At 37.6% G+C, this 72,089-nt stretch overlaps 1 long non-coding RNA gene across 3 annotated transcripts; it reads left to right on the top strand.

Annotated features, from left to right (window-relative positions):
• Positions 1-25,569: 25,569 nt before the first annotated feature.
• On the top strand, positions 25,570-48,964 carry LOC141939563 (uncharacterized). Of its 3 annotated transcripts, XR_012627628.1 has the most exons (7): positions 25,570-25,681; positions 38,223-38,288; positions 40,105-40,190; positions 41,387-41,596; positions 43,542-43,789; positions 44,723-45,026; positions 46,944-48,964. It is a non-coding gene; the product is annotated as an uncharacterized LOC141939563 (long non-coding RNA). The 3 variants fall into 3 exon arrangements; XR_012627630.1 differs by lacking the exon at positions 41,387-41,596; XR_012627629.1 differs by lacking the exon at positions 44,723-45,026.
• The last annotated feature ends 23,125 nt before the right edge of the window (positions 48,965-72,089 follow it).

Below are 72,089 nucleotides of genomic sequence, written 5' to 3'. Positions count from 1 at the left end.
ATTTTAAGAATTGTAGGCTGTTTTTTAAAGCAAGAAAGTTGACCTTTGTGCCTGGCAAGATCATGGAGCAGATCCTCCTGGAAAATATGCTCGGGCACATGGCAAATAAAGAGGTGACTGGTGACAGCCAACACATCTTCACTAAGGGCAAATCATGACTGACAAATTTGGTGGCCTTCTAGGATGGGGTTACAGCACTGGTGGATAAGGGAAGAGCAACTAACGTCATCTACCTGGACTTATGTAAAACATTTACACTGTCCTGCATGACATCCTTGTCTCTAAATTGGAGAGACATGGATTTGGTGGATGGACCACTTGGTGGATAAGCAATTGGCTGGATGGTCACACTCAAAGAGTTGCAGTCAATGGTTTGATGTCCAAATAGAGAGCAGTAATGAGTGGCATTCTGAAGGGGCTGATGTTGGGACCAGGGCTGTTGATCATCTTTGTTGGAGACATAGGCAGTGGGATTGAGTGCAGCCTCAACAAGTTTGCCAATGACATCAAGATGTGTGGTGCAGTTGACAGGCTGGTGGGAAGGGATACCGTCCAGGGTGACCTTGTCAGATTGGAGACATGGGCCTCTGCAGACCTCATGAAATTCAACAAAGCCAAGTGCAAGGTCTTGCACATGTGTTGGGGCAATTCCATGCACAAATACAGGCTGGGTGAAAAGTGGATTAAGAGCAGCCCTGCAAAGAAAGACTTGTGTGTACTGATGGATGGAAAACTGAATATGAGCCAGGAATGTGTGCTGACATCCCAGACACCCAAGTCGCTCCTGGGCTGCATCAAGAGAATTGTGGCCAGCAGGTCAAGGCGATTCTGCTCCTCTACTCTTCTTTCATGAGTCTCCACCTGGAATACTGTGTTCAGCTCTAGGGCCCCCAACATAAGAAGGACAGGGACCTGCTCAAGCAGGTCCAGAGGAGGGCCACGAAAATGATCAGGGGGCTGGAGCACCTCCCCTTGGAGGACAGGCTGAGAGAGTTGGAGTTTGGCTTGGAAAAGGGAAGGCTCCAGGGAGACGTTATAGCGGCCTTCCAGTACTTAAAGGGGACCTACAGGAAAAATGGGGAGGGACTCTTTATCAGGGAGTGTAGTGATAGGATGAGGCGTAACTGTTGTAAACTGAAAGAAGGTAGATTTAGATTAGAAATAAGGAAGTTCTTCACTGTGAATGTTGTGAGACACTGGAACAGGTTGCCCAGAGAAGCTGTGGCTGCCCCCTCCCTGGAAGTGTTCAAGGCCAGGTTGGACAGGGCTTTGAGCAACCTGGTCTAGTGGAAGCTGTCCCTGTCCAGGGCAGGGAGGTTGGAACTAGATGATCTTGAAGGTCTCTTCCAACCCAAACCATTCACTGATTCTGTGATTCTATGATTCTATGGTCTCAGTAAAAAACAAATGTAACATGTTATTTGATCAGGGGAGAAAGCTTTCAGTAACTTTCTTTGATGGACTTTCTGAGTCAAATGGACTTTTTTGACCATCACAATATTGTAACATGGTTCATTATTCTGTTTGTCAGCTTTTTTCTGATCTTGTTTTAAATCAAATGTAAAAACTTGCAGAATTGACACAACTGACACGATTTCCAACAGAAGTCATCTCACGTAAACAGCATGTTGTCAAGAATTGTTTCTAAGATTGTACTTACAAAAAGGTTATTAATATCCATATGTGTATATATCGCATATGTGAGTAATAACCAGAAAAAAACATGTAATAAGCAGTAGTTCTTTTTAAATTGTTACTCATAATTACATCGGCCTGTGTCCAAATGGCCTAGATGCAGCTCTCTGCATAATTTTTCCTATACCTAAGATTTCCAAAATTAAAATGGAGAAATGCTGGCCAGGTTATGTTATGATCAGTAGTTAGTAGAAGGAAATTTAATAAAACACAGAATCTCAGTGTATAAAATTATCATATTTACCCAAAATTTTCCAAAAAGTTTCTTCTATTGCCTACCTAAGCTATAACTAATTATGGATTATAAAACTGAGAATCAGTTGGAAAGCCAGTATTTTTGATAAGGGACTTCAGAAGAGAAACTCCAAGCCTCATCCTTCTCTCCATACAGGAGAAAACAATAGCTAAGTTGTGAAATATGGAAGTAAACTGTTCCCCACAAATTGCAGTGCACAAAAGCTGTAGCTGGAAATTCTGGGTAGACATTTTTGAGTCTGGAGACTCAAAAACCTGCAACTTATAATGTAGCAATTTCTACCTTCATTGTTTATCATGCAATTTCTTGGACGTCAGCAGGTTAAAGTAAAAAACTTGTACAACAGTTTAATGTTTTGGTTTGGTTTTTTTTTTTTTTTCTGTTTGCCAGTAATCCCTTCTAGATTCCTGACTAATATGAGGAGTAATTAAAGATCCAGCAAGGAAATGAACAACGAGGAAATCTGGTTTAAGACTGAACCAGAACACTGTCCTGCCTAGGCAAAAATATGAGTAATAGAGGTGAGAATCTCAGCTGTCTTGTGTCAGGAGCCTTACAGAAGCTCCTTAAACAAGTCCTGACAGCCGTATTTGTCCTTGTGCTTAGGGTTGAGATACACATAGGTTAACATGAGCTACCACTGTGTCACCCTAGCAATATAACAGTAAAGAGGAACAAGCTGGAAGGCTCTGGGTATGTACTGCTGCTGGATACAGTTCTTAGGTATGTGTAGCTACTGGTGGGCATTAAGAATGAGATGGCATTCCTGTCTGTCAGAACAAGTTGTATAGGTTTCTTTGCTACATTAATATAAGGAGCCATGCTACTGGGGGGAAGGTGAACCTCTCCGCAGATGGGATATGTGCTGCCTGTTGTGGCCGCTCACCAGCAAACTGTCCAAGTGGGGTTCCAGCATCTGAAGGACTGCAAGATTTATTCATTATCTGTATTTCTCTTCCTATATCTATTATGTTATTATTATAATTAAAGCAGTTTTGTTACACCATGTGCTGCTGTGCCTTTCTTACCAAGATTCAGAAAGGACCCTGTATCCCACCCCTACTCCCCAGTGCAGAACATGAGTGTCCTGTGTTCATCTAGGGTAGGGTTAATTTTCACAAGAAAGCTGAGAGGGGACACAGCCAAGACAGGTGACCAGAACTGGCCAAGGGATATTCAATACCATGTTGACATCATGCTCAGTGTATAACTAGAGGAGCTGGTCGGGAGGTGAGGGGATGATCACAGTTCAGAGTGGGGCTGAGCCTGTGGTATCAGGTAGTGAACAATTGCATTGTGTATCAGTCACTTTATATATTAATTTTATTAGTAATTTTGTTATTGTTTTTTCATTCACTTCTTCGATTGTTCTATTAAACTGACCTTAGCTCAATCCACAAGGTTTTACTTTTTTATTTCTTCGGATCTCTTCCCCATCCCACTGGGGGGAGGAGTGAGTGAGCAGCTGCATGGTACCTTGTTGCCGTCTGGGCCTAAACCATGACAATAAGCCTATATGAGATCTAGATAAGACTTCTTGCATGTCTGCATACCATGGTCTCTAGCCCCAAAATCTGCTGTTGATGCCAGAACATTGATTTCTGAGGGCAGGATTGTCCTGGTTTTGGTCAGTTGGGCTGAGAGGGAGCACAGCTGGAGGGCTGGGTCCGGATCGATCATTGGAGTATTCCATATCATGTGACGTCATGCTCAGTGTATAGGTGGACATGGGCTCTCTCACACACCGTTTCGGTTTCCAGGTTGCTGTGGCGGGAATTTCTGGTGCGGTCGGATCGCTGCTGCAGGGGGGCGAGCTGCATACCTTTCACCACACTCGGTAAGCCACTGCTGCATTTTTACCTGTTTTGGATTTACTATTGTTACTGTTAGTTTTTGTTACTATTACTACATTTTTTTTATTGAACCTATGAATTTCTTCTTTTGTCCCTCCCCTATTTCACTGGGGAGAGGGGTGGGGGGTAAGTAAACAACTGGCCGCGTGACGACTGGCTACTGGCTGAGTTCAAACCACAACAAGGATTTTTTCCCAAAACTTTTTAAATCTTCTATGAGTTTGAAAAAGGAGTTTAATCCCATCAAAGGTCAGGTGCCTTGTATTCTGATGTGTTTATTAATTTTTAGTGTTATAGAAGTTGAAGATAATAAACTTTTCATATGTAATGATTTAATGCTTATAAAAGCTATTCCCAAACATTTTTAACAGGAATTACATGTCCTACTAAACATACAGTAGGAATGTACAGAGCAATGTACAGTAGAAATGACATATAGAGGACAACTGTTCTTACAAAGCAAGGAAAATTCAAAAGGTTCCCAGCTATTATTTTTTAATATCAAAATAATTTAACAATAAGCTTTCTGTGACCTAGGTAGATTTCAGGATAATGTAGTGCATATTTTTTGTCAGTCACTCAATAAAAACTCCTAATTTATTTATGATTTCATCGTTCCTGAGAAATACACACATTTCAAATACACACCGATATAACCTTCATACTTCACCATATTTTCTTATATTTATTTTGACAACCCTCCAGATATCACATACAGAAACAATTCTTACTGCTAAATCATATAATTACTTTACTACAGCTCTTCCTTCACAAAGTAAACCACTTACTGAAATTATGCATGTGCCTAAATATTTACTGTGTGGAAATGTCATTGTTATCCTCCATGATACAGATGTATAATTATTGTCAAAAATAATAATAGCCAACTGTTCCCTGAAGACCTAAAGAGTAGACATAAAAAGGGAGAGTGAATTGAGTTTACATGGCAAGGTTTTGGTAGTGGGGGGCTACAGGAGTGCCTTCTGTGAAAAGATACCAGAAGCTTCCCCCACATACAACAGAGCCAATGCCAGCTGCCTCCAAGGCAGACCCACTGCTGGCCAAGGTCGAGCACATCAGCGATGGTGGTAGCACCTCTGCGATAACATATTTAAGAAGGGGAAAAAACTGCTCTGCAGAGAGAGGAGTGAGAATATGTGAGAGAAACAACAGCGCACTGGAGGAGTCTGTTCCTGAAAGACTGCATCCTGGGGAAGGGACCCGTGGTGTTCATGACAAACTGCAGCTCGTGGGAAAGACCCACATTGGAGAAGTTTGTGGAGGACTGTCTCCTGTGGGAGGGACCTCACATTGAAGCAGGGGAAGAGCATGAGGAGGAAGGAATGTGTTGTAAACTGTTCATAAACAAGAAACTGTTTGTAAAGAGGATGTCTCAAACAACTCAAGTGGGATGCCTGGTGGGGGAAAAGTGAAGCAAGCTCTGCAGAGGTGGGGCCGTGGGCCGTTTCTCTCCCCCTCCCTCCTGTTGTTGCCCAGAGACAGAACTTGACTAACTGCACAGGTACAAGCCAGAGAAAATGAGAACCTTCTGGAACGGCCTACTGCACGTGCGTAAGAAAGATTATATAAAGGCAACACTCCACATGTGTCTTTGTCAACACACCACCTACAGACCAAGCTGGCTACTCTGTGACTACGCAGGATCCAAGGGTGGTGATTCCCCTTTTCCTATCCCCTCATCCTCTCTTTTCCCTTTCCTCTTTCTGCTCTCTCTCTCTCTTACATATATTCATGTGTATAAGTTTTGTAGGAGCTGAATTGTGACTGGTTGATCATTGACAGGTTATTAGGAAAATAGTCTCATCGCCAAAGTGTCTTTATTTGTTCTCAGGACAGTTATCAGTTGATTGTTGCCAAATCATCTCCATTCATTCACTAAAGTGGTCAGTTAATAAAGTCACCAGCACAATTGTTCCTCTGAGTCATTGTGGTGACTTGGCCCACCCTAAGGCTCTGCCGAGCAGAGACCGGCTCTTCCGCTGACATGCAACCTCTTGGGGAATTCAAAAGATTCACCCCCCTCGTAACCCACCGCAGACAAGACAGAATGGCAGAGACAACACATAATAAACTGACTGAAACCCTCATTCCCCATCCCCCTGTGCTGCTCAGGGGGCAGGAGGTAGAGAAATTGGGGAGTGAAGTTGAGCCTAGAAAGAATGGAGGGGTGGGGGGAAGGTGTTTTAAGATTGTTATTATTTCTCATTATCCTACTCTAACTTTTGATTGGCAACAAATTAAATTAATTTCCCTGAGTGGAGTCTCATTTGTCCATAATGGTAATTAGTGAGTATCTCCCTGTCCTTATCTCAGCCCATGAGCTTTTCATTATATTTTCCCTCTCCTGTTCAGTTGAGGAAGGGTAGTGATAGAGCGGCTTGGTGGGCACCTGGCATCCAGCCATGGTCAACCCACCATAAAGAACCCTTAAACTAGTTCAACCAATCTTCCGTATTCCACAGGCAACAATATTGTAGAAGGCATATGATGCAGACTACAGCAGTAATTTGTGCTGGCTATCAGCTTTATAGTTAACTTCTTGTTTCTTACACTACGCTATGAGGAATCTTACACATGTTACACTGCTCTTATTTCACTTAACATATGTTTCCTTTATTTTTTTTTTCCTTTTTTTCTTTGGTTAAAATCTACAGACCTTTTCAAAGCCACCCGTGCCCCAGGCACAAGTAGATACTAGTCCTCAACACTGCCTGGCCTGGCGAGGAAGTTTTCTCCTTTGTATCAGGGAGTCCATGTGTCACTGTCTCTATTAAACAAAATTTCCATCTCAGGTGTCATGGAGAAAGCAGGCTGGGACTCTGACTTCAATTTCCTTCAATGTGTTAGATGGCATAGCATAACTGAGATAAGGAATAACTTGGAGTATCTGGGGTCATTGATACATGACTATATCAAACCTCTGGTTATTGTAGACTGATCACCCTCATTAACCAGTAATTCTGTATATCTTTTGAGCTGTTGCATTAAATCGTACAGTAGTAACTCTGTCATTACCTCACTGTTTATCTGAAGAAACACATTTTTCACCCCACCACAAGCATATCAGATAAAAAATCCAAAATCTAGAAATTACAGATGCATTAGATAGTAAAAGTTTTATTTATTCGCCAACAGTTTACTGTGAAGAAAACAGCGTATTATGCCAAGACTGGTATGGTAAACTAAAAAGGAAACTCTTTCCAAACGATCTCTATTTTTACACTCTTGCTCTTTTATCTTCCTCTTATCTTTATTTATTTGAAAAATTTAGTTTTCCTTTCCTGTGTTCAAACAAAACTTAACATTACACATTCAAAATTCTTTCAGGATATTTTATGGTGCTCTCTGGAAAAAAGTATTGTGACCACATCTGCCTCACAACTCTGACCAACACAAGATTTCCTCATAACAAACAACAAATAAAACCTAAAATCTCTGTGCAGATAATGTGAAAAAAGACAAACATGGAATATAATTTTCATTAACTTCAGTGAAAAATTAAAGACTCTCTACTAGTAAGAATCACAGTATGCTCAACAGAAGTGAAGAAAATTTACAAATATAAGGCAGACTAATTAAGGTGTGTGGGAATATCAACAGTACTTTTAAAAATTTTGTAGCCTGACATTCCAACCATGGCAGCTACAATTTTTCATAATTTAAATAGTTTATTGATCAAAGGGGTGATAAATACAGCTAAAAGGAACTGTGCAAATGTATATACAATAATATGTTTGTATATAAAAATAACGTTTGCATTAGTGAAGAGCAGAAAAACAAAGCTACAAATTATTTTGTGTGTGTCTGTGATTTAAAAATTAACAGAAGACAAACTTATTTTCTTTGCCCCAAAAAAGAAACTGGACACATTAATAGTATCTTTCCCCATTGAACAGCAAACATTTCACATTTCACATAGTTTTTTGCTACATTTGGTACAGCAATCTCTATCAAGGGGTAAATTGACTTTCCTTTTACAGATCGTTAGCAGCTGCAATCCAATCAATAGAGTTTGCATGAATAGGTTCAAGATTGTCTCTAAGTTCAGACATGAGTTCATTCAGCATTAAGGCACACTAAATAAAAAGAAATATTTCCTTGAACTGTTATGCACAACTTTTCACTTGTAACTATAATAAATAATTTTCTGTATTATTTTTGCATAATTTAAACCTTTCATTTGCAAAGAATTTGTGTTTTCAAATACATAAAATATATATGTCAAACAAATATGACAGTGAACAGATTTTCATGCAATTAAACAGGAATCTAATCCACATTATCCCTGTATCCACATTCTGGTAAGGATCATCCTAAATATTTGGCTGACTTTGAACAAGTACAAGCCTGACTTCTGAATTAACAAGCCAGGAGACAGAGAATGGTACACTTTTTTGCTCTTTAAGGTAAAATAGTTTATTCTAAAATGACGTTGGTAAGCCCTTTGGAATGATATAATGCACTACTTAATGTGGATTTAGGCACGAATGGATGTGAATTTCTTAACATGTACCCTCTGCTAGAATTCAGACTCTAATATAGTTACATTTGTCTTGTATATAACAACCTTGTTTGTGCTTTCCAAAAAACTCCCACTGAATTATCCATACAAAAATGAGACCACTAGAGCTGCATTTTGCATCTGATAACAAGTTCTTGAATGGCAGTTCTGTCAGCATATAACCACTAAAACACAGTTAACTGTCTCTTAACACAGGGAAAGGAAAGGACACCTGCCTCATAAATTTGCTGTCCCTTTCTAAGTATTTACATTTCTAGAAATGTAAACACAAAAGAGAAGCTCAAACTCCAAGTGGCTGACCTTAACAGAAGCTGAGAGACAGGAATGGCTTGGTTCACTTTCACCTCCACAAATCATAGAAATATTGAAGATGGAGGGAAGTCATCTGGTCCAACCAAAGCAGATCATATTGCTGAGGTCCTTATCAAATTAAGATTTGAATGTTACCAAGAATGGTACATCCACTACCTCTCTGTTAGACCACCTCCATGGTACACAGTGTTTCCTAATATCTAACTGGAACTTGTTGTAACATGTAGTCACTGTTGTTTCCCCTTCTACTATGCACACTCAGTAATACTGTCTGTCTTAGTGACTTTTCAGTTGTATCAGCTTTCACAAGCAAAGTCTCCCAGGCCTCTGTATTTAGTGAAAAAGTTCACAAAAGACAATCAACAGCAGTGGATGATGATCACCTCAAGGATTACCTGAGACAACTCATCTCACCCTTGTCCATGGGACCTGACAGTCTGCACCCAAGCACGCTGGGAAAACTGTCTAATGTCCCTGTGAGGACATTTCTGAAAAGTTGTGGAGACTGGGGAAGGACCCTAACAACTTTACAAAAGCAAATGTTGCACCCATCATCATAAAAGACCGAAAGGTCAACCTACGGAACTACAGGTTAAGCAGTCTCACCATGTTCCCTGGGTAAATCATTGACTGTGATCTCTTAGAATGCATTTCTGGGCACAAGAAAAAGATGATTGAAAACAGCATGGATTTACTAAAAGTGAATCATGCCTGACGAACCTGACTGCCTTCTGTGATGAAAAGACTGGATCTGTGGAGAGGGGAAAAAGAGTGGGTGACCTTGATGTCAGTTTGTGTGGCAGTTCGCATAGGCAGGGTGAGCGGACAGGGCATAGTCCCTCTCCTGGCTCTAGAGTTTATCTGAGCTAGTTGTCATCTCATCGTCCTCCACGAGTAGACTGAACTATGGTCTCCACTCGGGTCAAAACCACCACCAGAAAGACCGTGGCGACCCACACAGATCTGCCACACAAACACGCAGCGGTCAGGGTCCCAGGCTGCAGGGAGTGCCTGAGCCTGTCAATCCTGCCAGAGGGCAGCAGTGACAACACCTGTGTGCGCTGTGATCAGCTGGATGACCTGTTCAGCTTGGTGGTGGAACTCAAATAAGAGGTTGAAAGATTAAAAAGTATTAGGGAGTGCAAAAGGAAAATTGGTTGCTGGAGTAGCACCTTAGCACCCCTGAAGCAAAAGGAGCAAATGGAGGCTCCAAAAGAGGCAGGCGATCCCTCACCCTCTTGCTACCAGGCAGAGGGAGGGGACCTAAGAGATGGGGGAGGCTGGAAACAGGCCCCTGCTCTGGGAGGCAGGAAAATCCCCTCCCAACCTCCCTCACCCTCCATGGTGTCCCTTCACAATCAACACGGGGCCCTGGAACTTGTGAATGAAGCAGAGAAGGATGAGCAGAATGAGTCAAACAAGGAGGAAGATGAAAGTCCACCAAGGCCAGGTCACCCTAGACCAAATATTAAAAGTAATTTTAAAAAGAACCCCAGAAGGGTCATTGTGGTGGATGACTCCATTCTGAGGGGTGTCAAAGGCCCAGTATGCAGACTGGACCCTCTTCATAGGGAAGTCTGCTGCCTCCCTGGGGCCCGCGTCAAGGACCTAATGGCAAAACTCCCCACTCTAGTGAGACTTAAGGACTACTACCCTCTCTTGTTTTTTCAGGTAAGTAGTGATGATATTACCAGGAGAAGTCCAAAATCAGTGAAGAGAGATTTCTGGGCCTTGGGGAAACTGATTAAGGGGTCAGGGGCACAAATCGTGTTCTCCATCCCTTCAGTTGCAGAGATGGATGAGGAAGATTACAGGAGAACTCAACAGATGAACTTGTGGCTCCAAGACTGGTGTTACCAGCAGGTCTTTGGATTTTTCAATCACAGGTTAGTATACAGGACGCCAGACCTTTTCGCACCAGATGGGATGCACCTGTCTCAGAGGGGGAAAAGGATCTTGGGGCAGGAGTTAGCTGGGCTCATTGAGAGAGCTTTAAACCAGATTTGAAGGGGGAAGGGGACAAAACTGGGACTTCCAGACATAAACCCCAGGGAATATTACCAGAGTTTGTGGGCTGTTGTACACTGATGACCCTCACCCTTCTATCCCAGTGGAGGCAAGGGATGGAGACATGCAGCACAACAAAGATGCAAGGGATATTGATGGATCAGTAACCGTGGTAACACCTGTGAAAGGTCAGGCTGGACTTAGGACCTCTAAATGCAAAAAGGTGCTGGGGATATCAGCCCATCTGAAGTACAGGTATACCAGTGCACACAGCATGGGTAACAAACAGGAGGAGCTTGAAGCCATGATGCAACAGGAAAATTATGATGTAGTGACTATCACAGAAACATGGTGGGATGTCTCCAATGACTGGAGTGCACCAATTGATGGCTACAAGCTCTTATGAGGGATAGACAAGGAAGGAGAGGTGGTGGAGTGGCGCTGTATGTTAGGGACTGTTATGATTGCCTTAAGCACAAGTATAGTGAAGACAGGGTGGAGTGTCTTTGTGTTAGAATCAGGGGGAAGGCCAGTAGGGCAGATGTTGTAGTAGGAGTCTACTATAGGCCACTCAACCAGAACAGAGAGGTGGATAAAATATTTTACAGGCACTTAGGAGAAATCTCACAATCGTTGCCCTTGTTCTTGTGGGAGACTTCAACTTCCCAGACATCTGCTGGAAATACAACACAGCACAGCCGGACCAGTCCCGGAGATTTCTGGAATGTGTGGCAGGTAACTTCCTGACACAGCTGGTGAGTGAACCGACCAGAGAAGGTGCCCTGCTGGACCTCCTCTTTGTGAACAGAGGACTGGCGGATGATGTGGTGGTTTGAGACCTAGTTGGGCACAGTGATCCTGAAATAATAGAGTTTTCTATTCGTAGAGAGGCCAGGAGAGGCAGCAGCAGAACTGCCATCCTGGACTTCCAAAGGGCTGACTTTGTCTTATTTAGGTACCTGCCTGACAGAATCCCTTGGGAGACGATCCTGAAGGGTATAGGGACCAGGAAGGCTGGACACTTTTTAAGAAGGAAGTCTTAATGGCTCAGGAGCAGGCTGTCCCCAGGTGCTGTAAGAGAAGCCAGCAGCAGAGAAGACCACCCTGGCTAAACAGGGAGCTTTGGCTGCAACTCAGGGAGAAAAGGAGAGTTTACGGACTTTGAAAGAAGGGGCTAGCCACTCACAATGATTACAAAGATGCTGTGAGGCTATGCAGGGTGTAAATTAGGAGGTCTAAAGCCCAGCTAGAAATTACTCTGGCTTCAGCAATCAAGGATAACAAGAAATGTTTCTCTAAATATGTCAACAGCAAAAGAAAGACCAGGGAGAGCCTCCATCCCCTGCTAGATGCAGGAAGAAACATGGTAACAAGTGATGAGAAAAAGGCTGAGGTGCTTAATGCCTTCTTTGCCTCAGTCTTTAATGTCAAGACCCGTTGTATTGAGCAAATCCAGCCTCCTCAGCCAGAAGACAGAGACTGGGAGAACAACGCCCCTGCATTCCAGGAGGAGATAGTCAGTGACCTACTGCATCACACAGACATACACAAGTCTATGGGACCAGATGGGATACACCCAGGGTGCTGAAGGAGGTGGCTGGGGTGCTCGCCAAGACGCTTTCCATCATTTACCAGCAGTCCTGGCTGACCGGGGAGGTCCCGACAGGTTGGAAATTGGCCAATGTGACCCCCATATATAAGAAGGGTCAGAAGGATGATCTGGGAAATTACAGGCCTGTCAGCTTGACTTTGGTGCCCGGGAAGGTGATGGAGCAGCTCATCTTGAGTACCATTATACAACAGGTGCAGGACAAACAGATGATCAGGCCCAGTCAGCATGGGTTTATGAAAGGCAGGTCCTGCTTTACAAACCTGATCTCCTTCTACAACAGGGCGACCTGCTTATTGGATGAGGGAAAGGCTGTGGATATTGTCTACCTTGACTTCAGTAAGGCCTTTGACACCGTTTCCCACAGCATTCTCCTGGCAAAATTGGCTGCTCGTGGCTTGGATGGGCACAAGCTTTGCTGGGTAAAAATCTGTCTGGGTGGCCGGGCCCAAAGAGTTGTGGTGAATGGAGTTAAATCCAGTTGGCAGCCGGTCACGAGTGGTGTCCCCCAGGGCTCGGTTTTGGGGCCACTCCTGTTTAACATCTTTCTTGATGATCTAGACGAGGGGATCGAGTGCACCCTCAGTAAGCTTGCAGATGACACCAAGCTGGGTGGGAGTGTTGATCTGCTCGAGGGTAGGGAGGCTCTGCAGAGAGATCTGGACAGGCTGGAGCGATGGACTAAGGCCAAGTGTAGGAGTTTCAATAAGGCCAAATGCCGGGTGCTGCACGTTGGCCACAACAACCCCCAGCAGCGCTACAGGCTTGGAGAGGAGTGGCTGGAGACCTGCCAGTCAGAGAGGGACCTGGGGGTGTTAGTTGATAGCCAGCTGAACAAGAGCCAGCAGTGTGCCCAGGTGGCCAAGAAGGCCAATGGTATCCTGGCTTGTATCAGCAATAGCGTGTCCAGGAGGGACAGGAAGGGATCTTACCCGTGTACTGGGCACTGGTGAGGCCACACCTCAATTACCGTGTTCAGTTTTGGGCACCTCACTACAAAAATGAGATTGAATTACTCAAGCGTGTCCAGAGAAGGGCAACGAAGCTGATGAAGGGGCTGGAGCAGAGGTCTTATGAGGAGCGGTTGTGAGAGACTGAAATGTCATATGACTGTCTCAAAGCTTGCTTATGTCTGTGCAAACCTCCAAGAGAAGCTGCTGCGGCCTGTGAATTGGTCTGGGGGATGTCGCCCAGAGAAGCGGGAGTGTATTGAAGGATGCACCCCCCCACTTCTTTGCGGTTGCATTGTCCAGACCCTTTAGACAAGCCTCAAAGGGGCAGACTTGTACTGAGTTGGCCCCATCCTGTAGCCATTTTTGGCTCTATTGTGTAGGCCAGACACCATGCATGCATTGCTAATGAACTGACAAGAGGCAAACCTTCCTGCCCTGAAGCCAGATGCAACAAAACCTGTGGGACCAGAGAAAAAAAAACTAAAGGTGGGAAGATATGCTAATCAGCAGATAGGATGAGCTTAAAAAGGCAGCAGGAAATTTTGCTCAGTGTGCATCCACCACCGAAGAACTGAAGACTGAGGACCAACGAGACGCTGCTGGATCTGTGGTGGTGACTGTTCTTGCAGCCCTATCCCACATACTTGCTTTATTTCTGTCTTTTCCTTCCATTCTGTCCTATCGCTACCCCTCTTCACCTTTTTAATAATAAAAACCTGTTTTGGGTATATGGCATTTGACCTCGTTTTTGTCTTAATCTTGCTCTTGGGATCATAGAGAAACCTCTCCTGACATTGGATCTGGACAAGCGGCTGAGGGAACTGGGGTTGTTTAGTCTGGAGAAGAGGAGGCTGAGGGGAGACCTCATCGCCCTCTACAACTACCTGAAAGGAGGTTGCAGAGAGCTGGGGATGCCTCTTTAATCAAGTAACAAGTGATAGGACAAGACAGAATGGCCTCAAGTTGCGCCAAGGAAGGTTTAGACTGGATATTTCTTTACAGAACAGCTTGTTAGGCGTTGGAATGGGCTGCCCAGGGCAGTGGTGGAGTCCCCATCCCTGGAGGTGTTTAAGAGTCAGGTTGACATAGCACTGAAGGAAATGATGTATTTGAGAACAGTCAGTGTTAGATTGGACGAGATGATCTTCAAGGTCTTTTCCAACCTAGATGATTCTGTGATTCTGTGACTTTGGCAAGTCTTTTGTAACTTCCTCCTGCATTATTCTTGTATCCGAGATAGGACATCATAGTCTGGATGGATTGACAAGTACCTGGGCTCAGATGGTAGTAATGTTTTAACAACTTGCATTCCATACTTGGAGGACAGTAACAAATAGTGTCTGGGTATATCCTGGGACATATTCTATTTTCTATTTCCATCAATGAAAAGATCCCTCTATCATAACGTTTGCAGGTGACACTAAACTGGGGAAGTGTGTGTTGAAGTTTGTCCATCTGCCATTCAGAAAGGCCTAGACTTTCTGGAAGAATGGGCCAGCAGGAACGTTCTGAAATTCAGCAAGGACAAATGTGAAGTCCTGCATCTGGGAAGGAATTAGCCATTGCAAAGATATAGGCTGGGACTGACTAGCTAGGGAGCGGCTGTGCAATAAGGACCTGGGGGCCCTGGTAGACAGCAAGGTGGATACGAATCAACAGAAAGACAAGTTTTATGTGACATCAACATAAACAGAGCCAGCAGATTGAAAGAACAGATTATCAGCTCACACTTAATACATCTGGAATGCTTTACCCAGCCCCAATATAAAAAAGATCTCAACAAACTGGAATGAGATCAGTGGTGGGTCACTGAGATGGTTGGTGTTTGGAGCACTTGTCCTGTGAGAATGAAGGAATAGGGCTTGGTGAATCTGGAAAAGAGATGGCTTTGGGAATACCTAACAGCAGCCCCCTAGTACTTAGGTGGGGGCTACTAAGAAGCGGGATCGAGGCTCTTCACAGGAGTGCATGAAGGGAGGGAAAGAGACAGGGGGAGTAAGCTAAAAAAAGACAAGTTCAGAATGGATATAAGCAAAAACTTTCTCACTGTGAGGACAGTCAAGGAGTAGAGCAAGTTGCACGGGGAGGTTCTGTAGTCTCTATTCCTTTCAGGTTCTGTTCCTGACTGGATTAGACTCTGAGTAAGCTGCTCTAACCTTATCACTGACCCTGCTTGATTAGTAAGTGTTCAGCCTATTGTGTTGGGTGTTTCTCTCTCAGCTGCATTTTACTTTGCTGAACTTTATGAGGTTCCTGATAGGCCATTTCTCTGTTCTGTCAAGGACTATCTGAATAGCAGTTCTTCCTTCTAGTGCATCAGTTGCTCTCCCCATTTTGATACCATCCACAAATCCCCTAAGGGAATTTTCCTTCATATTATCCAGATGAAAACTTTAAAAATTATCATTCCCAGTGGACTTTGTACTTTGATTACCACACTTTGAGCCAAATAAACAATTCTCTTACATTAAAGCCCACCTGTCCAAACCATACCTCACCAGTTTAGCTATAAAAATACCATGGAAGACAGTGTCAAAAGCCTCGTTAAAATCAAGGCAAACAATATCACTGGTCTCACCTCATCCATCCAGCAAATAATTTCACCACAGAAAGAGATACGCAGTAGTGAGGCACAATTTTATACTTGGTAAATCTATTCTGCTAACCACCTTTATGTTCTTTATGTACTTGAAAATTATTTTTAAGATTTTTTTTCTCCAAAACCTTCCTAGAAGCTGGGGTTATGGGAATCAGCATGTTACTCTCCAAGCTATTTTTCCTTCCTTGAAAATGGATGCTATTTTTGAGTTTCAGGTTACTAGAACTCTCCCCTGATCACCATGATCACCATGTAAAAATGGTGATAGAGGCTGACCTCAAAATTATATTATATTGACCAGCTCCCTCAGCATCTTTAGACATTTCTGTGATGGCTTCACTTGTGCTGGCTGCCAGACTCCACCCAGCCACTCCCTCACTGTCCCTTCTCAACAGGACGGAGGGAGAAAATAATACAAAAAAAAAAAAAAAAACCAAACCAAAACAAAAACTTGTGGTAGAGATAAAGACAGGGAGATCAGTTACCAACTACCATCACCACTGCTATCATCATTCTTCTTCAATGTTAACCAGCAGGTCCAGCAGACTGCTTCTCCTAGTTATTGGTCACCTATGTCAAGAAATTCTCTTGACCACAGTCCAAAAATCTCCTGGATTTCTTGTAGCTAGCAGTACCACCCTTTCAACAGAAAGTTCCCCTTGGTAACCAGGGACTGTGATCATGAGATTTCTTCCAGTTGTCTGAAGATGGCTTATTCTACCTTCCTTCCTTGACTACATAACATGAGAAGATGCCTACCATGATGTTATACATCTTGGTCACTCCACTCATCTTCATCCATAAGTTCTCAGCCTGAAAAAAAAAAAAAAAAAAAAAAAAAAAACAACAAAACAGCTGGCAACAAGAGCTTGGTAAGTTGTACCATATACATTTGGGTTTATGATAGTTTCAGAGAGTAGTCTGGAGAAACAGTTTGGCAACTCATTGAAACAGGAATGTGATTAAGTCAAAGGTATGCATGTCAAATTTTGATCCAAAGATCCCTGGTACCACTGGAGTTAGAGAGGTGATATACTGTGAGACTCATATATGATCAGCAGTTGTTAGAACCTGTAGCTGAAAAGAAGTGAAAGGAACTCTAATAGTAGTAATGGGTTCCTCAGTTTGGAAAGAGTCTCAGCTAAACACAGTATCTACAATTTAATTGAAATATTTTGTTCTTAGTTCTGTCATATCTAAAATGAACACAGCAGAAATAATGTTTTTAAAGATATGTATTATGTTTTAGTAGTAAAAACAGTCATTTTGTTCAGTGGTTTAAAAGAGAAAAACTGAAAAGAAATAACTTTGATTAAGCAGAAATGGTAATTAATAGTAGATGACATTAGGCATAATTTTGACCATTTTTAGCAATTCATTTTTTTTACAAGTCTGTAAATCAAAATCTTTCACTCAGAATTCATAGGAGATTGAACAAATGACAAAATCATCCTTACAGAAATTTTTTTAAAATATTTTTATATTGTAATTTAGAACTGATTTAAAAGATAACTGTTTTTCTCTGAAATTTTACATTAAACAGGCCTTTAGAGAAATTATGATAGCATCAAAGAATGTATAAAAATTTCTTATTAGTGTAGTTTTGCAACTCTGCCACAGTAGATTTTTATAAGCAAAATTTATTTGTGGTTACAGAAAGGAACCTGATTTTTGAGACCTAACTTGAGGGAAAAAGCAATATTCAATATCTTCTGGACCTTTTAAATGTTCTGATAGAGGCAGAATGATTAAGCATAAGTGATGTACAGCTGGGAAATAGTAGAACTCAATGTAGCATAAGTAGCTATCCTGGGAGAAAAAGCACAGAGGAACAATGGAATAAATTGCAGTTGATGGTAAAATTGGCTGAATTTTTTCACATTTTCACTTAGCTAAAAACTTGTTCTGCTTTCACTAGTACCTTCTGGGGAGAAAATATATTTTAAAGTGCTTTTTATGTATGGCAGGTATTTTTGGAAAAAAAAGTCTTTTCAACCTGTTTGGTTCCCATGTGGAAATAACCAGGATAAATTTACAGCAGTGGTCTGACCTGGCCATAAATCTGCTGTATGTTATCCTGGACATTATCATGATGTCTCCTCACCTCAACATCGGTTTTTTGCTCAGAAAGTCATGACAGTTCTATGCTACTACAGACTACTCATATCACCCACTTATGCCAGTCTATCAGTCAACACACAGTTTTCTGCTTTTCTCTTGAAAAAAAAAAAAAAAAAAAAAAAGGGAAAAAGAATGACGAACACATCTAATACTACATAAGTTTTCCTTTGTGGGATGGGAAGCCCTGAAACTTTGTTACATCTTTAGAGCTCTGCTTGATTTTTAGGATATTCTCGAAATGCAGAAATGTATGCATGAGGTACTTAAAACACTGCTGTTTTATTGCACATTTTGAAAAGATGCGTTATTAGTCCTGTAGCCCCTGAAGTACAGTATAAAACCCATCTACTATAAAATCCATAGAAATGAAATACTTTAACTTGGTTAATGAGAACATGCTAATAGTGGGAGCAAACCACAAAAAGAAGGCAGTTTAATATTGTGCCTGTAATAATTTGATTGTGTAGGCCCTGTTTTATAGCCAAGATAACTTACATGTTTCAAGACACTATAATTATTATGAGACCTTTCTGCAATTAATGTCTTTTCTGAAAGTCAGTTCAAGGAGGCTTCACTCATTAAAACAGTCTCAAGCAGCTTCAGGCTTCTCTTTCACCCCCACTTGCTGTTTGTGGAAGAAAAGCATGTTACATAGTCTAGTAATAACCATAATCTCCTGAGAGATGCAAATTGGCAAGATACACCAAGGACTTGTATAAGTTCACAAAGTTCTATGAAGCTTCTTCTGAGGTGTTATTAGATTGTAAATGTTCAATGACCTATCACTTTCAAGATCCATGCCCTATGCCTAACTATTACTTCAAAATAACTGTTTTATAACAGAATGTTATTGATTTAAAGAAAAAGTAAAATTAACCCAAATGTGTGTCCAAGAGCAAACATGTTTGATAAGTTTTAGATCAAAATATCCTACTGAGCTAATTTCAATACTACTTTACAGCTGGAGCCTGGAAAAATTATGTTAAATAATGCTATTTTTGTTTAGTTTCATTTATTGTAGTCATATGATTTTACGAATCAATTACCTTTCTCTTTGTATTGATTTATTTATTTAAATTATTTTTCCATCATTTAAAGGAGAAAACATAGTATTAGTAATACCTAAAATTAATTTTTTCTTTCCTGGTCAATTTTTAAATTAAGTTTCACATTTTTATACAGAGAATTTATTGCAATTTTTCATAGGAATGATATCTTAGAAAAATGTCAGTATTGTTGTTGCTTAAAAATCTTTGTTTCTTAAAAACCTTAACAACAAAAGCAAATTGAAAAATTTATTTAAGGGTATTTTAGTTCAGATTACAGTATTGTCTTTTGTTGCACTCATTTAATAATCTTCACATAGAATTTTCTTTTTAAATATTGTTGACTGACTAGGCTCTTATGAACTGTGGACACAAATCCCTAGGGATTTTCATTTCCTTCATTGCTCATCAATTTCAATTTAATCAGCTCTGAACATGAGGTTTCTAAATTACAGTTTCCAAGAGACAAGGTACTAAATAGGAAAATTGTAGCCAAATGCTTAAAAAAAAATCACAAACTGTCTCCCCCTAATATCATTTTGGATCATTTAGACAAATTGAAATTTCAGTTTCTGTAATGCCAAAAAGATCAAACATGTTAAAATCAATATTTTCTGTTTCTTACAGTTTTCAAAAGCTCAAATTTTTTTGTCTCAGTTCAGTTTAAAAGAAATGAAGAAATATATAGGGACTAGACTACAGACTCCTAGAAACACCCCTTCAGAAAACTTTCTTAAAGCCATATTTTTTCTTTGAAAATCAGTACTATAATTATGATTATATATTTATTTACAAACATCCTAATCAGTTTCTTTCTCCTCTGGTTCCCTTTTTCTCATGAAACATTTGGGAACTATTAAGCAAGCTGGAGCATTACATTCTTCATTCCAAATGAAACCCTTTAAAAAGATCCCTACTTTTTGCTGCCTTTCAGCAATCTTCTTGAGTTGGAATATTCCCTCTTCCTAAAGAAGCTGTTGATACAAGATCTCTATTACTGCAAAATTCATTTTATAGCATAAAGTAGGGTGAAATTTTAAATTTTCTTCCCATAAAATAATTCTTATATTTTGGAAAGAATTAAAAATATATTTAAAACAAATCAATCCATCAGATAGATAGACAGACAGACAAGATACATAAAGGAATTACTCTTTCTATCTATTTTTCAACCATTTTTAAAGTTAGCTGTCCTTCAAAGCTGTCTGCTTTATTTGGCTTACACCATCAAAGAAATCTGTGTAACAGTTTGTGAAGGGGTTACAGGAGAATGAAAACAGCTGTAGGCAGTTCTCCAAGTACAGGAGGAGACAACCACAGGGGAGAGAAGTCAAGGGAGCTGAAGGATCATGGGTCTGAAAGAAAAATTGGGAATGAATCAACACATCCTTTTACATTTAGAATTTTGTAGGAGTCTGGGCCGTGCTGGGAGAAAGTTAGTGCAGACAGAAGAATGCAAGGATGAAGACAAGGCCAGCAAAATAAGGCTGGCAAAAACACACAAGACAGCAGATAAGTGAGAAACACCTGTGGTCAGCAAAAGCACACAAGTCTGAGCAAAACTGGTATGAGATAAGGGAGTTTTGGCAAGTTTTGGGCTTTACGTGCTAATTGCAATTAACCAATGCAAATGCTTGTAGAGGCGCGTGAACAGCGCGTGTAGATGACCTGTAGCCTATTAGAAGATAGATGAGTGCGTGTACGGAACTTAGTAGAGTATAAATGTAACCAGAAAAGGAATAATAAAAAAAGATGGACGACCTGATCATCACATTGGTGTTGTGTCGTTTCTGTTCCCGCACGGAGAAATAAGGACCCCGGCTAATGGTGACCCCGACAGCATTTCAGGATGAGAAAGTATTGTCAGAAAATTTTAATCAATCATCTCTAAATATAGCTCACCCGTACTTTTGTCCATCCAAAATACTGCACACCAGATTTTTTTATAACTAGATAGTAACAGATATGAACTAATATACATATTTTAGTAATTTGCTTAAGCTATATGATACATCAAATTGGAAAAAATGAACAGTTCAACATTACCAGCAAGCAACTTCATTTAAATGTGCTTATGTAATGCTGAAGTAGTCATGGTGGTCATGGAGAAATGTACCACATTACAGGACACAGGCAGTATTATCTGGGCGATTACATCTCCTTTCTCTGTGCTGATACCTCCATGTCATACATCAAGACACAGCTAAATTCATGTGTTCTGAAACACAAGAGATCACTGAAGTTATAACAAGGATTAATATAGTCCAATTATTTTAAACTCAGGAAATAAATTAACAAAATTAATTTTGCTTTGAAATGTATTACTTTTGGTTTGAAATTTTGCTGTATTATTTAATGACCAAGCATAGTATAGCTCTCTGACTTTATATTCCTTCCACTGCGACATGTATAGATTTAAGTTCCTGAATAAGAAAGATATAAAATACAATTAAAAAGAAATCATGTTTTAGTAATAGCTTTAAAAACTAAGAATTTCGTTAAATTATTGCAATAAAATTGTAATCGAATTAAACCAAAATTTTCTCTCCCAAAATATTTTGAGAATTCAGACATGGATTAGAGTTCTCTTTCATTTTTCAATGATTCATCTGCATTGATTTCAGTGGACCTATTTTTGACATGCATTAGACAAATATAGAAGATAACGTCAATGCTAGAATATTCCTACCTCTGTGCTGCAGTGGCTAAAATAATATTTAAAATGTATTTACTTGGAAAAGTCTAAAAAAATACTATTCCTAGAAAAACAGTGGCTTGAAAGTATCTGCAAAACGAATATGAAGTTCTATTATTACCAGTGCTGAGCATTCCTTTACATGCAAGAAATTAAAATAAACATGCTATTAAATTTGTTTATTTATTTATTTTACTTTCTGATGGACACAGCATAGCCAACACAGATGAGAGATGTGGTGATTTTGTTCCTTTTTTGTGCAGCATCACCAAGATAAGTTTGCTTCCAGACCCAGATCTACCATATGATATGGCTTTCTCTACACAGGGACGTTTGGAAAACTTTCTGAATGACCTTATACAGTGGATTAGTTAAACAGCATTACACACTGGATGTGAGCATTTTACCCGTATTGAAAATGTTTAGTTTACACTGCTTCCTAAGCGAGGCAAATAAGGCTCAGATCATTCCAACACATTTTATCTTCTAACCAAGTCTTTCTAGTCAGCAGAGGCTCTATAGAAATTGTAAGACGCATGAGCACGTCCCACACTTCTAATAAATAAATGCTCTGACCATGACCTGAACTAATGTCAGGAAGAAGCCCAGTTTCATACATACTCTGCTCTGGCCTTCTTTTTCATAGGAAGACAACATGACTGCACTGAGCAAAAGGAAGCTGTCCTCATTTTCAGTCTGAATTTGGACAACAATTTGCTACGTAATTTAGTCATAGCTAGGAAGAAATAAATTTGGATTCAATTAATCTGAAATAGAGATAGAAATTTAAACTCTTACATCTGAGTTAGTCACCCACACATCTCTTTATAGTCAATGGAGATCTAGGTTGCTATAAGAGAATTATTTTTCTCAGAATGCCTGAGAAAGGTCAGATAGCTATGCCATGCATGTACTTGGTTCTCTTTGTTGGGTATAACTGGAGTATGATATGCTTAGTTCTTCAGCATGTCTGACTGATGCATAGGTTAGGGCAGATGGTTCTGTTCATAGGATTATTTAGGTTGGGAAATACACCCATCAATGACAGCTATTTATTGCTTTATAGAGACTTTATAGGGATCATAGGACGGGTAAGCCTGAATGTGAATGTGGTGTTTATGTTCTAGAACAATCACATTAGGTCTTCATCTTAAAATGTATAATTTTTGTTAGTTCTTTTACCCTTGGGATTGTCTCTCTATATGCATAAATGTGAAGAGTTGTATATCAATATTTCATTTAATAAAAAAAAAAATCCTCAGAACTTTCTCAGAATATATTCACCATTGCTCCAACAGAGCATTTTCTTTAGTTATTTTCTCTGTAACCTCTTCTCTCCAGCCCATCAGCCATCTCAAGGGTGTAACTGCCTTACAAGGACAGCTGTGATATGATGCAGCTGCACAGCTCTGGTTTGGACTACTGAGAAAAACTGCCAGTAAATTGGTGAAAAGCATTAGGAAGGTAAAAATTGCAGACAGAAGTGAGGTTCCTAGTGCATCAATGATTCAAGAGAGGGATTGCCAACATGGAAAGATATAAAATCCTAAAGGAAAACAAGCTACTCAGCATGAACAGTAATTATAGGATCTTATAGTCAAGCCATCAGTGTTACCGCTGATGATAGAGCTGGTGGGACGGTTCAAATCAGCAGCACCCAGGACCCATGCAGTCTCTGCCCCTCCTGACTGATACTTTCCTGGACAGCAGAGGCTGTTCAGGTGCATTAGAAGCAGTGCTGACCACACTAATGCTTAGCTTAATATCTTATTAAATCCCAGCTATATTTTTTGTGTACTAACTAATAAATAATCACTTAGTACTTTTAAATTATATACATCCTACTTGTAGAGTATCTTTGCAATCAGCTAAAGATGTGCTAACAAACTGCCCCGTAACATGAGCCATAACATCTCTGTAAAGGCAATGTTATCTTCTAGATGTAATAGCTGAACTTAGTTGTATCATGTAAATAGCAGGCCCTTTGAGACAGTCTTTCTCATCATTAAACACTCTTGAAACTTACACTTCCTACATAATTTGTTATGATGTTTTCCTTGCAGTTAAACCCAAACTGGTATATTAATAGTCCCATATGTTCTCTGATAGTACTAATTTCCATAATTTTTTAAAAGATGGCTGGTGATCACATACCTTCTCCCTTCTCACATATAGCATATTGGCTTAGATAACCCCAGCTGAAATTCTGAATCATTTCTGATGGGTGTCGGGAATAAGGGAAAAAAGGATTTATTCTTTATATTCAATTTCATATCTGAAACATTATTATGAAACCTGAGTATTCTGCTGATTTAAATCTTCTGAGTAAGAAAATAGCTACATCAAATTTATATTTAAACTAAACAATATAATTTCTCTGCAACATTAGGTTGATCATGGTACTATCCTGAAAGTATCCTGAGTGATAACTATTTTAGTAAACGTGGCAATGCCAGTTCCCCACTCAGAACTTTGCAGATATATTGCATATTTAGTAAAAGTAAGTTTAAAATCTGATATATTGTTAAGCCTTCTCATGTCTTCTAGATTGCACATGTATATTTACCAGTGGTGAAGTGAGCAGTGCATTATACATGAATTCATTTTATATATGAATCCTTTTAATTAATACATATTCTCTAAAGAAAAACTGATTCTCTTCTTTTCATAAGCATCATTAAAATGCATTCAGATCTAAATTAAGAGGTGCGATTAGCCTATACAAACAAAATAATAAGCCATTCCTTTGTATTCAGTACTACAGTATTGCAACTATTTTCAGTGTATGCAGGATTTCCTTACTCTCAAATATACAGAAAGAGAAAAAATAGAAGTGGTAGTATTATGCATAGTTATATCACCTTATAGATTCACTGAGAACTATCAGATCAAACATGTCAAAGAGTATCAGCTTTGCAGCAGAAGTCTAAGGAGGAGTACTCAAACAGAAGATGCAGCATCAGAATTTCCCAGAATATACTTCCAGTCTCCAATCTGTAGCTTGGACCTCCTATGGAAGAAATAGTATATTTCTCTTTCATAAGTTTGTCTGATCTTGAAACTGTGAACTTTGAGTATCCATAGTGTCATGTGGCAATACATCTCACTACCTAAGTACATGACTCTTTAAACTGACACAAACATTTTTTATCTGATGATTTTTTTTCCCAGTATTAAGAAAGGGAAGACATAATGGGTTTTTACTTCCACTACCACTCCTTGGTTTGTGCATTTCCACTATATTCTTCCTCACTCATGTTTCTTCAATGAGAAGAGCCTACTCTGTTCAACAGTTCTTTATTAGGAAGTTATTGATTGCCTTGTCTCTTTCTTGTCCTTGTTGTTACAATCTCCTTAGTGGCAAAAGGGAACACAGCTTATATATGGAGCCCAGAACTTAATATTAGTTCAGTTAATGTTTTAACAGTCTAATAATCCAAATTACCCAATTAATTCAGAAAAAAATATTCACTAAAAAATATCATTATATAAAAATGCCTGCCTACAACCAACCCTTTCCTCTAGTCTTAACTGTCACCTTTCACATGTTCCTGTAGATCCTAAAGATGAGATTTTCAGTCTCCTTCAAGAGGAAGGGTACCAGTTGTCATCACTCTGAGTTCTTTTGCCAGGAGGAGTAAAATATTGGCAAGTGAGAGTTCTTCCCCATCTTGTTTTTCACAGTCACGTATGTATTGGTATGGGTTTTTTATCATAGTTTTGTTCCTTTTTATGTATGCTAAGTTAGAGCTGACAGTTGCACAGCACATTCGTATGCTTCAGCTGATACAAAGGGCTACTGTCACTGCCTTGGTGTGACAGGCCTTTACTATATGCAGTACTCCCAGCTGCAGCACGTCAGGCAATAGTCATCTGGTCAGTAGGCAACTGTTAGAGCAAGATCAAGAGCTCAGATCAAGCCAAACCCAAACAAAACCTGAGAACCTGAAGGGTTGGGTCAGTACAAAGCCTTTGTCCTTCTATTACTAAAGGTAAAGCTGTATTTACTGGAATGTACTGTCTCTGCATTTTCCTCATTTATACTTTTACAGATGGTTAGATAAAAACTTCATATAATATTAAAGTTGTGAGTGTACTGTGAGCTTATTCAGCAGTATATTCGTTTTCTGGTTGTTGTGGGTTGGGTTTTTTTTTTGGGGGGGGGGGTGGTGATTGGTTTTCTTTTTCTCTTTATTTTTCCTAATAATCTCTAATACTCTATTTGATTTGGACTTACTTCACCATTCAAAAGCACTGCAGAGATGATTTAACATAAGGAAGAAACCATTATAACAGAATGGTGTTTCTTTGCAGTATTAGCCCAGAACCTAATCTGGTGTTTGAAAATAAGATTTTTCTATTTTTGTCCCATATACATTGCTATACTTATTTTTATTTTTTATCTCCAATTTTATTCCCCCAAACATTCAGTAAAATATTGTGCTTTTGCAGCTTTTTGTCTTTACTTCTTTTAATACCTTAGTTAGGTCAACAAATTTTATTATGTCATTCTTAATAATTTTTTCAGATCATTTGTAAGTGTTGAATAGCATAGAGCATGTATTCCTGTGGAAAATCTGGTGATCTTTTCCTGACAGAAATTAAATTTTGTTCCTATTCTGTTTTCCTTCTTTTTAAATAACTACTTCTTTGTTAGAAGCTTGCCTGTTATTGAACTTTCTTCATTTCTTTGCATTTTTGTTATGAGGCACTTTGAGAGCCTCTGTTGATGGAATTACTGAATGTCTTTTGAAAAGCAAAGGAAATTATTTATATGATTCTATGAATGGTTTGTGTTGGAAGGGACCTTAAAGATCATCTAGTTCCAACCTCCCTGCCATGGGCAGGGACACCTTCCACTAGACCAGGTTACTCAAAGCCCAGTCTAACCTGGCCTTGAACACTTTCAGGGAGGGGGCAGCCACAACTTCTCTGGGCAATCTGTTCCAGTGCCTCATCACCCTCACAGGAAAGAACTTCTTCCTGCCATCTAATCTAAATCTACCTTCTTCCAGTTTAAAACTGTTACCCCTCATCCTATCACTACACTCCCTGATAAAGAGCCCTTCCCCATCCCTCTTGTAGGCCCCCTTTAGGTACTGGAAGGTCTCCCCAGAGCCTTCTCTAGGCTGAACAACCCCAACTCTCTCAGCCTGTCCTCATAGGGGAGATGCTCCAGACCCTTGACCATCTTCATGGCCCTCCTCTGGAACTACTCAAACAGGTCCCTGTACTTCTTATGCTGGAGGCCCCAGAGCTGAACACAGTACTCCAGGTGGGGTCTCATGAGAGCAGAGTAGAGGGGGAGAACAGCCCTCAACCTGCTGGCCACAATTCTTTTGATGCAGCCCAGGATGTGGCTGGCTTTCTGAGCTATGAGCACATATTGGTGGCTCATATTCAGTTTTTCATCCAGCATCACTCAATGCTTTTTGCTTACTGACTCCTTTAGTAAACCTTAATAGTATCCACTAATTGTTTTTTTCTCTGAATAATTTGCACATTCTTTTTTGTAAATATTTAATTTAGTGTTCTGTTGTTTCCTGAATGTCCTCTTGAATTTTTAAAAATTGAATCTTTTCTTTCACTTCCAAATCATCTGCTACCACAGCTGATTTAAAACAGGTTATATTGTACAGCTGGTAGCTCAGTTATATCTTCCTTGATTTTCTCAGCTTTCTAGAATGATTCCTTAGTCTTCATTCTGTTGTTCTGTAAGCTCTACAGAAATATCAGCTTGCAACAGAACCTGAAACATAACCCTCAAAAGACTAACAGCATGGGAAACTAATTTTCTGTAGGGTGAGCACAGGTGCAAAAAATGCATTTAGACTGTCTAGCTGTGGCCTAGTATACTCTGAGAACTCTTCTTTTTACTTTGGTTACCTATTGGCTCATCACATTCTATGTCCTTCAAAAAAGATTTAGTAGTAATTTTATAACTTTGGTAAGCTGTTCCTCAAACTCTTTCTGACTTACTCTGTTGTCATCTGCCAAACCTTCTAGTTTATTTATTTAGACACTACTGCAACTTCTTGAAAGACTCTTCTAATGACCACTCAACTTTTTTCTTTAGCTGCATAGTTTTTTCTTAAACTTGTTCTTTATAAGTGACAAATTCTGGTCATTGGTGCTTAACGTGATCAAATGCTTGTATGATTTTTTTCCTATTGCCTCTCTAGATGAAGATCAGTTCCTTAAAAATAGACATTTAGTGTAATCTGAGAAAAATTGGACATTCCATTTTTCTTACAGCTGCCACGTCAGAAAGTTGAAGGGCTCCTGTAGATCCTGTGTCATAGCAGCCTGCCTCATGGGGATGGCTTGGATACCCTAAAAGAGCCAATAGACACACTAGATGCCTATGTCTAAGTAACTGAATCTCACCTGCTAATAAGCGTTTCTTGTACTAACATGGGTATATGGGACTCATTACATAATTGTGCCTGAATGTTTTTAATAACAGAGACTATTTCTTTAAATTAAATTTTATTTCCTTCATAGAATGTTATTTTGTTATTTCCTGTGTTGTTTTTTAGGAGGCTTTTGTGTTTTTTCACCTTCTCAATGTATAAGTTAGGAGATTATTGGTTTTACTCTATTTTCTTTCTTCCTTATACCTTGTTCAAATATTTAGAAGTCTCAGTTCTATCCCTTCTAAAGCAGAGAAAGGTACAGCATCCCTTCCAACCAAGACAATGAAATCATGCACGTAGGAATGAAAACACTATGAGAATTGAGTTTACTATGAACCAAAGGGAGAACTAAAGCAACAGTGAGATAGTAATAAAGCATTTATATTGAACAAAGGCTAGTACCTTCATCTCAGAAGAGAGATACCTGGGTTTGAGTCCCTGATCTCTGTTTCCTATTCAATGACTGTTCAATTCAAAACAGTTCTAGAATCTGAAACCAGAGTAATTAATGCTTCTAATTGAGAGCTCTAAATGACTAGTGGGAACAGGTTTCTTCTTTCTTATGCTTTTTCTGGCCTTTTGTTCCTGAATTCATAATAGCTCAGATAAAACAGAAGAAATCAGATAGATCCTAAGATAATTTTATAGATTAATGTTAAGAAAGTCTTGAGTGAAGTTTAAGTTTGAAACCATTTAAATGATCAAAACCTTCTTTGTCTGTCTCTATGGAGGATCAGTTTTAGCAGTAGCCTGTCATATGCAAAAATTACTTCTAGGCTTATCTGAAAGACCCTCAAGCCTACTTAACCAGTGCCTTAACCTCAGAAGGGATTCTGCCCTGGATCCTGAGAGGATGAACACACTTAAGTCTGCGTTCTAGTGCTGAAGATCCTTAGGCTAGTGAAAAATGAGGCATTCTGCTGTACTAGCTTCAGAAGTTCTGAAGCTAAGAAAATCAAGATGTAACAGAACTTGACACATACATTTCTATTGCTAGAAAAGAAAGATAATATCTTTGACAAGATCACAATGACTTCAGGTATTCTTAAGACTAATTGGGTTTTGCCTTGGACTTTAAGCCTATGAAATCATAGTATCCTTTTCAACCTAATTCTAAATATATATATTTCTAAGTGCATCCGCTGTAGGGAATGTTATTTGTTGTTGATATCTTTTATGTACTTTTCCCTATTGCAAAATTTGTAATGTTAAATTAAAAATAATCTAAAAAAATCCTTACCTGAAATGAGGGGACTAGACTGACCCAGTTAATTTTTCCTTATTACTATAAAGGTTTTCTCTGTATCTGATTTGATCTCTTCTTTTAATAAGTGTCAGTTTCTTTGATATTAAATTATTCCTCCTCTTTCTTTTTCTTTAATCACTGAAAAATAATACCTGCACAAACTAATTGCTTGCCAGTTTATACTCTGATATACTAGTTTTCTTCAAGAAATGTGAAATCTGTCATTTCCTTTGATAATTGTGTTATAATCCACTTACTCTTAGCTTTCATTTTTTAATAGTTTAGGTCGGTCATATTAATGGTGCATGGTTTAATATTTGATTGCACCCTTTAGTTTTCACAATGTTTGTCCTTCTTAAGGCTTTTTATCCCCTTTTCTAATCTTGATATAGCAGCTGAAGCTAAAACAGATTAGCATTCTATTTCAGAAATCTAATTCCCTTTGTATATCTTTTAAACCCTCAACGCTCTTCTTCACTTATGTGGCCTTCAGAAGTTTTCTACAGTTTGTATATGGCTCCTACTTAATGAGCTCTAGCACTATTTTTCACTTGCCCACAATATTTTAAGAGACTTTATACTTGTATTGAATTCCAATATTGTCCTGGGTTCAATTCAGTGGAGCTTCAGTGACTTGCAAAGCAGCCTCTCTTTTTATTGTTGCTATTGAATGTCTTTACTAAAACCTTTCATCTATCTCTTTGTAGACCTTAGGATCTGATAAAATTCCTGTGGCTTTTTTTTTTTTTTTTTTTTTTTTGAGTGGCTTACAAGGTTTCTACTTGGTAGGCAACTGTTGTTTAGCACCTAGCTCTGTGAAACAGAGCTCTCTCAGAGTTAAAGAATTTCATTGCTACCAGAAAGTCTAAGTACAATTTGAGCTACTAACAATTGCTACAGTGCTATACATTCTGAAGTTCTGAAAAACTTAACATACCCAAATTTTGATTCAGATGAGTTTTATTATTCTGTAAATATAGTACTGACCATACTCTGTGCAAGAAGCAACACTAACCAATGAATAGATTTTTATCTCCTGCAGATATTTGCTATTCTAATGATTTTGACCTAACATTTCAATACAATATCAACTTTTATGTCTCTTTATATGGTATTTATGGGAAAGAATGAATTAATCATTTTAAGAACTATTTTACAGTATTTTTTTGAAATAAACTCTCTTCACAATTGTAGAACATGGCTTTTAAAATGCAAATGCAGTGCCACAGTTTACTAAGAAGTCTTCTGAAGCAATAGAAATGATTATATGTTGGCATTCTCAGTGGCAGGCTCTTGACAAGCTGATTATCCCCTCTGTGCCTGCAGCAGTCACAGCCTGTAATAAGTAAGAGGCTGTAAATTCTAGGGGCCACTCATTTTCCCATTTCACTGTCTGCAGGAGTCAGTGAAAGCTGAAACCCGTCTATTCTGCCCTTTCATGTCAGTTAAAAAAATGGCCAAATTTTTTTTTTTCTCTTAGCAGAATAGAATTGAGATACAGGTGATGGTGGCAGGAAAGTGAGATCATTTAAACAAAGGTCAAATTAGTTTCTCACTCCATACACCCATCTAATCAAAAACACTTTTTTTTTTTTTTTTTTTTTCTGGTTATCTACTTAGCAGATTCTAAGATAGCCTTGCCATCTACTTGTGTTGATCAAACATTTCCCAATAGTGATCTGTCACAAGGCACCCCTTACAGAAGTGTTCCTATGACATTTCTGCTTTATTGTTCTTTGTTCAAGGCTGTAGGCTGTGGGGGGGGAGGGGGGGAAATCCAAAATGCAAACATATCTTTCTTGGTGATATTTGGTCATTCCATATAACTATAGTATTATAGGATAGAGGATTTTCAAATGATAAAATAATTAAAGAAAAAAATGAAAATATTTTCATTTAGTTTTGACTTATCTAACAATATATTTAATTTTCTACATATGATAAATAGATCAAAAAAATAATTCCTCTGCAATATGAAGGATACGTGAGTGAGAGATAAATTGGAATAGCTATCTGTTAAGGGTTTGTGATTTGTAAGTCAGACAAACTGCTGGTTGTCATTCTGCTCAATGCTTTTTCTCTTGGAAGAAAATAGGAATTATTCTGGCAAATTTATCATTCTAACCAAACTCTTCTATGAACAAATATTTTAAGTATCAATGAATAGCCATTAGTATTACACTGTAGAGCTACCTTCTTTTTAATTGTTGTTGCTCCATATTTGGAGTAAATTCTTGTTTACTATTGTTTCATATCTCTGCTTGTCATGACAGGATTTGGTACTTTCATCCACTGTCCATTCTTGGGGAACATATTTTCATAATTAGTTCTTCTCTTTCTAACACATGAATACAGGCCCAACATTTTATAAAGATGCCATTAATCAAGCTGTTCTGTGAGATCCTCTTGGGCCAAATGAAAGGATGCACTGCCAAACAAAACAAATTCACATTGAAAAGCAATTGAGGCTCTACATTAAAGATTTGTATTCACAGAGAGAAATCCTTTGAATGTAAAGGAGTTGCAAAATACAAAATCTATATTAAAAAGAGAAACTTTGTGAACAGGATGAGGTCAGTATAGTATAATTGGCTGCATATCAAAGTGCCACACTGGTAAAACAAATATTGTAACATTTTCATCAGATGGTTTGATTTTGTTTATCATCCCCAAGCAAGATGAAAGATAAATAGAACTACCTTTCTGGAGAGCCTAAAAGATATTTGAACAAAGAACATGGAATTTCACAGAGGAAAACAAACACAGATCCTTACTATGAATTTCAGTTGCAATATTTCCACCCCAGTCACATACATAGATCTGAAAAGAATAATCACACAGAAATAATCATTATCACCCAAGCAGAATTTGTAATTTCACTTTTCAGAGTTGTAGGATTTTTAACAGCAGGACTTTGACATCTGAAGTGTTTACTCTTTAATTGTAGAGTTTTCTTTAGAAAGAGCAAGGCAGTCCTAGGCATAAGCTGCTATAATACACGTCTAGGGCCTGCAGCTTGAAAGGGAGTACACAACTGGTATTCATATGCAATGTACACTTTCCTAAGTAAAAATCTTCAGACTTGCTGCTCACACAGAGTGTATGCACAAGACTATATTCACCCCAGTTATATTTCATTTAAAGTCACTGTAATGTAGCCTTGCTCTGTACCTTGCTCTACAGTAGCTCTCAAAACAGGTCTGAGACTAAGAAAAGCCTTGAAAGACATCATAGATAGCATTCACCTGTCTAAAGAAATAAAAGATCTATTCTCATTTGAGATGTTATAGGGTATCTGAGACACTTACAAGGGACCAGACAACATGGCACAAATCCTACAAAACAGAGAGATCTCCTTGAAAGCCACCTGGAGGCTGGGCCAGATGTGCTAGGGAATTTAATGTCATTAGACATTGTTCAGACATGTAAAAACAGTGGCATCACTCCCAGTTAAAATATTATATACAAAGCTATAAAAGCACTCCAAATTAACCATATTTTCTTACAAAACTTCTTTCATGACTTCACCCCAAAGTGACAATGAAAAGCTAGGCTAAAATCGAAGTTTTAATTTAATTCTCTTTCTTTTTAGAATGCCAGTTTAAAAACAAGCTTTATGTGCGAGAACAGGAGTTATTGTAGTAATTCCTTACATATTTATCTAACAGGCCTCCTTTGGATAATGTGGCAGATGTACTACCATCAAGTGTTTTCAAGTATGTTAGTTGGTTGATTAAAAAAAATTAAAGACTACTATACAAAGATGGTAGATTGTCATTTCTCTCAAAGAAAGTAACTTTGTTTTTTCTAAGAGTTTTAAGGATAAAGATGTAAAAAAAAAAAAAAAATAACAGGAGGGGAAAAAAAGGTTCCATTACAAAAAGATTTAATGACTATACTATATAAGTACATTCTGGAGTCAAAGCTTAAGTCAAACTATCTGTTTAAATATAATTTATAATACCTCTAGATAAAGTAAGCACAATATTTTTTCCCACCAATTATAAACAAAATTAATAATTGGATGGTTACCTTTGAGTTCTATAAAATTATTTAGTCACAGTATGATTAATTAATTGTAGAGATTTTTTTTTACTGAAAATAATCTAATTAGCCAATAAAATTCTTCCTGTTACATTCTCTATTTTCTGCTATACAATAGCTCTTCAAATAATGTATCATAAATAGGTTGATTCTCACATGAGATACTGATTACAAACTCGCTGTTTGTCATCTGATTTAATTTCATACAAATTAAGGATGTTAAAATAATTTGATTTATTCATTTGAAAACAGGAGAGCTTACATGGGCTCATTTATATTTGTTTTATAGCTCATTCACTAAAAGAAAAATAGATGAAACAAATGAGATGGCTTTCACATTTCTTAATTTATTTCACACACTGTTATGTTTCATACCTTCAGACATATCCCTTTAAGTCTCATCTCTTTCACATATATTTTTAGTCTTTTCTCAGCTTTTTAAAGCATTTCATAGGTATCTCATCCGAGTAGTTCACTTGGCTGTAATAATATTTTATTAGCCCTTAACTGATACAGCAGAGAAGGCCTGACAGTCGGACTCTTAATTATGGACATTTCATCTGCACTTCCTACCAACGCCAGACTCTTAATTACAGCCATTTCACCCTCATCTCCTACCAATGCTTCTTCACCTTTTCAATTATTTTTTTTTTTAATAACTCACCTTTCATACTCCTCCTGATTATTGAATTTCAAAAAGATTCACAATGCAGACTGAAATTAAGATGTGAGCATTTGAATGTTTATCTGAATTTTGAAGGCCTACAATGTTAGGACTTAGATCATCTCAAAAGGTTTTGAAGGACTCACTTAGAAATCACCTTGATCTATCTAAACTAATTTAAAATTTGTTTCTCAAATGAAAGGCACACATGAAATATCATAAATAATCCTCTTCATCCCTGCCTAATTCAAATATTGAAAACATTCTCTGGGCAATTAATTTCAATTTTATAAAAATTATTTTAAGCTTATTTTTTATTTCAAACCAACTGGAAGTTATGTGCTCATTATGACAGTGACAGGCTGTGGGATGAGGTGCCTAGCCTTTCACTGTCATCTTTGAGATTTCTACAGTTAAATGTTTTACACTTGACATGCAAACATCCTGTCTGAATGTGATCTCTTTCTGAAGCTGTAACTATCCATGCATATAATTATTTTTATGAGACCATTGCTACTAATTTAAGACTGTAATTTCACTGTATTGTCTTATAGTGCATCCAAATAATAGTGTAATTTTGTAAATTCATAATAAATACACTTCTTCTATATACACATGTATTCTTGTATATATAAGAAATATACTATACTGAAAAATTTTATTCAGAATTTGTTCTTATAACCCTACAGCTCAGTTTCTCATTTTCCACTCAAAAGCTGGTTTGACCAAAACCCCACAGGCATAATGAGATTATGTGGTATTAAGGACTTCACATTCTAGAAACTACTAAGCTTCTTCAGATCATGAAGCCACTAATATCAAATGAGGAGTTGAATTTATCAAAACCTAAGCAGGCTGTTTTGAATTAACACCTTTTGCTAAATGCACTGTTCCAGTAAATATGTAAGTGTTCAAACCACTGTTTTGTTGGCTAAAATAAGGTGTGGTTTAGAAGTTCTGTTTTCCCCTCGTGGTTCAAGAGTAAAAATACAAAATAGACCCTGTTAATAAGTCTTTTTGAGAGTTCTGAAATAAAATGAAATTGTTCTTTTAAGAGTATAGGCAGATGTTTCCTTAGATGGCGGCAGGCAGGGAACATTTCTTCTTTTTCTTTCTTTCTTTCTTGGACATTCTGAAAAAAGATATATCTCATTTTCATGGGAACATGAGTGTCTAACAGCAAGTATGGATTCCACTAGAAACAGAAGTAGAATATAACTTTAAAAATGTAGGTATACTCAAGGTTCATATTTATGTTCAAGGACGATCTTGACAGTCTCTTTCTCAGCATTAACAAAACCAGGTATTCTTAGAAAGAAATTTGTCTCATCCTAAGGTAAATGCTTAGAATAAACATATGGTTAAAATGGTCTTCCTCTTCTCCATTAAATTAAAATTATTCTAGCTTGAGAAGCTCCACTCTCAACACTGACAGTATCTAGAACTCAGACCTTCCAGTAGTGAATACTGAGACACTTAATGTCTTGTATGGAACAAATCATTGGCAATTTAATGTCCACCGGCTTTCATATGATCAACTTTAAACAATTGGCACAAGTTGGAAGTTTTCTACCAATTCTTTCTTTCTAACAACAAGAAAATTTTATGTATCTATGTCCCTAAGCTCTCTAATATATTTTGTTAGGGAATTACTTCATCTTCTTTTCTTCCGCTTGTTCATTGCTGTTCTCAAATATTTCTTCAATGTATGGAAGATATTATGCTCTTGTCTCCAAGAATAAACTTCCATGCCTCCTTGAAGTAGACACTTTCCTGAGCACCTCCCAAAACAATAAGGCCCAATTACATGACCTGTGATAAGCACAGGTGAAGATAGTGTATTATCTTTTTTACTTTGAAAAAATTCTGTGATAGTATCTTAGTTATCACGTCAAAGGGGTGATTAACAGGGTTAAAATTATCTCTGGAATTGTCTTTTTTTTTTTTTTTTTTGTTCTAGAAAACATGTAAGGTAAATAATTCCTCATTTTTACACATAAAGGTGCACCTAAATTACTCTTTCAATTTGGATCAGGAATACTATTCTGAAGCAAATCTGATTATCTCTGTTTGAGATGCTTTGGTTTCTATTGTAGATCTTTCTTGAAAAGCCATGGCCTGGAATTCTTTCAGAAGCAGTACATGCTGCAAAAGTTTACCTAATGCTCCTCAACCACAAAGAGTCATTTATATCTTCAGAACAGACAAAACCTACACTGGTGTAAACCTGAGAAACGTATTTAACGTAGGTATCAGGTCCTTTGCATCACTTGTTCTATCTTTAAATTTGGTTCTATTTCTCCACAACATGTAATAAATTTGCAAGAAAATGTTAAGTGTCAAAAACTAGGAGGCATGAATCTTAGCCAAAATGTCTTCTTTTTTCTCTATAAAAAACAGTTTTGCCAGATTTGCAATTTATGATGAATTATAAAAAACTCATTGATAGAAGATCTGGCATATTAATAGATTACATTATTTGGCACCTACACCATATTTCATTGTAATGGCTTTATAAATTAAGTATACATTACATTATCACTGCTTTAAATAAAAAAGGAAGTTAGAAAGATTAACAACTTCATCCAGAGTTGCACAGTGTATAGTGACTAGGCATCTATGATTTTTTTTAAATGTAAATGAAACAACAGCAAAATAGAAATAAATAAGGGTAACAGTAAACAAAGTTCTTTTTTTAAGGAAAAAAAATTTAAATCTTAAGTAGTTGTTTACTGAAGTCATGCAAATAGTAAACTTTAAGAAGCTACTGTAGTTTTCCTTCATATATCTAAATGATACTCAATTAAAAAACCAACCAATTTAAGAAAACATGTGACTATACAACTGCATTATAATTAGGGAGTCCTAAAAGTTTTTGCAGCACTCTCTACATTGAATGCTGCTTTTTTTTTTTTTTTTTTTTTTTTTAATAACCAAGGAGAAGTATTATTATTCAAGTAATATTGTAGATCCAAAAATTACCTGAGTGGACACTTGCCTAGGAAGGAACTGAAAAATAGCTGACCTTGTAACAGAGAATGCAATGCTTGCCTACAACCTGAGCGATAACATAATGTATCAAGTTGCTTTGAAGATGATAGCAACTGAGAAGAAATGTTAATTGAAGGGTGAACAGTTAGGGCAGGCATAAGAAAGTCTATAAATGGAAGAATCTAATTCTGTATAGCATCTGGATTGTTACAAAATGTAACTGAAAAGTGTAAGAGAAAAGAGAAGGAAACAGTGGAAGAAAACTCTATATCTAACAACATAAAGGTGAATGTAACATGAAGTAACAGCACCAGGCAGTGAAGACAAGACTGAACAAGAACCCACACTGTCCTACACTGCCTCCTAAGGTCTGGTCAAATCTCATTGAACCATGGTTCTGCATGGTTGTTATAGATGTTAAGCTAATTTGACATATCCTTTAGGCCACACACTGGGTGACTGGTGTCATGGTATATGAATCTATATGTCTTGTGAAGTAGCGTAGTAAGTCAAAACGCCTCATTCCTTTCACTGAAGGAATTTCCTTGCACACCTCCTTTAAGAACCTGCTGGAGGGTGGATCAAAAGTGTTCCATTAATCTGCTGTCGCAGCTGGTGAGTACCAGTGCCCTTCTGTGTGCAGCAATGTCATCCACAACTGCCTTGGTCCTAGTTCTCACCACTCTCATCTACTTTGTGAACAGTGGGATGAGATGTCCACCACATTTTAGGGGCAGGCAGGGAGAATTGCATTTCTCCTGAGACTGCACAACAGCTCCCAGAAAGTCAGAATAAACTGAAGAGTGTTTCCACTGTTTGTACATGTCTTTATGTCTAAAGATAAATAAACAACCTACTGTCATCAGCTTGTCTTTCTACATTTTCAGATGAGGTCTAGTTCAGTCTTCTGAGAAAAAAAAAAAAATCTGTACAAAAGGGCCACTCTGAACTTGTTGATCTCAAAACCACGGATTATTCACTGAGGTAGATGTTATTTAGCCATGTAAATGTAGTTTTTCCTTTCTCCAGCATGAAATAATACTCTAAGGTTCAAAGGTCCTAAGATGAGTCTTTTTTTCATCTGCTGTGTTCAACAGGAATCATTGCCCATACATGGAATACCTATGCGCCATTACAGTATTTCTGTTAACAGTATCTCTTTCCTTTCACAGAATACAAGAAAGAAAGATTCTTAATGATCATTCTAGTCTCTTCCCCTATCAACAGCCATCTGATTTGTAAGTATATTTTTACCTCTCTGATCAGTCAAAATTCATGGCCTTGTTGATTGTCTCTCTAAGTGAGAGAAACTAATAGAGTTGCAAGGTCTCTTTCATGATTTCTCTCTACAAGGAGTATACAGTTTTCTTTTACCTCAACAAAAAGCAATCAAACCATATAGTTTCTCTTTCCCACTTCCTGTATCCTACTCTGGAGTCCAGATTTAACCATAAAGTTTCCTTCGTAGGGAAATTCATATTGCCATTGATATTCTGTAGCTTCCTTCTTTTGTATCAAGTCAGTGTTGTTTCCTTTTGCATTTCTCTTTTTCACACACTCTAAGTTCTATTCATGCACAGCTTCCATCCACTTGTTTTAAACTCCAAAATGTTTACATGAGTTTTTGTTTTAAGTGATGAAACAGTGTCTGGTTCTTATGTGGTATCTATTATTACATCATAAAGCAGCCTGTTTGTATGCAATTTCTTTCAGGAGTGACCAAGTTCTTTCCTCCTCCTATCTTCCAACTGAGTACACATAATCTCTCTTTCACCCATGACTTAACTGACAAAAACTGATTTCTGAGTAAGTGGATTACATGCTCCATGTCCCCATCCTACTCTGTTTTTTAAAGGAATGGAAAGTAATTTTTTTTTTTTTTGTTATCTTGCTCATACTTCTCCAACATATATACTTGTAAAAAAAGATTGAAAAGTGATTTTCTTAACTTAGTCAGACTGCCTACTAGGAATCTGATAGATTACAAGAAGGGTGACTTTAATAGAGACAGTAATAAGATAATTATTCTACATAGAAAGGGTAGTAGTAGAGAATTTATCTTGCTGGGAAGAAGTAAACTTGTCAAAACAGAAACTAGGTAATTAAGATACTGACTCCATAACTACTGAGTCGATTGTCTCCATGTTTTGAAGTAATATAGAATCTCAAGATTTTTATAAAACTAAGCATTTGTTGTTGTCTGTAGCATTATCAAGATGCTTATCACTACCCACAATTTGTCAGTAAGCTGTTCACCTCCTTGTCCCACAAAGACACGATTCTAGTGGTAATGATTTTAAGAGTAGGAAAACACAAGTAATGTATTTTCTTTTCTCACTTTTCAAGATCCAGTTTGAAGAAGTTACCACAGAGCTGCCTCAAAGAATCCTGGGCAACTGTAATAAGCAACCCTTATTGTCTTCAGTCCATACCCCAGTTATGAAAATATTCAAGTTATGTCTTTCCCATGATTTACATCTTTTTTGGAAGTTGCTTTAAATAAAGAATGTGAACAATTAAGTTCAGTTTAAGTCTAATCAGATAATGAATTGAATACTGTCTTTCCAGTCCATCTGTGTTCATCATTCCCACTATCTTATAAATAGATTTCTGGATAAATACAGATGCTGATGTTCTCTCTGAGGTTAGCAAGGTGCTGTAGCCTACATAACCATCTTCAGTGTTTTCGGTGTTTACTTATTAAAAAAATATATATATAAATAAAATACTCTTAAAAAAATAGTTCTATGAGCTTTTTTGGATAGCTAAGCAACCTTTTTGTACATAAGATGGGTTCCATCCTCATTCTTCTTAGTAGTCATACTCGTTACCTTTGAATTACTGTTTCTGTATATTCCATATATGTCACAAGAAGAGTACACAGAATTCCTGAGATGATGATATGAATGGTTTTATAATAATTTTGATTTGGTTATACCCAAAATATTTTGCTTGATACCCCTCAAGGTAATGGTTTTTCCTTTAATGTCAGTGACTTATAATCACCTGTCATCAATCAATGTAACAAAATCCTTTATCTGATTTGTCATCCAGCTGGTAGATCTTTATCTATTATCACAAAATCATCATCTATTTTGGAAAAGACCTTGAAGATCATCTAGTACAAGATATTAGCAGAGGTACGGTTTTAATTCCCCATGTGGAATGCACTTCAAGTTATCCTTTTTATTGTTTCTTTTTTCAAGGTCATCTCATTCTTCCCAGGAGACATTCAGGTGCTCCTATTGCTTTGTACATTTCAAGACTTTCTGTCATTATAAACATTCATTAGCATCAACTATGTCACTGTCATTAAGCCAGGTATTAAAGATTAGTCACAAAATGAATCCATTGAGTACTCCAGTAGTAATCTTTCTATCACACGATAATTCTTTATGAAACTTAAAATTCTTGTACTAACCTCCACCTTAAATGAAAATTTTCCATGGGGTACCATATCAAGTGTTGTAAAGAAGTCAAGATAGATTAGATCTACCACAACTCTCTTGTTTATAAAAGCAGTTATTTTATTAAAGAAAATATTATATCAGTCTGACACAACCTGTCTTTGTTAATGCCCTGCTTCAATTTATCCATTTTCCATTTGCTTCTATTTATTTGATTATTACTTCCTTCATAATTTCTTCCACTGAGTGTGTCTTCCCACTGAGGTCAGACTGGTCGTTCTGTAGTTGTCCAGTTTGACTTTTATGCTGGTTTTAATTACAGTCATTGTAGTCTACTCCTGTAAATTGAAAGGGTGTGTTGGGTGTAAATGGCAAGTTTTTGGTAGCAGTGGACTGCAGGGGCAGCCCCTGTGAGAAGAGACAAGGGTCTGCCCTGTGCTGGACACAACCAGTCCCAGCTGCTCAGAACACAGATGAACCCATCAGCAAAGATGGTTGTGCCTCTGTGAAAACATATTTAAGAAAGGGCAAAAAACATTGGAAAGAGAAAAGAGGAGGGAACAGCAGAGGAAATGAGGGAATAACAAGGTCAGAGAAGGTAGTCCATAGCAGAGTAACTACACATCTGAAGGGGCTGTGGCCTTGGAGAACCTGTGCTGGAGCATATGAAAAGGATGAGAAACAAGGAGCAGCAGAGAAAAAACACAATGTACAGACCCTGATCTCCTGTACTATTCGTTGTCTCACTGAAGGGACTGAGTGTAACTTGTGGTGATAACAAGACAGGATAACATGTGTCTGAAATGAAATACTGAAGGGGAAAAAAGAAAGGGGGGAGAAGGAGAGGAATTTGGAGTGAAATAGAGTCTGGGAAAGAGGGAAGAGAGGTGTTCGAATATTTGTCACCTTTGTTTCTGTGGTCTGAACAGTAATGGAGTCTGACAACAACTCATTAAGGAAGGTTTATTGAGGCTGTGAGAAAGATGAGCAACAACATGCCCTTATGGCAACTCACCCAGCCACTGATGGCAAACACCAGATCATAAGTGATGTTATGGCTCCGGCAGACTGCTGGCATCACTTGGTGTCCAGGTCATTTGGCAGCAACAGACAACTGTGCAAATGACTTTCAAATGCAGGTAATAGTCATGCCACCCCTTGATTCCACCAGTGGTAGTGTGATTTGAGAGACTCACCACTTACATGGATAACGTGGGCAGCATCTTGCCTACGCTGTTGATGTCAGTCAGGGGGCAAAGTGTCAGTTTCCGAATATGTAAATTGATAATTAAATATTTATGCTAATTGTCAATAAATGAAGTTAAATTCCTCAAGTCAAGTCTGTTTTGCCCATGATAGTGCTTGACAAGTCATATTCCTGTCTTTGCTTAAACCCACAAGTTTTCTCATTCTTTTTCTTTCCTAATTTCTCCCTCTGTTCCACCAGGGCAGAGAGAGGCTGTGGGGGTGCTTAACTGCTGGCTGAGGCCAACCTAGCACACAGATTTGTTAAGAATATCTGCTATCATCAGACCCACAATTCAACCCATTTGTTCTTTTCAGAACTGGTGAGACAGATCTGATAACTACAAAAATTTTTAGGAAAAAAGCTAATAAAGTGACAAATACTGACCTAAGTGAAATATTGTTAAAACGTTCACTGAAAAGAGACATGAAATCAAACATTAAAATAATATGAAACTAAAAATGATTTGCAGTGCAACTATGCAGATTGGTTCTTGCAGAACTTATTGAAAAGGTATAACACATACATGAAAACAGTTAACATTATTTTTTTTATTTGTTGGCTGGCTTTTAATTTTTGTTTCTCATATGAATATGGGCTTTACAACAAATGCAAATATTTGAATACAATCTGGATACATGAACACACACTATTTTTTTTCACATTAAGAAAACTACATAAGCCAATGTGTTGAAGCTCAACTTGGCAAAGAAAGAGATAGGTTAGGGAATGTGCAAATAATATTTACTGGAGGGACAAGATATTTTTGGAAAAACAGCTGCTAAGTGCGTCAAAAATGTAGTTTGGGACTCTCTTTAACATGATCCCAACAGCATGATTTTGTTGACTTACAATGTACTGTCGGGATTACACAAATATTTCTTTAATTTATTTTCCCTCTTTGCATATTCCCTTTATGCTCATTAATTGCCCTGGAAGGGCAGAGTAATAGAGACTTCACTTCTTTTCAAGAGCACACATGTTTAGCCAGATGCTGAACTTTGAAAGGAAAGTAAAATGTCTTCCAGTGAAAATTCTGATAGATATTAAAGCCTGAAAGAATCATCTCAGACTTCCACAGGGAACAACATACCCCTTCCCTTTACAGAAAACCAAAACAAGATTTAATGACACATGTAGTTTCATCCGGCAGGGCAGTTGCTATGGTTAACATCCAGGAAAGACAGGCTGGAATGGCAACTGTGTCTAGTCTTAATTTTGATGTGAACTATGGATTTGTTTTTAGGTCCTGATCTCTTAAGAATTAAATCTAATACCTCGCTGAGGCACACGTGGCTCCCATACAAAATCATACTGGTTTTGGCTGGAAGGGAGTTATTTTTCTCATAGCAGCCCGTATGGTGCTATGTTTTGTATTTGTGATCAAAACAGTGTTGATAACACACCAATGTTTTAGATGTTTTTGAGCAGTGCTTAGACAACGTCAAAGCTTTCTCCATTTTTCACTCTGCCCCCCAGTGAGTAGGTTGTGGGAGGGACAAGAGGCTAGGAGGGAATGCAGCTGGGACAGCTGACCCAAATTGACCAAAAGGATATTCCACACTATATAATGTCATGCTCATCAATAAAACTGGGGGGAAGTTGGCCAGGGGTTGCCATTGCTTGAGTACTGGCTGAGCATTGGGTTAACTGGTGAATAATTGCTTTTGTATCACTTGTTTTTCTTTGTTTTGTTTTGCTGGGTGGTGGTTGTTGTTTTTCTGTTTTGTTCTGGTTTTCTTTTACTTATTAAACTGTCTTCATCTCAACCTATGAGTTTTCTCACTTCTGCTCTTCCAATTTTCTCCCCCATCCCACTGGGACGAGTGAACAAACAGCTGTGTGGGGCTGGCTGAGCTGCCTCCTGGTGTTAACCCACATCAGAGATGAACACCAGAACTCCTTTATGCTGAAACTATGAAATGGGATAAAGTGATGATGCATACCCACGTTTAGACCTGCACGGAGATGAAACATGGCTTTGTCAGACATCTGTAGCTGGGAATTACAAATACTGAAGAATGGGTACTCATTAACCACATGTTTTCCTTTACTGTCTTTGCCAGAGGATTTATTTGTAAACTCAGTAAGTCCTTCCTTTCTATTATTATAATTGACAATCATGTTAAACATTCTGCTAAAACTACAAATAATTTTTGAGCATGTATGTGAAGTTGTATGCAACATTTCACTATTAAATCATATTGATGAAAAGCCATCTGTCTAAAATTACACATAATCACAGGTTATGATTTTTTGAACTCTGAGGTTTAGAATAAAAAGAGCTTCCATTTTATTTTTGCCTGATAGATTCTGTGATACTTCATCATAAGTCAGATGGACAATCATTAAAAACTATTTCAGTTTTGGTTTTCTTATGGTTACTTTATAATAACAATGTTTAACCTGTAAAAAGTTCACTGCTTTATGTTAATTACAAACTTACAGAATTAACAGTATCTTCTGAGTTCTGGCTTGTGAAACACAATCTATACTTCCTTCATTATATAGGATAATGAAACAAAGAAATAAATTAATATCCTTTTCCTAATTTGAAAAATCCTACTGTCAAAAAGCCTGTCATAAAACATTACCAAAAGATTAAAGCAATCTGGACAAGGTATAGGAAGTGTAAAACAGAGGTTAATAGAGGTTAACATTCCTCGATTTGGTCCATTATCTCAATTGCTGATGTTCAATCATTTCTTTCTAGTTAATGAATAAACAACATCTTCCAATCCCAAGGGCTCAGACAGGAAATCATCCATGCATGCTAGGTATATCAAAGTGAATGAAAATATACAGGTGAATAACATGTAAGAATTAGCCCAATGGTATATACAGTACCATTCTAATTCCTCTCTAGCAAGTACAAAAGAATGATAACAATCTTTTTGCTATAGCTAAGGATTCATCTTACTTTCTTTGGTAAAAGTTATGCAGTCTTGACACGTACACTTGAGCTGTACCTGAAAATTATTTCCCAATCCTTCTAATTTCTAATTAAATCTGTTTTCAGCTACACTGGAAAAAGAGGACAACAAGACCTGCTTTCGAAAAGCCAAAACAGGAAAATATTGAGTTGGCAGACAGATAAACCTCAAAATCGTACTCATGAGTGGGAGAGAAAGGGGTCCCAGCAGTGTCTTTGGCTTTATGCTCCATCAAAAGATGCTGCAGGGGCAGCAACAGAGCTGCTTCCCAAGCACTATCTTCTGCTGTTGATGGAAAAAACAAGTATTCTTCTTCACCAGGAGAATAAAATTGCTGTTGTTTCTCTGTCCATTTCCTCATTGTTAACAGAGGAGATCATTCAAGAATAGGTAAGGGGTTGGGAAACTCCAAGACAGATACATTTTCCTTTTAAGTTAACTTGCCAGGTAGAAAACAGATACCCTTCCTCCCTGCCTTGTCTTAATGATAGGCACACACTTTCAGGGTTTGCAGGGCATTTCTGGATGCAGATGCATGGGCTGTAGAGCCTTATTAAATCATTAATGAGCTTGGAAGTACGATCATTCCAGAACAAAATTCTGCAGCTACTTTGTCATGTGCACAATGAAAGCTCTTCTAGAGCAACAGGGATTAATAGCTGAAAAGAGCTGGCACATCCTCTCTTCATCTTTCTTTCAGTTTAACATGTGATTGCCCCACCTTCATTCAAGGGGAATGAAAATGAGAGGCAGTGCCAGATTTGTGAAGTCTCTGTGAAGCTGTCTATCTTAGTAAGAGGATATACGTAAAGAAGGATTTTAATGAGAATTTCATACTCTTTCATGAAATTTTCCATGAAAATACATCGAAGAAAGTTCTGAGATGACAGACTTTATTTTACCCTATTTGTAGCTTACAAAACAGTTTTATTACTCAGATCTGGAGGAATATACCTTTATTTAATGATAATGTCTTATTGGATAACATAGTTTCTTCCTTTATGTCTTTTATTGCTGTACACTGCTCTGTAGGTGTCAAGACCATATCTGACATAACACAGTGTACTTTTTTACTCCATCTCTTTATCTTTAAATTGTAATATTAATTAAATAGACAATACCTGTAAATCTTTGGAATTTGGTAAATAACACTACACATTATTTAAATGGCAGATGATAATTGCATAACTTTAGGACAGCTAGTCTGACATCTAGTATTGGCACATTAATGAAAGACTCATACCCAGCATAACTGATAAAGAATTAAAAGAATATAATTAGTCCCTGTCAATTTGATTTAACAGAAAGTAGGCCTTGCCAAAATACTTAAATTAATTCTCCAAGCAGATTGGAACATTGGATGATAAAGGAACTTTATTCTTTTATTTGAGAAGTGCTAAACAGTACTCTCTTTCAAAAAATAAAACTGTAGAATAAAGATAACACTTAGATTAAAATAATTGAGAAATGGATAAATGACTTATCAGAAGTGATTATCCATGTAAATCACCATCACGTGGTGATGTTTCTAATAGTATTCCTGTGAGACTTACACTGTGATTAATACTATATTCTAATACATAATATATAACATAGTGCATCGCATATTTGTTATATTAATATATTATGCCTATATTAATGTTTGATATTAATGTAGTGTATTCTATATGTAATGTGTATATATATAATATATACTGTGATCAAAACTTTAATCACTAGCCTGAACATAAAAGCAAAATCTCTGGTGGTAACATTTTCAAATGACACAAATGTCAGTATATAGTGATTAGAATGGGGCGGTTATACTGGGGATCTGGATCTCACATTAACCTGTTTACTGTCAAATAACAGTCTATAGAAACAGAACTGTTAGCACATAATTATTCACTTCATAACTTAACAGAACAGGACAGTCTCCTCTTTCTCAGTATTTCTGAGGAAGTGTTAAGGATCATAGTGGCCAGATACCTGTACATCTCTGTATAACATTCTGCAACTATGTTGTAGTAAAAAAAAAAAAAAAAGATTACTGTAAACTTTGCCATTATAAATTGAGGGATTATGGAGTAGGAACTTGGGAACGTGGAAAAGGATTTTACTATTTCTTTCATAGTGTTACTGTTAGTACTGAAATATTGCTCAGTCTTCTAACAATGACCTTTTTAGAGCTGTTAAATTATAAATGGTTAAAAAAAAATCACAGAATTGTTTGAAAACAGATGACAATGAAAGACTCAATGGATATCTGTATTATTTTTGGATAGTACTGTGAGCGTCTTCAAGGTGTCCTGTTTACTCTCCATACAGGAAACAACTCTGGAAGTGTAGCCAAGCACTGTTCTCCAAAACTGGCACATGGGACATTGTATGACTGTGCGTACTGTGTGGAGCAGATCTGGGCAAGAAAACAAGTGTACCTTGCTCTTTACAGCTGAGGAGAAGCTTTTTCAGCGAGGTGTAGCTAAAAAGCAAGCCTATCCGGCATATGAAAAAAAAAGACTGAGAAATTGCTTGATTACTGCTTATGTATTCCTTAGAAGAAAACATTAATTAATAAAGGTCTCTTTAGCTTAGAAGAGAAAGGAAAATAAAATAAAAATCAATGGAAGATGAAGCCAGGAAAATTCAATTTGGGCGTAAGGAACAAATACCAAAGAATGAGGGTAATTAACCACTAGAAAAACATTATTTCAGTCTAGTTAAATACAATATATTTTTAGTCAGACACAATTATTAACTTTGACGCAATCTTGATTTTGGGGTGACCGCATAAAATGCAAAATGTGATCCGTAATGCACAGCAGGAGAGACAAGCTGATCAGATGGTCCTAGTTAAACTTTTATACCATGATTTCATCTTTCAGTGAACTCAACTGAGCACTGATTTTATCTGATCATTATTCACTGCTAAAATGAAAAACTTCTTAACAGAAGCACAGAATGCTTTCAGTTCATTTTACTTTGGTTTTATTCTTTTCAGATCTTATAAAGTTTCTGATAGCCTTTACAGAAATGTATTCAGAAGATGTTCACAATAACACTTGTGGAAAAAACGTTATGTAATTGCTAGTATATTCTTTAGAAAATCCATTTCCCCAGTTACGAGGGATTTATAATTCAGCTGCTATAAACCTTATAATGATTCTGATTTTACATAGCTTATATTGTTTTCCCTGGTTTTAGCATCAGGACAGTCAACATATTTTGAATCATATTCCAGTTTAAATATATAATTGTTTACAATTGTCATAAGTACATATCTTGTTTAAATGAATTTAGATTCTGTGAGGTTTATAGAACTACATCCATTGAAACTGTGATCCTCAGTTCATCAGAAGAAAAGGAGAAAATAGATGGTGGCCATACAAGCTCCCCCACACTACATTTGCCAATAGGATAAAATAGGATATGTGATAAATTAAGCAACTATAGTCAGAGTAAGACTCAGATTTATGAGGTTAAAGTCACTGCTAGACGTGCTCTCTCTTGAGTCTGTTTTTTCAGTTTAATTAACATTATTTCTGTTTCACTGAAACTATATCATATGGGACACAATTGCAAGGAAACATGCACCCAGAATTACTGAACCTAATTCCTGGTGACCAGTGGGAGAAATTAACTTGTGTCGTCTCTTCTGAAATAGTTATCTGAATTAAAGGAGACAATTTAGAGATTTACAGATACTAAATTTCTTACTAGTAATTCATCCTTTAAAACTCTTAAGGAAGTCACAATAAATAATCTGAAACGTGATCTGACCAATACATGTTTTAACAACCATTTTCTTTCATGTGAATGGAAGAATGGCAGTTCCTATTTTGCTACCTGTAATGAGTAGATATTGTTTATATCCATTTTAAAGGTTTGTCATATTCACAGAGCCTTGAAGGCTTTATGATTTATTATAAATTTGACTTTTTCAGAATTCAGAAAGTTATATGGGAAAGGAATAACCTAAATGACTCAAATTTAATTTAATTAGATCTATAATAGCTCATTTATTGAAATATTTAACACGCTCTTTCAATTCTACTCTGCTTTTGGGGCTGCTGAGCATGTAACACAATGAAATCAACACAGTCTAATCTGCATGATTGGTTGTACCAAATATATTGACCAAGCTGTTCAGATATGAATGCACCTCTAGTGTTTGTGAATGATTTGTTTTTTGAATTTGTCTTTGTATACTTTTATGTTTACCTAGTCCAAACAGTGCATGAGTGGAGGATGTTTTGTACAGCCATAGAGAAATAATTCTACTCCCTTGATTTGACATTTCTGACCTTATGTATATATAAAAAGAATTTATGATACATAAAGATTGCTTTTGAGACATCTGAATGTTCAAAACTTCCTTACGTGCATTCTTTTTTTTTTTTTTTTTTAAAGTGACATTGAAGCTCTAATCAGCTCCAGAGTAAAACTTAAAAACTTTCATTTTAACCTTAGTGTTCTGCTGCAATATCTATATTCTATGATGCCTTTAAGAAATCAAATTACTGCTTTAGGAAACAGTCAGAAAATTCTGATACACATGGCATTTCACTTCCATAAATTTACTTCACATTTAAAAGCCCCTTTCTCTTTCTCACATTCCTAAAAGTTGTCTTTTATTATCAACATATTATACTTTGGAAATTCTTGCCTTGAAAGAAATAATATCCTCACTTTCTCTTATGAGTCAGTAACTAAACTCAAATTAGAATTCACCATTCTGAGCTCCATAGTCTAAACAATGCCCTCTTGTTATTTCTTCTAACAGTATTATGAAAAGATGAAGTGAGGCATAATATTTGAGACTTTCTGTCATTTTCAGTCTGTTGTTGATCAGATCCATTGCCTAAATTTTATTCTGTGGAGTTCAAAACATTTTTTTCATGTGGGTATTTTCATACCATTCCTTCCAATTCTTCCTATAACAGTTTGTTACATTTTCATCTGAAATGTTGACAGGCATCAGATATTTCTGCTCATTCTCAGATCACCTTTCTATTATATCAGGCTAGTATAACAAGCTAGACATATTTCATTTTTAAAGCTTTTCTCCTCAAGTGATATTTGGAAAACCTTTACTCAACTTTGTTATCTTTCTTTGCATCCTAATGAATTTGCTGATCATTAAGTGAAACTGAATGTGCACCACTGAGCATGGTACTCTAGGGGTAGGAAAGAATGAAAGAAGGACAGATATTATGTAACAGTGTGGCTTTGTAATATATAATCTGAATGGCTAATGTTATATATCTCAGAGAAGATAGGAGACCAATGAAATGCTGGTTTCATTGACTTCCATGTCAAAATGTTCACTAACTTCAGCAGGGCCAAAATTTACCTGGTATAGCACCTTGTAAAGATATCTAGAATGTATGGATCTGTCCTATCAGGTTACTATGTTAAGGACTATTCAGCATAGAAGACAAATACAAGAGATGTGAACAGTAATAAATTAAGCACACACAGATATGCAAACCCTAATAAATAGCACATAACAGAGGCAATAGCAAAGAGCAGAATTATCAGCTTAGTGAGATAATGATACCCAAAATAAGCAAAATGGCCATTCAAGTGCAGCACTAAAAAGATTTAACCAGACCTTTGCAACTGATATGAAAAACAAACAAACTGTCATGAATCACGTAGGAAGGAATTGTTGACACTAGATGTATGCATATTTTTATATATGTTTGTACATATATATATTTATGGAAAATAGAGCTAGCTGACATGGAGTGTTTAAAATTTGACAAAAACATTCCAGTTTTAAACTTTAAAAGTAAACCTTACTAAATCAGTTCATTAGCAACACTCAGTACTAACTCAGTTCCTACACATTATTAATCATCACTACATATATTACGCTGTTAGTCTTTAACACTTATACTTAAATTAGCTGTGGTTATACAACACCACAGAGCAGTTGCTGCATAGTTAGCACTGAAGGCAGTGGTCCTTGGTGGCTCTCTGCAGTCAAGGTAATTAGGCTTGAGAGTTCTTTGGAAGGAAAAGTCAAAACTGAAGCAGACTTGTCTTCCTTCTCCATGCTTTCTTTTCATACTTGGCATTTTCATGTTATTTGCATCCCTCCCAAAAAGAGTTCTTGTCTGCTCTCAATGCTTTGTATCTCATTTTTGTTTTTTCTCTAGTCACTCTCCTTGTGTATTCAGGAAAATGAACTGCCTATTTGCAATCTTCTCTCCTTTTCATCATTTGGGTGTCTACTAACTGCATCATGTCTTTCTTCAATCTTTTGTAGTCCTATTGGTCAAATACTGATGTAAAACATTTATATACTGTGTGTAGCTATGTTATTATAGTGTTATAAAATACTTGTATACTGTTATTGACTACACTGTTTCAGTATTCTTATTTTGGGGTTTAAAGCAAGATTTAATATTAATTCATTACTAGTTTCTGCTGGTCAGTATGCTTGTTGGGCCGAGCCCTGTGCTTCATCACCAGCTGGCCCTGTCTTTTTATTAAATGCTATTCTCATTTTCTGATCTATACAGAAGCTCTTTATTCTCTCACATAAAAACCTGTGCTCTATGCACATGATCTAGGTGGTTGGTTGTGTAAGAGAGTGATTGAGTATATGATCTCCTACTGATCTTCAGGTGGGTTAGTCAGTGAGTAGGGAGTGAGTACTGGAAGGACCCAAGACTAGAGTTGGAGACTGCATAATAGGGTCCACGGACAAGGCATGTATTCTGGACAAACCTCAAGTCTGGTCTGGGGTTTGAAGGTTTGGCTTATGAATCAAAAAAGTAAGTGTGTATATTCTACTGGTGAATTTCAGGCCTGATCAGCTGTTATTCATGCTTATGTGGGTACCAGCAAAGCACTGTTCTCTCTCTGGTTTTGCCTGTGTTGCTGATTGTGTTTGTTTCATATGTCTATTTTCATCTTGGGAATATGTTTCAGTGCCTGGGCCTGGGGAGAAAAAAAAAAAGAAAAAAAAGAGAGAAAAGGGCACTTACAGCTGACAAGGAATCTCAGTTATCATAGATATTTATCTTAGAAAGGAATAAGAGTTTCCCATTTTCCTGGGAACCCTATACTGCTAGCTGAAATTGTTACGCATAGAGTTAGAAAGTTCTGGAAAGTAAGATATATTTTCTTACTATCAGGAATTTAAGTGTAATTCTAGGGCCTAAATCGCAATTTAACTGAGATTTAGGTAGTCACCTCATTTCTCATTTCAATAGCCTATATTTTCAAAGTCATTAAATCACTATTATAGCACACAGATACTTCTCAACAACTATGTTTCTCTCCAAAAAATATAAACTAATGACTATTTAAATCCAAAATTGATACACAGCTTTAATGTTCTGACTGGAAGTGCTTCACTCAATTGCCTGCACAGAAGCCCCTAGAGCCGTCTGTGTATGCTATAGGTAACCAGGATATCTATGTGTGACTGGCAGACACAGCATCAAGAGTCCAGGAGGCTGGAGCATTGCTGGAGTGGTGGGTTCACACCAGCTCAGTTATCACGGGATGTCTCAAAAAACACTAGGCAGTTCATTATTTTTGGGTATCAGTTCCTCACTGCCCCAGTTACCGGAAGGTGTAGTCCCACAATGCGGTTTGTTAGGCACAAAAGCAACTTATATTCTCATCCTTCAAGGTCATGTGTGATTGTTATGGTTTGAACTCAGCTGGCAGCCAGTCGCCACGTAGCCAGCCATTCACCTACCCCCTCCCCCCCTCCCCAGTGAAATAGGGGAGGGACAAAAAGAAGAAAATTCATAGGTTGCATATAAGAAAAATAATTTACTAATAGTAACAAGGAACAACTGACAAATGTGAATCCAAAACGGGTAAAATGCAGCAGTGGCTTACCAAGCGCGGCGACAGGTACGCAGCCCAACCTCCCCCAGCAGCGATCCGAACACACCAGAAAATTCCCGTCACACCGACCCGGAAAACCAAAAACAGCGTGTGCCAGAGAGAGCCCGAGTCCGCCTATAGACACTGAGCATGATGTCACATGATATGGAATACTCCCATGATCAATCGAGACCTGGCCCTCTAGCTGTGCTCCCTCTCAGTCCAAGGAAAGTTAACTCTCTCCTGGCTGAAACCAGAACAGTGATATCTACCAGCCTCATCTTAAATCATATGATGTATCTGTACTGACAACTGAATCAAATACTGTGAAATGGGGGTTCCAGTTCTGAAACCCTAGCTTATAACCAATGCAATACATTTGGCATATAAAACAAAATCTGTTCTTTCTAGTGTTCAAAAAGAGGCTGTGTTTTAATCCAGAAATCTCTTAAATTTGGCATTTGAAATAATTTATAGAAAGGTAACATCTGATAAGAAGGAAAAAGTAAGAGACTTCATCTCTCTCTAATAAGGTCCTGTTCTATGCAAGTCTACCATATACTAAGGAGAGTATTGGTAATATTGCATTGGTAATATTGTTTGTAAATTATAGTCGATAGAAATCAGCACAACAGTCAGAAGGGTGTGAGCTCCACCTCAGACTTTAGTGGCTACCTGCTGAAGAAACATCACCTATCATCTAGAAAAGTACCTTTAAATTTCATTCCCTATAATTCTGCAAGATTAATTTATTTCCTCTCATAAGAAGGCAAGGGAAGAAATCAGGTCTAAAAAATTGTAGGATTGCACCTGCAAAATGATAAAGATCATAAGTGTCTACATATTGGCTTTGAGGATGTTTTTTTTAAATGGGACAGTGGGTTTCAAGTTTCATTAATATAATGAAATAATAATTAATTATTACAATAATTATTATTTCAGTTCAGTTCATTAAAGCTGTAGACTTTTGTTTCTGTACATGTTCAAGCACTGATCAGCTTAATTAATTTTAAGGCTCATAGTTATGCTTTTGAATGATAAAAAGTAGACCAAAATTTGGTCTACTTTCACAGCAATCTGGTACTATAGAGGCTACTTCTACATGGATCCAGAAACCCAGCATTCATTGCTGCAGCCATTTGTCATTCTAGGAGCTAACTTAGTCATGAAGCCCTGCTCAGCAAGACAGCAAAGAAGAACTATTTTAGCTAATAATTCAGCTCATAGAGTGTCTCAGCTTGCGAACAGGGGGAAAAAAAACAAAACAAAACAAAACCAAACAAACCAAAAATTTCATTTTTTTCTCTGCATAAGGAAATTGTATCTTCTAGGAGATATACACACAATCAACCTTTCAAGTATCTTGGGATAAATCAATCAATAAATAACCCACATTTCTTCCTCCTTACAAGTGATTTCCTTCCCATTAAATTCATTATGTACCTGTTGATCAGAAAGAGTGAACATAATCCTTAAGTCAAATTGCTGGGAACTGTTCATGTTTAGCATATGGGTAGCTTTATTAAGTACATTTTTATTCTTTTTTATTCTTATATTAATTAAGCAAAATTAATATAATATTACATGAAGATACTAGACTAAAACTAAAATTGAGGAGATAATATACTTCAGGGTTGGCTTGGTTGTTTTTTAAATCCTATGTGCCACCATTTTAAATATTGCTAGTGCACGTGAGTATTAGAACAGGATACGTCATACTTGCTTCTGTTGTATCCCTCTTTTTTCAGCCAACAAATATTTTATTTATCCATATAATCCAGTTCTAATAGCAAAGAACAACAGTTTGCTCTCCCAAAATTTACTGTAGCCTAAAGGTTATGGCACTATTGGGGGTGCCTCACCCACTGGCAGAGGAAGACATAGGCACTGTTCTCATTATGCCCATATCATTTATTTGTGTAAAGATCCTTACAAATATAACACAGTGCTAGCCCCATTCTCTGATAACTCTTAAGGATATTCCTCATACAACAGTGTTTTCCTAAACCCTTGTAATTGCCCTGGGAAATACTGAAACACACACACATACATGGTAGTATAAGGGTGTCATAATTTGAGACAGAGGAAGCATTTTTAGAATAATCGAAGTAGTTTAGTGGGGCTTTTTTTGCTGTATACAATATTTGAGACACTTGGCATTTGGGAACTCTTCAGAGTTTACCAAATGGTAGATATCATAGTGAGGAAAACAAACATCTCACTATGTATTACATGTCAATAGATAACGAGTAACATTATTGCTCACATGCTGTTTCAAAGCACAATGCCATCCTAATAAACCTATCCACACACATTTTTTTTCATCAGTTTGTTTTTCTTAAGGAACATAGTCTAAATATTTTCAGGAGCTTAATACCAGTTTGTTTGCCAAGTAAGATCCCATCTTTCTTGGTTATGCTTATGAGAATGCATTTTCACATTAAATTGGAAACAAGTGAGTCTGTCTCCATTCGTCTCTGGAGCACATATACTCCTGATGCACAGATTTAACATAGGCTTAAGGGGAGAATGATTTGTGAGAGTCTCTTGTTAAAATATTGGCAACACATCACTGAGGATTTCCTCCAGGAAAGGGAACAGATTATACCTCTGTGAGCTGAATGCAAAACTACATGGGGTTTCTTTCTGTTTATTTGCAAAATGACATACACAAACAGCAAGGAAACCATAATTAGAAATAGTCAAATTTGTTAATGACAAACTATGGAAAAATCCCAAATTCAGGATGTTTGCTTTGCAGCAAGAAAATGTCAGTGAAACATAAACAAACTACTCAAACTAGAAAGACGCTTCAATTTCTGAATACTTATATTAGACTTAAAAGAAAGATTAACCTTTATTGGTTGAAATCACATGCAGATAATTTCTACTGTTTATTAGTGATCACTTAGATCACTTAAACTTTAGTAACTAGGACCATTTCAGATGCTCTAGGGTTCTCATCTGTCTTCTAGCAGCCTCTGCAGGAGCAGAAAGGCAGGCATGATTTTCCATAAATGTTGTCTCATACCTGTTTGTCCAAAGTAAATGTCTCAAATGCCCTAAGCATATCAAATAGTACCAAAACTATGTTTAGGCAATCATGTCCTTAATTTCTGTATTTTGATTTGCACCTAGCATGCTGAATTGTCCATTTTAATCTCTTCTCAGACTATTAATAAAAAAAACCCAACAGACTAATAGAAACTGTGCAGCAAAACTTTGAGTACAACTTTGTACTTATAAGTGCCCATGAAATCCCTGTAATATAAATAAAAAATCTGCAGTTTCTAGATACCAATTTAAAATGACTGCTAACTTCCTTTAATATATCTGAGATATTTTGGCTTTTTTCTTCTCCAGTCTTAAAAAAATGTTTTTTCCACCAAGTTTATTCTAGAGGATTATATCCCCAGGACACTTATTCAGTCAGAAATGCATAGAAAAATATATGAAATTAATATTGTCTATTAAAAGATATACATGCAAATATGCCCTGTGCGCTCAATAAATACCCACCAGGACATTTAAAGAACTACAGTAAAGAAAGAGACAAAATAAAATTGAAAAATGTGCATAAATATAAAATGAATATCAAAAATAATTGGCTTAACTAGTAAGTTTTTTATACAAGTATTAAAACTAGCAGAAGAACCAGGCCTAGTGTACACTGTTGCATATTGCTCAATGTAGGCATATCCAATTTGGTACTCAAGTCTCATTTTTCCTAATGTATATGATGCCTATGAGTTTGCTTACACTTGCATTCTGTTCTGGCACATGCCAACCTAGTCTTTTGTTGAAGAATGTGTTGCACAGGGAGTTTGGATTTATTCTTCATTAGTAAACCTGTATGGAGTTTGAATACAAATATAAGAGCCGAGGCACCTGTCCATAGTGTGAGTGCCCCTGTATGGCGTTAAAAAAACTGGTGTATACTCTCAAGTATTCTAAACACCATAAGCTTCTATGGTCTACAGAGTATTTATCTAAGTGTAGGCTGTTTGATCACATTGATGTAAATTGTCACTGTTCCACAGAATTCAAGCAGCTCAGGCTACAAAGGATGTGATTCTTTACTTCTCTTAATGCATATGTAGCCTAAAAGAATGTTCTCACAGCAGGTAACATGGGTTCCCTTCACATCAGAATCCACTAATAAGCATAAATTATTAAGTAATAATGTCATTATAGAGCTGGTTTACAGCTGTTTACAGCTGCTTTGCCCACTTTTAGATTTAAAAAGATATGTTAATGGGGTAGAAGAATGACCTCTAGAGTAAATTGTTATGGAAGGAAAACATACTGAGATTTACATTACAGAAGTCTCAAGCCTTGCAGTATTTAAACAGTTTGTATCTCACTTTGTTCACAATTACTTAATAACTGTGGACATACATACCTTATTAGCTTTGGTGTTATGCCTTAAAACCTGTTTTTGTCACCAAAATCCCCTTTAATATTAAGTAAAAAAAAAAAAACCAAAAAAAACCCAACTAAAAACCAAAAAAACCAAAACTCTTACTTTTGCTGAATATGATTTTTCTGACACAAGCTCTAATACCCAAAGGCCTGTAAGATGTGGATATGAAAGCTGGCTGCAACGAATCTACTTAAAAGAGAGAAGCAAATAAAAACCTTCTACAGTTTGTCTGCTCAGTATAACTGTAGTTATTGCTAAGTATGGACCCTACGGGAGCTATTTCACTCAAGGGATTAGACATGGCATACAGGCATTTTTACCTCTGGGTCACTGTTTCAAGTCTATCTCAGATTAATAATGGTCAAAATGCATTATATCATCTGCTGGCTCTGGAATGATCTGTGCCAAACAATTTGGCAATTCAAAAGACATCCAAATGGACCTCAAATTCATCAACCTTGTATCAAATAAAATCTTAATTGCAAGCCTTACCAGACAGGCAGTAGTGTTCTTGGATTAAGAAAACTGGTACTGTTCCTTCACTATGTATATCTGTTTAATGGATGAAAAAGAGTTAAATCTTTGTATTTTGGCAAGCTGCTTATTTGCTGGAAAATACAGTTTTAATAATTCCAAAAAGTCTGTAAATTTAAAAATTAGTATGGTGGTTTAAACGAAGATGGTAAATTCTACATTTCTGTCTCCATTTTTAAAAGTTAGATAGTTAGGAAACTTTATTGAATAGATCTAAAGATGTAGTAGAGGTTAAGTTCTTATCCCTTCCTGATAAGGCCTGTAATACATTTTGCTTTAAAGAAAAGCATCTGAAACACAACGTTACAATGCCTTTTGGATTTAACCTTTTCTGTAATACATATTCTATCTTATATTTAGCAAATACTTAATCAAAGTCTGTAAACCAGATGTTTCACCTCTCAGGTGCATGTCTAAACTCCCACCCTCATCATCCCAGCTAGAAAATTGCTATTACTTCTCTTGGGCTGAAATAATGTTTTAGAGTTTCAGGCATAATGAAACTTTTGTAAGAAATGGGTTTGAGAAAGCATCATATTAAGATACCTTATAAATGAATGGTTAGCACCTGTCTCCATTTCAAAACCTTTCACAGCTTGAATAAAAGCAGTAGTTTAAACCAATTTTGCCTCAGACCAAGATTAACAAAGGCATTCAGAATTTTGGTGTTTTTTTTTTTTTTTTTTTTTTTTTCTCTGTTGAATTTCATGGGACTTTGGTTCCTCAATGACTTTGGGAAACTGCAGTCTGCTTCTCAGGACTGTTACCTAATGACCAGATCTGAGATTAGTTTCTCTCAAGTGTTCTTTTAATGACTGTGATACATCCCATTGGGACTCTTGGGGTTTAAGCATTCACTCCAAAATATTATTGTATGACAGACAGCTGCCTTTAGATAGAGTTGTTTGTGTCTTTATTAGAGAATTACCTGTAAGAGCTTCTCTTTGGAGTATAATTCCAGGAGAAACCTCAGCTAGTTTTCAGATTCTGAGAGCACCCTAGAACTCCCTAATGGTGGAGGATATTGTTTGTTTCAGACATCTCATCTTCCTCCACCAAATCCACTAGAGTGTCCAGAAAAATTTAATCTTTAACCACAAACTCATTGTATCTAACACTTCTCACAGACACAATGATATCATTTGGCCATTCTTCTTAATTAAAATAATGGTTCATGGGTTTTTTTCTGAAGATTTTTTAACAGACTAGAAGTTATCTTTTATATTTTGCTGGCTGACACAGGGCACTTCAGAAATCTGCCTCCCTTTGGCAATTGCCACCTTATTTTTGTGTGTTTCAGTATGAATTTTCTTGGTCACTGAAGTTCACATTCTGTCTCAATGTGCTTTTACAAAACCAGAGATGGTACAGATATGTAAGGATTCTGCAAGTGAGCCCACTGTTGAATGAGATAGGGGAACTGGTTACACAGGACATGATAAAGGCAGAAGTGCTGAATGCCTTCTTTGCCTCAGTCTTTATTAGTAAGACCAGCCTTCAGGAATACCAGGTCCCAGAAACCAGGTGAGTAATCTGGAGCAAAGAAGACGCACACTTGGGAGAAGAGGATCGGGTCAGGGAATACTTAGGCAAACTGGACATACATAAGTCCATGGTCCCTGAGGGGATACACCCACAGGTACCAAGAGAGCTGTCTGATGTCACTGTGAAGAAAATAAATGTTAGTCCTATTTTCAAAAATGGCAAGAAGGAAAACCCAGGGACCTACAGGCTGGTCAGCCTCACCTCAGTGCCTAGGATGGTGTTGAAGCAAGTAAACCTAAAAACCATTTCCACGCACATAAACAACAAGACAATCATCACGAGTAATCAACAAGGATTCACCAAGGGGAACTCATACTTGACCAACTTGATGAACTTCTATGCTACAATGACTGTCTTGGTCTTGGTAGATGAGGGGACAGCAGTAGGTATTGTCTACATGGAGTGCAGTAAGGCCTTTGACACTGTCTTCATAAGATCCTCATAGACAAGCTGATGAAGTATGGGCTGGATGAGCAGACAGTGAGGTGGTTTGAAAACTAGCTGAATGGACAGACCCAGAGGGTGGTGATCAGTAGTGCAAAGTCTAGTTGAAGGCCAATGACTAGTGGTGTACCCCGGGAGCAATACTCTGTCCAATCCTGTTTAGCATCTTCATTAATGATCTGGATGATGGGGCAGAGTTCACCCTTGGCAAGTTTACTGATGACATCAAACTGGGAGGAGTCACTGATATGCCAGAGGATCATGCAACCATTCAGAGGGGTCCCAACAGTCTGGAGAAATAGGCTGATGGGAATCTCATGAAGATCAACAAGGAGCAGTGCAAAGCCCTGCACCAGAGGAGGAACAACCCCAAGCACAAGGATATGGCTGGGGGCCCCCAAGCTGGAAAGCATCTTGGGAGAAAAGGACCTCAGGGTGATGGTGGACACCAAATTGAACAGAAACCAGCCATGAACCCTTGCTGCAAAGGACATTAATGGTGTTCTGGGCTGCACTGGGCAAAGTATTGCCAGCAGGTTGAGAGAGGTGATCCTTCCCCTCTACTCAGCCCTGGTGAGGTCACACCTGGAGTGCTGTGTCCAGTTCTGGGTTCCTCAGCACAAGAGAAAGATGGACATACTGGAAAGTCCAGCAGACGGCCACAAAGGTGATGAAGGGATTGGAGCATCTCTTCTATGAGGAAAGGCTGTGGGACTGTTCAGCCTGGAGAAGAGAAGGCTCAGTGTGGGAAGTTATTAATATATAGAAATACCTGAAGGGAGGGTGTAAAGAGGACAGAGCCAGGTTCTTTACAGTGGTGCCCAGTGACAGAACAAGAGGCAATAGATGCGACCTGAAAAAACGGAGATTTCATTTGAACATCAGGAAATACTGTTTTACTCTGAAGGTGACTGACCATTGGCACGGGTTGCCCAGGTATGTTGTGGAATATCCCTTCCTGGAGATACTCAAAAGTCGTCTGGACATGGTCCTGGTCAACTGGATGTAGGTGGCCCTGCTTGGTCAGGGGGGTTGGACCAGATGACTGCTGTCATTCTCTCCTCAATTTGAGGACCAAATGACAAGATAATAGGAATGGGATTCAGTTTGCTTGTATTTACGTCTTCATAAAGAAGCTATATACATGCAAGATGCACGTGGTGATCTAGTGTTGATTAACTGAAGTAACTGTCTAGACTCCACTGACTTTAATCACTAGGGACAGGAATCAACTGCTGAAGCACACACATCTAATGCCATTTTCCACAATGTAGGCAACCCCATTGACCTCCATCTGCTGGTCCAGAAGTCTTCAAGTATCCTGTAGTTCTTATGTCACATTTGTCAGGTCCATGCTGATGTCCTGAACACTATTAGAGAAGTAAAATGGCATGAAACATAAATGTGTGAATAATTTAATAAAGCCCCCTTTTTCCATCAACTGTAATGGGCGTTTTGACACCTACATACAAACATGTAACAGCCAAACGCCTACAGTTTGGAGCTTCATCCTTTCCTATGTGTGACAGTAAGGCTTGAAGCAGCACTCAAATATATATGACAAGTATATTCATAACTGATTCCCTTATATCAGAATCACATGTACTTATCTAAAATATTCAGATAAAATAGCCATTGGAGGAAGGAGAACTGAAGTTCACAATATTGATTTATCAACACTATTGATTTATCTGATGAAACTGGCTAAAATTAGTACCTAAATTACATTTATCAAGGTTAAAATGTCTACAAACACCTAAGAAAGTCAATTTTGAAGCATTATGTAGATTTTAATGGGTGTTGCTCTTTTTTTTTGGTGTTGTTTACCTTTACCCTGAACACCTTGCTTTGTATTAGTGGACCTGAGATTAGGAAACAAGCTCCTGTCCAGGTCTTAACACATCTGTTACTTAGCAATTTTCCATATCAATTAAAACTAGACATCTAGACATATTTAAGCTCATTTAGCCAAGCCTACACTATTGCTCTGAGGGAACATTGCTCTGAGTGATAGGTAAATCTCATTTTTAACTACCTAGTACATACAGGTTTCTTTTGCCTATCAGGAGATCATCAGCTGGTGGCATTACCTTATGGCATGAAGTATTATTCTCCACCTTCTAAAGAAAAATATAGCTTGATAATAGCATATACTGTCTAATATGGGAACCAAATAGCACATTTTTCCAGGCTGGGTTCACAACCCTCCTTCTGGACTCTCTTCATCTTCCTAAAACTTAAAAGTGGCCAATAACATTTGGTTTAGTTTAATGAATTCCAAGATTTGAGGCAAAATAATGAAGCACTGATAAAGATCAAAGTTACTTGTCCCTCTCATTTCTTCATGATCTCTCTGAAGTACCTAAGTTTAAGTCTAAGTCTTTGGTCATCATTTTTACTGATTAAATGAATGCTTTCCATCTAGACCAAGATACAAAATTTCAGTCCTCTTACACCTGCACTGGTCACTTCTTATAGCCTAACATTTGTAATAAACACACAGATATACTGTCTGCTTCACAGAGTTAAACAGTGACTAGTCAACTTCCCAGATAACACACATACTGTTTGGTATAAACCACAAGCAAAAAAAATCTTAAACTAAACAATATATTTAAGAGTTAATACCTATTTACCATGTAGGAAATTTGCTGATTATGCCTACAAGTCAGTTAATAGGTCTAGAAAGACGGCCCGTGAAAGTCCTTAGCTATGTCTCTGAATTATATTTGTCCTGTCTGTTGTGGTTTAAACCCGGCCACCAAACAGCACACAGCTGCTTGTTCACCCTCCCCCACCCAGGGCATGAGGGAGTGAATTGGAGGCGTAAAGGGAGATGCATAGTTTGAGATAAAAGCAGTTTAATAATTGAAATAAAATAAAACAATAATAGAAAGTACAAAGAGGTAATGCACAATGCGATTGCTCACCACCTGCTGACTGATACTCAGTCTGTTCCCAGCTAGCGATCCCAAAATACTAAGATCCTGCAGTTGCAATCCTAAAAGCGAGAGAACTCCCTCCTTCCCAGTCAACCCTCCTTTATATACTGAGCATGATGCTACATGATATGGAATATTTCATTGGCTAATTTGGGTCCGGTGCTCTGGCTGTGCCCTCTCCCAACTTCTTGTACACCTGTGCACAGACAGGACATGGGGAGTTGGAAAGACCTTGATGTCTTAGCAACAACTGAAAACACCAGTGTATTATCAGCATTCTCCTCATACCAAATCCCATACTGAATCCAAAGCACAGCACTATTCTAGCTACTAAAAGAAAAGTTAAGTCTATCCCAGACAAAACTAGGACACTTTCTTTCTCAATTTTTGAATCTGATTAAAATAGTCCTTTTTCATTCATCAGTAAAAAGATGCATACTGTTTAACCAGTAGTAGAATTTCCATCAAGTCCCCTTTTCCGCATCACTAAAACTCCAATTTTGTTTCCACTGCTTAGTAAGGAATGCAGTAACTAGGATTCCCTGGAAAACATCTGTATCATACTGTATAGTTCAGTATATTCCAATGTTGTATTTCTCAAATGTTCCATGTGTCCAGAGCATCCATTGCACCTGACTGGAACAGTCCATAAATATTCTATGCTTTCAGAGTGTAACATCTGGGCCACTCGTTATTAGCCTTTCACTTCACATTTTATTTATATTATAATTTCAGTAATGGCTTTTCAGTTCAGACATGATGCCCTGTGTCAAAGTACCTCTTATTAGTATTCGCAAACTATAGAGTGATACAATAATTGTGTCAAAGATTTGCTTATCATCATCTCTATAATTCTGAGGAGTGTAATAGATATTACAATTGTCTCAGTGTTCTGTATTATTAATGCTAACAGCTGCAAGTGTTGCATGTTCAGTAGTCTGAGCTGAGACCTACCATATTTTGACATATGACTAGTTAACCTAAGTTCAGAATTGGTATATTTTTTAGAAAGTGTTAAACTAGTGTTAGCAGTTAGAAGAGGGAAAATTAGATTTCTTTTAACTCCATCTGGTACATACTGAAATACCAAATTGTTGCTAATAAGACACTGAATCTGTGTAAGTGTCTATATAAAGTAGAAGGTGGAAAAAAAATCTGGAAAAAAAATATGTAGTGAAATATATACTTTGATAATTGCAAAAACAGAGCAGAGAAGACAACAGGAAGACACAGACATAATATTAAATGATGGTATTACAATAATATAATGTGTTTTGTTGGATGTATGTCTGATGATTATCATAACTAGAATTCCAATATAAGACAATTGTGTATATATAGGAAAAGTTAACTGGAGGCAGAATTCTTATTAGGATTTTAAATAGTCCAACATTGTTGGCTAGATGCAATTTGCCCCATACTAAAAGAAAAAGGAAAAAAAAGAAAAACAAAACAAAACCAACAAAAAATGGATGCCTTGTTCCTTTAAGCCATTTGAAAACAGCAGACCTACATATCAGAGAACTAAACAAATCCTTATTAACAAATGTTTTTAGGTAAAGTTGCAAGGAATTAAAAACAAAGAAGAAATGACAGATGGTATATGACTAGAGACCTGCAGGAATGAAAATTTCCTGGACCAAATATCAAGGTACTCAGAATCACAAGACACCATTTATAGAGGGATTATCTCTTAGAAACCAAAGACAGCCAACCATGTACCAACTAGAGGAGAAATTATCCTTGACCTACTTGCAAATAGAGAGGAATTGATTGAAAATGTGAGATAGTGAAATGTGGAACCAGACACAATGAACTAGCTGAATGTAGAGAAATAATGAGTTTACAAAGCACAATGGTAGAGGGGTGCTGGGTTTTAAGAAAGAAAATTAGGCTCAAATGCATGACAGTTGAGGAGCCAAGCAAATTTATGGACAGGTTCCCAGGACAGTGAGGGTGAGAGGAGCTTCCCAGGGCATTTCACGCTCGCCAAGTCATTGGAGCCAGTAAGTGAGAAACTCCTGTAGATGATTTGCATGAGTTTGTGCAGTTTTCAGTGTCCATGGTCCCACTTATCTACTGCACCCTATTGTTCCTTTTTCTGCTCAGCTCCTTGTCATATTTAGTGTCCCTCCCATTTGTGTAGCAGAACCACATAGGTACTAATGCCAAGTGTTTAATTAGAATAGTATATCCAAAGATCATCCATACAAATGCCTGTAAGAATTTGGGCCTAGCCATCCAGAGAGCAGCAAAGAGAGAGAAACAACAAGCCTAGATTTACAGAATTTAAACTCCTTTAAAGAATAGAGTTTCCCAAGTCAAAATAATAATATTAATAATAAAAATGACAAAATAATTCTGAATTATAATACAATTAGTTTATTAATAACTGGTGTAGATGTCATGTATATGGAAGGTAGTGAAATGTTTGACAATAGAGTGAACTCTTGCTTCCAAAATACTTTTGAATGAATGAAATACAAATTTCATCATTTATACTGTAAAATCACTAGAAGTGTAAATTTAGAGAGCTTCTACCCTACTCTGACTCTTTTCCATAGAGAAACAGACAGCAGAAACACTACAGTTCAGAAAATACTGTTGGGTTCTCAGTCACTCCTCTCTTTGTCTTCTTCTGTTTGCTTGTTGTACATGTCTTCTCCAGAATAAGGGTTTGTTCTTCTGAGATAAGATCTGTAAGTTTAGCATTATAGCACTTCCCAACCTCTACTATCATGAATTTTGACTGGGGATTCTGGACCCTACAAAACTGGGCAATACTCCTGCTTAGGATCATAAGCTTTGAAACTATTAACATTAGACCAACACCATAACATGCATGAAGACATGTTAACATTTACTACTTTTAAAATCTTAATGAGGTGTTTACATTCAAAGGTAAATATACAGGAAGGAGAAAAATAGACTATACCTGACTGCCTGTATTTTAGTTCAGTTCCAAGCACCTTTTCCTATTTAATTCAGCTGAAAAGTTGATGAGATAAAGTGTATCTTATTTTGGGACTGCTCTTTCAGCTAGGATGCAATCCCAAAACAAGACCTGTCCACAGGCTTGCCTTCTCTGAAGTAGATGCTAGTCAGAGGACGGGTTTATTCTTATGCACTTCTTTTCTCCTGAGGTCACAGTCATCTTCCTTCAAGGGTTTCCTGTAATCCATGAACTTGATACATAATCACATACTAGCTTTTAACACTTGTCTCACAGAATGGTTAACCTGCCAAGGTATATTAGGAACATCGTTGTCTTGTCGGTATTACCAGACCCTCTTGTCACCTGGAAAGTAGTAAACATACCATTTATAAAGGATGAAAACAATGACTGGACAAATGGTTGTGCACTAATCCTTACTAAAACCATAGTTTTCCCAATAAATTAAATCCCGCAGTTTTGTAGAGAAGGTTTATGCATAATTCTTTATAAGTTGAAAACTACATCGCAAAGAATTAAAAAAAAAAAGTGTTTGGAGGGACTTTTGAGATAAATTAAACCAATATATTAAAAGCACCAGGGGCCATTCTCTGAGTCACATCAGCTGACTCTGAAGAGCTGATATCCATTCTATTAAATTCATATACACTCCAGAGAAAGTATGGACTCCCATAATTTGTCTACTGGGAATGGCCCATGACCCATGCTAACTCTCAAGCATTTAATGTGAATAGTTTGGAAGATTGCTGGTGAGAAAAAAAAAAATGCTAGGAAATAATTAAAGCAATTTAAAACACTTAGTGATATGTGTGTATAAACAATAGAGTTACAGTGTTCAGGAGTGTACTTGGTATGCTTTAGTGGAGACCACACAATCCTCTAGCAAACTATTGCTTATACAGAAAAAGTCAGTGCAGCTTTTTATAATTTTTGATACATCAGAGGCTAGATCAGGCAAATACATTTGAGAACTACAGGTTGTTTGGAGGGAGTGACTTCTAAATTTGACTTACTGGGTCTAAGCAACATAGTGACTGTGGTATAAAAGAATTGTAAAACTATTATTGTAGAGAGATGATTTCTTTATTGAAGACACGATGAACTTCAGTTTTACAGCTTCCTCATGAAGATCTCCCACCTTGTCAAGCAGATTGCAGACAATCTGGATAGATTGTCTAAGGCAGAACTATGTCCCAGAAAACTATGGTAATTTTAATCTCATATTAAATAACCAAATGGAAAGCTAGGATTGTGGTTGTATTCATAGCAGTATACAGAGGGCCAGCGCTAGAGTAGTTTTGGCACTCTATAAAGAGCAGAAAGGTAAAATTTTAAAATTTTAATACATTGAAAAAGATCACTATTAAAAATGAAAAAATGTTATATAGAAAACATTTATCAGTGAAAGAACAAAACATCTCATGATTGAAAGAATTATGGAAATAAAGGAAAACTAAAACATAGATTGTTTGGATAATAGTTTGCACTGCAAATTCCCAGACAATATCTATAAGTGTAGCATTACAAAAATGTCAAGTGAATCCAAAAGGAAAAACTTGAGATAACTTGTCGTAGCCTAAGCAGCAGAACTTTCTTTCTGAGACAATCTGCTGTCACTGTATTGTAATACATTCTAAGTTTTACAATATTACTGGAAGTTCAGAAAAAAAGGAACATAAGTGTCAGTAAAGATGAATTAATATGTATAAAGAATTTAAAATGTGTAGAAGAGTGAAACTCTAACAGTACACACGTATTTTTACAGTGTGTATTACAAGGTTTCATAGGTCTATTTGTGGTGTTTGTGCTGTAATTACCACCCTGAGTTTACTATTGATTGAAATTTTTGTTTACTACAATGAAAGTTGCTTGAGTTTGTCATTTTACTTGATTGAGTAATAGATAATTAGACGTCAGGAAGGACATTTCTTATAACAATACAAGGCTCTATAATGAAAATGACTGGGAAATATTTCCCCATTTTTTTTTCCTTGCCGTAGTAGAATTTTCTGGGTTTGGGTTTTTGTTTTTGTTTGGGTTTTGTTTGGTTGGTTGGTTGGGTTTTTTTGCTTGTTTGTTTGGTTTTTTTTTTTTAAGTAAAACCAAAATTCGACGAAAATTGGTTTATTTCTGCTTTTGTGAAAAATCAAGCACATATTTCTATATTTTTCTTATTTGGCTTTTTTTTTTTTCCCCCAAAAAAAACCCAGTCTTCTCAAATACCCATTTAATTTAAAAGTAAGAACCAATCCCCAAGCAATTCATCTACTGGATAATAATATGAGAAAAATCTGTTCAATGGAAGCTTTGTACAAGCTATTAATTTGTTGATTACAATTTCTGTTTAGTCAAAGAGGCATTTTTCCTTATAAATGTGATCAAACAGATTTTTACAAAAAAGAAAGTGCTATAGATGCAACTAAAACAGTGACTATGATTATGAATAGAAAACAAGGAGAAAAGAATAACATTAGATGAATATTTGAATGATAGTCATCCTTAAACTATAGTGGACAACATTTATTAATAAATGTAGGAATTAGGAAAATTTTATACATATACAAACACTTTTTACATACATACATACATTGGTAATCTGCATCATTTTATCAATTCCTAGCACAGCTGTGACAGTTGTAGACTTTGTGCTCAGGCTAACATGAAACAGCCAAAGATGGAAGATGGAAAGAAGTTCTTGTTAGTAGGAAAAACATTACATCTAGCAGCACCTTTTTGGTAAAAAGATTGATAGGGTAGAAGAGGATTTTTTCCTACCTTCATTCTGTGAATGGAGAACATGCTTGGGAACAAGGACTCAAACAGAGGGGTCAGTAAAACTGCCACCTTAGACTCTCAGAGGGCTAACTTTGACCTATTCAAAAGACTGATTAACAAAATCCCTTGGGAGGCTGCCCTGAAGAATATGGGAGTCCGGGAAGGCTGGACATACTTCAAGAGAGAAGTCTTAAAGGCACAGGAGCAGGCTGTTCCCACGTGCCGAAAAACAAGCAGGCGGGGAAGGAGATGGGCCTGGCTAAACAGGGACCTTTGGCTGGATCACAAGAACAAAAGGAGAATCTATGACCTTTGGAAGAGGGGCCAGGTCTCTCATGAAGAATATAAAGATGTTGTGAAGTTATGCAGGGAGAACATTAGGAGAGCCAAAGCGCAGCTAGAGCTCAACTTGGCTACAACTGTTAAGGATAATAAAAAATGTTTCTATAAATTCATTAACAGCAAAAGGAGGATTAGGGAAAATCTCCCTCCTTTATTGGATGCAGAGGGAAACATAGTAACAAAGGATGAGGAAAAGGCTGAGGTGCTCAACGCCTCCTTTTCCTCAGTCTTTAGCAGTGGAACTGGCTGTTCCCTGGACACCCAGCCTCATGATGTGGGAGATGGGGAGGGGAAGCAGAATAAAGTCAGCACAATTAAAGAGGAGGTGGTCAGAGACCTGCTACACCACTTGGATGCACACAAGTCTGTGGGACCGGATGGGTTACACCCAAGGGTGCTGAAAGAGTTGGCAGATGTGCTCGCCAAGCCGCTTTCCATGATTTACCTGACATCATGGCTAACTGGGGAGGTCCCATTGGACTGGAGGGTGGCAAATGTGACACCCATGTATAAGAAAGGCAGAAAGGATGATCCAGGAAAATACAGACCTGTCAGCTGACCTCAGTGCCAGGGAAGGTCATGGAGCAGGTCATCTCGAGTGCCATTGAAAGTCATATAATGGACAACCAGTGTATCAGGCCTAGTCAGCATGGGTTTATGAAAGGCAGGTCCTGCCTGACAAACATGATCTCCTTCTATGACAAAATGACCCGACTATTGGACGAGGGAAAAGCTTTCGCTATTATCTTCCTGGATTTTCGAACAGCATTCGACACAGTTCCCCATAGGATTCTCATAGGAAAACTGGCTGCTCGTGGCCTGGATGAGCAAACAGTCTGCTGGGTCAAGCACTGGATGGATGGACGGTCCCAGAGAGTGGTGGTCAATGGAGCCAAATCCATCTGCTGGCCGGTCACAAGTGGTGTTCCTCAGGGCTCGGTGTTGGGACCATTTCTGTTCAACATCTTTATTGATGATCTTGATAAGGACATAGAGTGTATCATCAGTAAGTTCGCAGATGAGACCACGTTAAGCGGGAGTGTCGATCTGCATGAAGATAGGGAGGCTCTACAGAGAGACTTGGATAGATTGGATCGGTGGGCCAACGTTAACGGGATGAGCTTCAACAAGGCCAAGTGCCAGGTCCTGCACTTGGGCCACAACAACCCCCTGCATTGCTACAGGCTTGGGGAGGTGTGGCTGGAGAGGTGTGTGGAAGAGAAGGATCTGGAGGTTCTGATTGACAAGCAACTGAACATGAGCTGGCAGTGTGCCCAGGTGGCCAAGAAAGCCAATGGCATCCTGGCTTGTATTAGAAATAGTGTGACCAGCAGAAGTAGGGAGGTGATAGTCCCCCTGTACTCTGCACTGGTGAGGCCACACCTTGAGTATTGTGTCCAGTTTTGGGCACCTCAATACCAGAGAGATATCGAGGTGCTGGAGCGAGTGCAGAGGAGGGCAACAAAACTGGTGAAGGGCCTGGAGAACAAATCCTATGAAGAGAGATTGAGGGAGCTGGGACTGTTTAGTTTGAGGAAGAGAAGGCTGAGGGGAGACCTCATCACTCTCCACAACTACCTGACAGGACATTGTAGAGAGGTTGGTGCTGGTCTCTTCTCACAGGTAATTAGTGACAGAACAAGAGGGAATGGCTTTAAACTGCAACAGGGGAGGTTCAGACTGGACATGAGGAAAAAATTTTTCACAGAAAGAGTGGTCAGACAGTGGAATAGGCTGCCCAGGGAGGTGGTGGAGTCACCATCCCTGGATGTGTTTAAGGGTCATTTGGACGAGATGTTGGGGGATATGGTGTAGGGGAGAACTTTGTAGAGTAGGGCTGATGGTTGGACTTGATGATCCCAAGGGTCTTTTCCAACCTGAATGATTCTATGACTTTGGGTTTTTGGGTTTTTTTTTGAGGTTTCTTTCGCTTATTACATTATTATAATCACAGAAAAATGTGTATTCCATCTCTTAAGGTGAACATGTAACATAAATTCCAGCTGGTTTTGTGAGTATGGATAAATTACCATCATTTTTGTTCTCAACTTCTGTCTTATCCTCTCTACCTTTTATTTTAAACACTTGCTTTTGTCCTTTCTCTCAGTATTGTACAAAACTGGTAGACTCCCAACACATACATTCTTGATCCCTCATAAAACCCCTTTAGTTCACTTTGGTTACAGGTATCATTAATGATGCATCAGGCACAGCCAGTGCGGGAACGCTGGGAAAGGGATTGTCCCTTATTATATGAATTTGTTGGGAAGATTTTTTTTTTTAATTATTGTTTTTGTTACACATTTCGCACAACAATTAATGTTGAATAATTATCACAGTTTTCCTTCTTGTCCTCATTTAAGTATATTTCAATCAAAACAATGACTTAATGGAGACACTGATACATACTGATGATAATATAAACTGGCATTACTAGAGAAAATTAAATTTAAATCATCTGAGAACGTGGCCTTGATTCTGTGGGTGAGATTTAGTAGCATTCTCCAGATGGTTTATACCACTCTAAGAACAGAACACAGCTGTAAACCCAGTTTAATGTTTGTCATTAAACCAAATTCACAACTACTTTGTACTCAAAACCGACCAAAGTACTTGCAGTAAATCAGTGAATCTAGCCCTCAAGCTTGCAAAGACCCAGTCACACTCCTCCATAAATCAATGTATTTTGTTATTTTCTTTTTCCCTTCGTATCATTAATGGAGAGGGATTGGGAATCCCTTGCCTGTTACCAATTATCGACTTCCACTCTTCATCATCAAGAGCTTCTTTGGTGTAGCCATTTTCTGTATGTCCTACATTCATCTGAGCCAGATGAGTGGCAGATAGGCTTTGCCTGGGATTGTACAATTAGCTTCAAGTATCCAAACAGAAAACTACTGCTTTTTTACAGAAGGGACAGACATTGGCTTTGTCATCTAATTATTTCACCTCAAAAGAAACATCCTAGATCTTTCAATCCTTTAGTGACTCAAACAATATATCTCTAAAGCTCTTTCTAGATTAGGTTGATACAAATTACATGACTGTCCACCAGCTGGTTGTATCTGACCCGCCAGACCAGGAGATCAAAGGGGGAACTTTCCCACCTGCTTGATGTAGTTCAAGAGTTGCTAGTTCATGCTTCACTATTGCAGTTGACTATTTCTCAACAATTCGTGGCACATCTTGATAAACATATGTACCAAAGATTTAATAGAACTTTTGCTCAAACTGAATCTGAAAACTCATTCCTGAGAAATTAGTGGTGCTCACACCTTTCAATACTATCTTTACAATTGCTTATTGCCTTTGAAAGTTTTGTAATGCCATGAAAAAGAAATGAGATTACTTTGACTGAGCAATCTGAATGGCAAATGATGTTCCTGTAAAAGAAGAATAACTGTCAGAATGATGGAAAAAACAAGTAGAATTAGTTATGTAGGATCAGAATGTCTCCACCCATCTAACACCAAGTATTAGATGGGTGGAGACATTCCACTTCCAAAATTACTGGTGATACTAGCAGAATTCTTGACCAGGCACTCAATAATTGTCTTTGAAATTTTGTTTCACATGATTGTATGAATCAGAAATCCATGTATTCAGTGCCATAACATTTTTTTAATTGTAGGTCAAGATGGTTATTGAAATAACATATCACT

The sequence above is a fragment of the Strix uralensis genome, chromosome 2 (genome assembly GCF_047716275.1).
Source record: "Strix uralensis isolate ZFMK-TIS-50842 chromosome 2, bStrUra1, whole genome shotgun sequence".
NCBI lineage: Eukaryota > Metazoa > Chordata > Aves > Strigiformes > Strigidae > Strix > Strix uralensis.
The sequence above is the reverse complement of the archived record's forward strand: the minus strand, read 5'-3'. Positions and strand labels throughout refer to the sequence as shown.